The sequence below is a fragment of the Marmota monax genome, unplaced genomic scaffold, assembly GCF_021218885.2.
Source record: "Marmota monax isolate L192 unplaced genomic scaffold, Marmota_monax_Labrador192_F-V1.1 WCK01_AAM20220418_F8-fsc00068, whole genome shotgun sequence".
Taxonomy (NCBI): domain Eukaryota; kingdom Metazoa; phylum Chordata; class Mammalia; order Rodentia; family Sciuridae; genus Marmota; species Marmota monax.
In genome coordinates this window covers 1161932-1234020 of record NW_026692352.1, presented here as the reverse complement: position 1 = coordinate 1234020, position 72089 = coordinate 1161932, and the positions used below count along the sequence as shown (strand labels likewise).

Genomic DNA, 72089 nt, shown 5'->3' with positions numbered 1-72089 from the left:
AATCCCAGGGACTGGGGAGGCTGGAGCAGGAGGATTGGGAGTTCAAAGTCAGCCTCAGCCATTTAGTGAGACCCTAAGAAGCTTAGAGTAAAAATCTGGCACAAAGTAAAATTTTAAAAAGGGCTGGGGATGTGGCTCAGTGGTTAAGTGGTTCAATCACCAGTACCACAGAATGTTTACATAAAGGATGCTTTTCAGTGTTAAAAATGGATTATTTATAATGCAAAAGGATTAATGAATCAAAAATAATTATGCTGAGTTAATGATATTCACTAATAACAAAACAATACTTACTATATTATTCTATTTATATGGAGTTCCAGAGCATGAAATCATGGATTCAAATTATCAGGTGAATTATTTCCAAGAGCTGGGAAGAGTCAGTTATGAACTGGGAAGGAACATAAACAGTTATTTTAAGGTAATGAAAAAAAATTCCATCTTTATGGTGGAATACACACACACACACTCATTTGTCAAAAATGTATAGGTAAGTTTTGTACATTTAAGCATAAATATATTTTTTCTTAAAAATCAAATTCAAGCTTGGAGAAAAATAACAGAATGATTATGGTTGTAGAAATTGGATGATGAGAATATTATCTTTCTCTGTTTCCTTTTTATTTGTTTCCAATACTTTATAATAAATTGGTATAAATGTTAATATGCTTAAAATAAGTGTTATCATTATACTTTATAGAGCATTATCACTTAAAAAGTATCATTTGCTTTAATCAAATATTTAATTTTAGAGCTTATTTTAGAGACAATATTATATTTGAATAGAATATTAATTTATTATACTTCATAAAGAAAAAAATTAAAAAATTAACATATTTATATTTATATTCACATTAAAAGAATATTTAATAAATACCCTAGGAATATTAAACATTCTATAATGACTTCGGTTTCGAATTGTATTTACCTTTTATTCCTTTATATGTGTATTCTCTGAAGGTTCCTCTCTCCTGTATCTGCAGTTGGGCCATCATTAGGGGACAAATGCCTTTTTCAACATTTCTGTGATAGCAGGTCTGATTCTGAGATTACCTTTATTTGACATATATAGCAATCCGAACATTTTATATCTAAAGTTTAAAGCATATAGTAATAATACAAAAATATATTATTTTTGTTGAGCTTATAGATTCACAAACATCTCAACAGTATTGCTTGCATTCACTATGCATTGGTAGGTGGTGGCATAATAGAAGTACCAGCTTCCAACTCACATTTCAACCCTTCCCACCTTTTCCAAAGTTATAAGGTTATGGATTTATTTGAATAACTCATGATTTAAATGATGTCAAATGTAATAACATATACTATAATAGGAAGTATTATGATGTGATATTCCTCTTACTAGAATGTTCTTGCCAACTAATGCCCACTCAATGCCCAACCTGCCCACACAGACTCTCTATATGTCGAAACCCATCTCTCTACTGTGGTTGATTGTAAATCAGTACATTTGGTGTTCAGGACCACTCCCTTTGGACCCAGGCAAACCTAGGTTTATGTTTTCACTCTCCCACTTACTAATTATCTTAGAGAAATCATTCCCTTAGCTTAATTTTATTTATCTGTGGAAGTTGAGAAAGTAATAGTATCAACCCAAAGCACTCTACTAGTAATAAAAAAGGATGTTGCGTATCAAGAACCTAAACAGTGCTCTGAACAGTGTTCTGACACTGGATCTTTATTAACATTTCTGGAAAAAATGTGCCATTACTATTATCCATGGATATGGTTCTTTGTGCTAATATTTGATAACTAAATAAAATGCAACATTTCACTAATGGAATAGACAGGAAATTTATTATTCTAGAAGGGACCATGTAAATTGAGGCCCCATCATTTAGTCTAAGTTGAAGGTGAGCAAATTTATTCAATTAGAATAGGAGCCTGTTTTAAGGCATATTCAATATATTCTAGGCCCTCATAACATATTTAGTTAGGTAACATAAGTAAAAACCTTTAGGATTACATTAAGGACACCCACTAGGGAAAGTCATTTTTTCTGGGGGAAATTTACAAATAACTTGAATTTTATCCTGAAACATGGAATGTATAGAATGGAATTGGCTTCATCAAACAAAATGGGATTCTGTAACTCAAATTTGCTTTTTTAAAAAAATAACTGAGATTATGAAAACACTATCATCTTTATAGAATATGAATACTGAATACAGATGCATATACAAGTAGAGCAAGTGTTGACAACTCAGAGTGCAGGGCTCATCCCCAAAGGCTTCCAGCTGATAAGATAAAGCAACTATTTCCAAGATTACTACCATGCTGATCTGTCAGGTGCAGTCCATAGATCAGGACAGGAGTCACTCACCAAGGCCCACATCTGCAGTGAAAGTGCACTTCTTGCAGTGCCTCTTTCTGCAGGGTCAGGCTGGTCTTTGTGCCCAGGATACCTGCTTTTATGTCTCTCAGGAGGATCACTATGACAAGGAGGTAGCTCCCTGGAGAAGGACAGCCTGGCTCAATCTGTTCAGGGACTGAGAGCATCTGAGAGTTTGGGTCAAGCAATCTGATCCCTGTTGGTTCAAAGTTACATCTAAGGAACCAGGGATCCCTGTTGTATGTTCTCTCATAGGCACGCCAACTTTTTATGTGGGACATCTTCGTTTCTGACTTTTTTAATATTCATATGCCTCTAATTATTTTAATCATAGCCTTTTGGCATTTGGAAACTACATTATTTTTCAAATATGTTCTTGCCATCTTTTATTCACTTTTCTGACAATAGCTTTACTTTACATAATTCTATTTTTAATTACATCTATCCTATCAGGTAGGCTTCTAAAGTTTTTTTAACATGTGATTGTTTATAGTCTATTTTTACATTAAATCATAGCAGATAGATTAAAGAAATTGCCCAGGAGCTCAACAATTGATTTCAAATTCTGTTATACAATAGATATGTGGCTATATGTAAGTTGTTAAATTCTGAACCATAAATAACTATGAAATGTGAACTAAACAAAGTACAAAATGTAATTCCCAAAATATTGTAAGTAGTTAAGAAATATCAGATTATATTTTTTAGTAGTAATATTACTTCTTTTTTTTCCAATTTTTATAATTTGTTCTAATTAGTTATACATGACAGTAGAGTGCACTTTGACACATTATACATAAATGCAGTATAACTTCTCATTCTTCTGGTTGGACATGATAAAGAATCACACCAGTTGTGTAGTCATATATGCACATAGGGTAATAATGTCCTATTCATTTTACTAACCTTCCTACTCTAATACCCCATCCTCTCCCTTCACTCCCCTCTATCTAATTCAATGTACACCTATTGTTTCCTGGCTCCCACCCTTATTGTGAATTAGCATCCTCATAGCAGGGAAAACATTCTGGCAATGTTTCTTTCTGATTGGCTTATTTTACTTAGCATGATATTCTTCAGCTCCATCCATTTATTGGCAAATTGTACTTACTTCCAAAGAATAAAAATGGAAGCAAGACAAAGAGCTTTCTGATAAGCTCTACCTCAACTAGGTGACTGAGTTCAATGGCAACAATGACAATTCACATTGATAGTAGTATATAAATATTTGATATGCAAAACATCTGGTATGCAGAAGTATAAATTGTGATTTCCCTCACTCATCTTTCCTCCCAGATCAGTTAACATTGGTTTAATCATGGGAAAACTAATCAGACTAATTCCAGGTGAGGTACATTTTACAACATTTCTGACTAATGCTCCCCAAACTATTAAGTCATCAAAAACAAGAATATCTGAGGAACTGTCACAGCCACAGGATCTTAAGGATACATAACTATAAATGAAATGTGGTATCCTGAATGGAATAACATAAGAGAAAAAGTATATTAGGTAAAAACTAAGAATATCTGAATGAAGTACATTGTGTCATCTTCACTCTAACTTTTTTTTTTTTATCTTTAGTCAATAATAATGTATCAATGTGATTTATCAATTGTAACAAATGACCCTGCTGATACTAAATGTTAATGATTGGAGAAATTATGTACCGGTTGTAAGAAAATTCTTTGTATTGTATTTTTATTTATCTGTAATCTGCAAGTGCTGCAAAAACAAAACCAATTATTTGAAACTTTTTAAAAAATGTGTTGAAAAACTACTAGCTAAGGAATGACCTTAGAGATCCAGGAGAGAGAAACAAGATGTATTCTCCGATATAACAATAATTTTTATCTACTAATGAAAGAAGATTGTTGACAAAGGAATATACCAAAAGATCAATGCATAAAACAGACAATCCAGAAACACATGGATTTATTTGACATATGAAAGTGGTCGCCCTAAAGATCTCAGTGTCACTCTTCACTCCTTTCCTGAAAAAGCCCTGTTCCTACCACTGAAAGCCTGAAGCCTGAGGTAAGTTAAACTAATTAGGAGGGGATGGTAGTGGGAAAAATTTTTAAATAGCTCAGTTTACCAGTTTAGATGAATATCTAAACAAAGACATGCTATACAGGTTTTACTAAGTGGTAAAGCAAATGTTTCAAATGCCATTTGTTTGGTTTACATGTCTTATTTCAAATGTCAGTATGTCCACATTTAAAGAACAGGATGTCATTCATTGATGCCTCAATAACTGCTGAAATCTAGGAGACAGCTCCATGGCAGCTAAGACGTGCATAAGTTTCTACAGAACATTTTAGTTCTGATTATTACCAAAAAACATTTACAGAATTTCCACTCTATATCATGAAATGCTTTGAGGGCTATATAAGCATTAACTTTTTAAATTTCCACAATGTTTTGCACTAGGGATTAAACGATTTAGTTTGTAGAGCAGGAAATGGAGACAGAAATAGAATTGCCAGTTAAGCAGAATCTGTTCCAGGTTCAAAGCTGGCACTCCACTCATTATCACATGACATGAAGTTCTTTTGGATACTTGAGAACAAGTTTTAGTCACAGAAAGCCCTTTATAGAGTTTTGCCTCCAAATTATTACCTTTGGGTGTGTGCAACAAGGAGCATTCACCTCTCTTCAATGCAAATTTCATTTTTTTCTTGTTCCCCAAACTAGTCAATATGTAAGTCTTTCATAATTTATTTTTTTATTGTTATGAATAGGATTAAAAAATACTCCTTTCACAGATCAGCTAGTAGTTTTGCATAATAATAATGAATTCCTGGAAATGCCCAGCTGGAAGGTTGAAGAATAACTGGATTCTCAGAATTTCTGAACTGCTAGAGCCTCCAAAAGAAAGAGGTCTTGTCTAGATCAATTCTGTTTAAGCTTCTCTTATCCTTTCCCACTAACAGAGTAGCACGGGCACATGAAAATCCTAAAGAAATCCTCATTCATCTCTTTGAATTGTTGTTGTATTACACATATTAGTCATCCTACCTTAACACATTAATTTTGAGAGCTACTAAATGGTGTAGTGCTTAATTGCATGGAAGATAAAAATCAAGTGAAGCAAAAATTTTCACAGAATTCCAGGGAAAGGCTAAGTCACTACAAATCCTGAGAGTATCATAGTACAGGATGGAATCAGTGTCAGTAATTCTGGTTTGTTGGTTCAAAGAAGGGAAAGTGTATATAAAGTCAGGATTTTAAGAGATACTGATTTATTCAATTCACACTTACATTTTTAAGACATTCAAGTTAATAATTTTATATGTTCATTATGGTTCCAAATTGATGTAAATTGTCAAATCAGAATATCCCAGGGAGCTTTACAGAAATTGCGAGTTACTCTTTCATACCTAGTGATTGACATCACCAGCATCAGGAAATTCAATGTGTATTTTTACCACACAGTCCTCCAGGTATTATGTAAAGTTAGGGTTAGGAACCCACTGCTGTGAAAGTAATCCTCTTTCAGTGTTTATAGGAACTGAATGAGAAGCCTTATTTGCCCTTGTGACTACAATTAATTTGCATAACCTTGAGAGGCAATTCAGTTGTTGCATACATAACTTCCAGGCAGAGCTGCCAAACTTAAAGTGCTCCTAACACCTGCTGGGAGACCAACTTTATTCAATGTTCAATCCCCCATTCTAAGCACAGTGCAAAATAAACATTTGCTAGAAAATATGAATAAAAAAGAGAAAAAGAATATTCCTATGAATTGGTGGCATGTAGGAGGAAGTTTTGGAGGGTGGCAAGACTCTTTATTCCAAAAAGACACAAAACAGATGGTGGACATCAAAGAGGAGGGAAGAGGATGAATGGAATGGTGAAAAACCATCATATTTCAGTGGGACCTAGAAAATGCAGTCAGCATGTCTTTTCTCAGCTGTGTGCCCTTGTTGCAGAAAGTTCAGTCCTTGTCCCCAGTGTCAATTAATGCCAATTTAATAATGAGGACACTGTTTTGAGGGGGAAAAAAGTTCTTTTATTGCTTTGCTAGTAAAGGAGAAACACAGGGGACTCCTGTCCCTGAGGCTGTGATTCTACCCATCAGGGAAAAAAAGAGGACTCTTAAAGGAGATATTCAAAGGCTATATTCCAGGTGTACTGAAATATAGGGGTCCCAGGGCACCGATGGTATGTTAGGATTCACTTGTTAATTTGGGAGATAGTCACTTCTTAGATCCTCCAGCAGACCTCTCCTTCCTGTGGAAAGGAGACTGAAGGTAAGCTATTTCTTGCCTCCAGGTTAGGGAGGGCGAGGGGGAGAAAAGGAAAAGAGCATATCTTTTTAAAATAAGCCTCAGAGCATATATTCAGAACTTATATTCAAAAGGTGAAGTGGACCACTGTTATACCCTTAGTACTTTGATATTGACTTTTGCACTCTTGTGCTCAGATTTCTATCACATTGGGTCTCTTTTCCAGTCAATTTCAGTGTATCCTATTCCGACAATATTTTCATTGTCATTTCTTAAGTGTCCCTTTGAATAAATCTGTTAAATATTAGGAAGCAGTAAGTCATAGCACAACAAGCGTAGGCCTTGAATCTGAACTCCTCAATCTGGTACTTTCCAAGTGGGTTATTAAGTGGTTCTGTGACTCAACTGAGGCCCACTCTACTCTTCATTATAATTGACACAATAAGCACTATGTTTCTGGAATCATGGAGATTAAATACAATAATATATGCACATTGTCTGAAAAAATCTGTATTTAATGAATGCTGGTGAAGATTTAGAAAATTGATTAAACTCCAAAAATTTATCAGACACTATGCCAGGAACAAGTTCTAGAGTGTTATTTACCTCCATTAGTTTTTCCTATTAAATATCTACATTTGATATACAGTTTATACATCCGGGACAAAGGCAAAATAATTTATGTTCACTTGCAGATATCACATGATTTTAAAATTTAAAATGTAACACACCATAATGGTGTTTTTTAAACTAGTGAGCCTAAAACTTTAATCCCCAAGTCTTTTTCTTGACTAATGTAATGTAGGCTCATTGAGGAAACTGTGATTTTGTTTTGTTTTGTTTTGTTTGAGATGGGGTCTGCAGAGACTGGCCTCAAATTCATGACCCTCTTCTTCAGCTGAGATAATAGAAGCATGCCCAGGAAGAAACCTCGAAGAGTAACATTACAATCACTCATAATTCCACCATTCAAAAATAATTGTCCGTTTGTTTATTCATATCTTCCTGCCCTCCCCTCCCCACCTGTCCCCTTAAAGCAGCTCATTTCTCTCCTTCACATAATAGCATATAAATATACACAGATATCCAGAGGGGTTTTGTCTTATAAGTATCCTATTAAAAGTTTTGTGTGGTCTGTAGATGTGGCTTACTGGCAGAGCACTGGCTTGGGTTGCATGAATCCCTGGGTTTGATCTTCAGCCCTGATGAAAAAAAAACAAAAAACAAAAAACAAAAAAAAAACAAAAACAAAACAACAACAACAACAACAACAACAACAACAAAAAAACAGTAGTTTTTTTGTGAGTCAAATCTATTAGTGAAATCACCAGTTATACAAAGTTGCTTCAGGACATTGATGTGTAAACTCTGCTGAAATTTTCAACTCTATTTGCCTATGAGAAAACACACTTTGGAGGCATTAAATATACCAACATGTCAGAAACGTGGAGTGTCATGGAATCATTTTACAACACTCTTCAGGGCTATCTTAGCACAGACCATATGGAGAAATTGGCATCAGAAAAATCTAGAAATATAAACAGAAAATGAATAATAAGAACATAAATGAATAGTAGCAAATGATAAAAAGGACTGATTTAATATTTATGAAGAATGATTTCATATATTCAAATTTACTAAATGAATAAAGAAAATGTGATATATATACACAATGGAGATTTACTCAGCCATAAATAAGGATGATATTATGGCATTTGTGGATAAGTGGATGAAACTAGAGAACCAATCATGCTAAGTTAAATAAGCCAGCCCCAGAAAGTCAAGGGTGTAATATCTTCTCTCATATGAGAGGAAACTGAGGCAATGATATGGTGTAGAACAAAATGTACAAAGAAGAGGTGACTGTTGGAAATGAAATGAAAAGGTAATCTGAAGAAGCAGATGTTACATGTGGCTAGGCAGCTGCATAAATGGGACTTGAACTCTTTTTTTCCATCTGAAAACTCCAAGTTAACAAGTGTAGATTTTCAGAACAAGGTGCAAAGACTTGAACTGTTTTTTAATTGTTTTCAGTTCATTTTAGGATAACATCTTACCCACTGTGGGTTGGCTTGGGATGACAGAATCTGAAAGTAAGAACAGTGGAAAAGAAAAGAAATAATAGCATAAAACTAATTTTCATGACTAGTAAACACAGCAACAAGTAAAGATGACAGTATTAACTGAAACAAAACCAAAAAAGCATAGAAACAAAAGACACATAGGATCAGATTTTCTTTGGCTGCATTTTCTCTTTTCATCTTTTTATTATTTCATTATAGACATGCCTAATATTAGTGTTCATTTTGAGATAATTATACAATCATGTAATATAATTTGCACCAATTCAAAATTCACTCCTCAGTACTTCCGCTTTCCCATCCATCCTCTCTTCCCCATCTCCTCCCTTCACTCTGCTGATTTTTCTGCTATTTACTTACAGGTTTTTTTTAAGTTAATGCCTTGTGGACATACATGAAGATAAGATTCATGGTGGTATATTCATATCAGATTAATTCCACCATTCTTTCCTTTTCCCATCCCTCTTCCCTCCCTCTCTATTTCCTTCCTTTATTTCACTAATCTCCCTTGAATTTTCATGAGATTCATCCCACTCCTGTGACTGTTTGCTTTTTTTCTTTCATCCTTCTTCTCCTTCTCCTTTTCTCCTCCTCTTCCTCCCCCTCCCTCACCCCTCCCCCTCACCCCTTTCCCTCTCTCTCTTTGCCTTATTTTGTTTTAGCTTCTGCATATGAGAGAAAACATTTGACCCTTTACTTTCAGGAACTGGATTATTTCACTCAGCATGATGTTATTCAGTTCCATCTATTTACAAGCAAATGACACAATTTCATTCTTTATGACTAAGGAAAACACCATTGTGTATATATGTACTCCATTTTCTTTATCTATTCATCTGTCGATGAACAGCTGGACTGGTTTCAGAGCTTGGCTATTGTGAATTGTGCTGCCATAACATTGATGTGGCTGCATCTTTACAGAAGGCTTATTATAGATCTTTGGGACATGTATGAAAGAGTGGAGAACTGAGTCATATGGTGATTTCATTATAATTTGCTTGAGGAATCTCCATACTTTTAGCAATGTTTTCATCAAAACACTTAATAAATCTGTAAATGGGAAAAAAAATCTTACAATATGATATGTCCATAAATTGGTAGACTTGATCTCTGGACAATTATTTTGACATACTCACACTAATATTAAATGTTAACATTCACATTCTATCAGGATAAGTAGCATTTTAAAATGAGACTGAAAACTATCTTCCAATCTGAATGAATAAAAATATACATTTGAACATACTTTTTAAACTATGGAACAAAATATGTGCATATACTTTACATATAAATGATTGCTACAAGGCACTACTAGTAAAAAAAAAAAAATTGGTTTCTTAAATAGCATAAGGATAAGAAGAAGCCCATCACAATTTCATAAGATGTAAGAATATAAATACTGTGAAACACAAGTATTATTACAAAAGTTCATTCTTTGAAAAAATAAATAAAATTGATAAACCCCTAGCCATGCTAACAAAGAGTAAGAGAGAGAAAACTCAAATTACTAAAATATGTGATAAAAAGGAAACACCATGATAAATACTACTGAAATACAAATGATAATTAGAAAATATTTTGAACATTTATACTCAAATAAAATAAAAAATCTTGAAGACATTGACAGATTTCTAGAGATATATGACCTACTAAACTGAATCAGGAGGACATCCACAATTTAAACAGATCAATTCCAAACAATGAAATAGAAGATTCCATCAAAAGTCTACCAACCACGAAAAGCCCAGGACCAGAGAGATTCTCAGTCAAGTTCTACAAGACTTTCAAAGAACTATTAACACTAGTACTCCTCAAATTATTCCATGAAGTAGAAAAGGAGGGAGCCCTTCCAAACTCATTCTGTGAGTCTAGTATCATGCTGATACCAAAACCAAAGACACATCAAAGAAAGAAAAGTTCAACTCAATATCCCTGATGAATATAGATGCAACATTCTCAATGAAATTCTAGCAAATAGCATACAAAATCATATTAAAAAGATAGTATAAGGAAAATAAAAACCCAAACTATCACTATCTACTGATGACATGATTCTATATTTAGAAGATTAAGAAAAAAATCCACCAGAAAACTTCTAAAACTAACAAACGGATTCAGTAAAGTAGCAGAATTTAAAATCAACACCCCATTAATCAACCACATTCTTATACATCAGTGTTGAATCTACTGAAAGAGAACTTAGGAAAACTACCCTACTCACAATAGCCTCAAAAGAAATAAAACATTTGGGAATCAACCTAACAAAAGAGTTGAAGGACCTCTACAGTGAAAATTACAGAACACTAAAGAAAGAAATTAAAGAAGACCTTAGAAGATGGAAAGATCTTCCTATGCTCCTGGATAGACAGAATTAATATTGTCAAAATAGTTGTACTACTAAAAGTGGTATATAGATTTAATGCAATTACTATTAACATTCAATGAGATTCTTCATAAAACTAGAAAAAGTAATCATGAAATTCATTTGGAAAAATAGGAGACCCAGAATAGCCAAAGCAATTCTCAGCAAGAAGAGTGAAGCAGGAAACATCACAATGCCAGACCTTAAATTATACTACAGAGCCATAGTAACAAAAATGGCTGGGTATTGGCACCAAAATAGACCTGTAGACTAATGGTACAGAATAAAGAATGCAGAGACAAACCCTCATAAACACAATTATCTCATACTAGAAAAAGGTGCCAAAAATCCACTGGTGAAAAGATGGCCTCTTCAACAAATAGTGCTGGGAAAACTGGAAATCCATATGTAGCAAAATGAAATTGAACCTCTATCTCTCATCCTGCACAAAAATCAACTCAAAGTGGATCAAAGACTTCGGCACTAGAACAAAGACTCTGCGCCTAATAGTAGAAAAAGTAGGGCCAAATCTCCACCATGTTGGCTTAGGATCTGACTTCTTTAACAAGATTTCTAAAACTCAATAAGTAAAATTAAGAATCAATAAATGGGATGAATTAAAACTGAAAAGCTTTTTCTCAGCAAAGGAAACAATCAATAATGTGAAAAGAGAGACTATAGAATGAAAGAAAATCTTTACCACATGTACTTCAGATGGAGCACTAATCTCCAGGATATATAAAGAACTCAAAAAACTTAACACCAAGGAAACAAACAATCCAATTGATAAATGGGCTATGGAACTGAATAGACACATCATAGAAGAAGAAATGTAATCGACAAATACATGAAAAATGTTGAAATCTCTAGAAATTAGAGAAATACAAATCAAATCTACTCTAAGATTTGATTTCACTCCAGTCAGAATGACAATCATCAAGAATACAAGCACCAAAAAATGTTGATGAGGATGTGGGGAAAAGGGTACACTCATATATTGTTGGTGGGACTGTAAATCAGTACAACCATTATGGAAAACAGTATGGAGATTCCTGAAAAAACTAGGAATGGAACCATCATTTGACCCACTTATCCCACTCCTTGGTTTATACCCCAAAGACTTAAAATCAACACACTAGAGTGATGCAGCCGCATCAATGTTTATAGTAGCTCAACTCACAATAGCTAAACTATGAAACCAATCTATGTGCCCCTCAACTGATGAATGGATAAAGATAATGTGGTATATATTCATAATGAAACATTACTCAGACTTAAAAAAATGAAATTATGGCTTTTGCCAGTAAATAGATGGAACTGAAGTATAGCATGCTAAGCAAAGAAAGCCAATTGCAAGAAAACCCAATGGTCGAATGTTTTTTTTTTTTTTCTGATATGTAGATGTTAACTTATAATAAGAGGGTGGGGGGCTAGGGAAGAATAAAGCTACTTTGGATTAGGCAGATGGGAGTGAAGTGGGGAGAGAATATGGGGGTAAGAAGAATCTGACATTTTTATCCTATATGCATATATGATATACAACTGGTGTGAATTTACACCATGTAAAACCAGAAAAAGGAGAAATTATACTCCATATATGGATGATGTATCAAAATGTATTGTACTATCATGTATAAACAATGAGAACAAATTTTAAAAAACTTGAGTGCCTTAAATTCTCAGAAGGTCAAAATAGAATTTCCAAGATAGGAAGATGTTCATTTATTTATGATGGGAAGTAATTTGTGTCATGTATATTAAATTCTCATGTCAACATTTTGGTGAGCAGGTATGACTGCAAGTAATCACAAATGGGGTTTTAAGAGGCAGTTTGTTTCTTTTTCATTGATGTTTTTCTTATCCACAGAAGTACGGAAATATTTTTTTTATTTGTTCTGTATGCAAACTATTCAGTGTCAGGTAAGACATCAATAAACTCATTTTGGTTCTTATCAAGTTGTGTGTGTGTGTGTGTGTGTGTGTGTGGTAGGATGTGGATTTGTATTTTGTAAATTTGACTTGCCTGTTATTCTAGCATTGTGGAAGAAAATATCAAGATCAGGCAGATAAAGGATGTAATGTAAATCAGTATAAGAATCTTTAAAAATATGGTTAATGTATGAGCAGAACCCCTGTTCAAAAAATTCCTAAGAAAATAATTATATTAAAAATTTCTTGAGTTTGTATATGGTGCTCTGTACATATAGTGTCTTTAGAAGGAGTTCATTCCTTTAAAGGGGTTGTTGAATGAATTAGTGTCTGGGAGACATAATTGAATGATTTGGTGGTTATAAAGTGAATATTTTACTGAGAATATTGGCAATGAAACAGAAAAAAATGAAACAGAAAATTGGGGATGGGTTAAAGAGAGATTAGAGGTAAATGCTAAAGTTTTGTTTTCTTTCTTTGTATTTCCTCAATTTTCCATGATGCAGATGCTGATCTTATCAATGCCTTCCCCACTGGAATGTCTGTGGAATTGGGTTGTGGCTTAAAAGTCAGCCCTATGGGAGCCTCAAACTCCACCAGTACCCTGTCCTCCACATTCTATCTCACAGGGATCCCTGGCTATGAAGAATTCCACCACTGGATTTCCACCCCCTTCTGCCTCTTCTACCTTGTTAGAATAACAGGCAACTGCATCATCTTGCATATTGTCTGCACAGACCCCAGGCTCCATGAGCCCATGTATTACTTCCTGGCCAAGTTCTCTCTCAGTGATATGGGTATGCCTATCATTACTCTGTATAGTTCTATAGAATTTCAGTCACAGTAATAAAGAAACATTATGCAAAACTGGCAGTCACTGCATTTCCTATTGCTCTCCATTTTGGGCATCCTTTACTTTATTCTCTGTTTTATGGATTCTGGATATTTCATGTAAGAAGAATCATATAATATGTAACATTATATATCTGACTTCTTTCACTTAGCATTTTTCAAGTTGATCCATGTTTTAGCATGAATCAAATGTCATTTATTTTTACTGCCAAATAATTGTCCATTGAATAGAAATATCTGAGTGCTTGTTAGCCTAGCAGGCAGGTCTTTGGCCAGGGTGAGCTTTTCAACAATTCTTCTTTTTTTGTATGGTAAACTCTCCCATCTTAATTCAAACAATTTCCCAATTAATATATCTATGGTAAGGCCCTTGTATTTTATATTTCTATATTTCATGAAAACATGTATCTTTTCTTCACATAAATTTATTAACCTTCTATGGTAAATATATTCAAATTTCATTCTACGTTCTTATAATTGAATTTAAGTGTGATTAGCTTTTTGTTTTCTTGGAAAAACATGAGGAAATATAAGTCTAATTTTTAAAAGTTTGTCTTTATTTTCTATTACATTTTGTAGAAGTTTATATTTCTCTAAGTTGTTTTGTGAAAGCTCCTTTTGAAATTTAATATAGGAGTTCTAAAGACATGTACCAGTCATGAGTGGTCACATCATTTACAAAAGAGATTATTTCTCCATTATTTTCATGAGTTTTAGAAAGGTAGTATCTAAGATTGTTTTTGACTCTAGCATTCTATAGCATTGTGATTTCTTGACATTCAGATGTTTATTTTTAAAAATTCCTTATTTGTTTATTTATTTATTTGTTTATTTATTTAGTGGTGCTGAGGATTGAACCCAGGGCCTTGTGCATGTGAGGCAAGCACTGTACAAATGTTCAAATGTGTGTTTTTAAATGTATCTTAAGAACCATTCAACAGATAAGTTTATTGGTTATATTACACATGAAGAATTGTGTATGGACTGGAGAACTCACTAATGCACACCTGAACATACCTCATGCTTTATTTGAAAAATATTCATCTTATTTTCTGTGCAAACATTTCCTTTTATTCTGGCTTTTTCTGCTGTCCCTTGGGTGGGTTTGTATCCTTATTTGAATCATTTGCTGTTTTTCCTGGTGTAGGTCCTCCTGTAATGGATCAATTCAGGCTACAACACATTTCCTATACATACAGCTGGATAGAGATGCATGCAACTAGCTTTTCTAAGCCATATGAACTAAGTCATATGAACATAACTGCCCTCAAATCTATGCCCCAGTTTTTTCCCTGGAGTAGATATAATTTTACAGGTGGTTAATCAAAAGATCTGTCAAATAGCTTTAAATGCAAAAGAGAAGTTCTATTGAATAAGGCCAGATACAATGACACAAGACAAAAATTTTGCTTGTCATGTGTCACCATTGTGTCTCTCAAACATTTGCATGCTATCCAGTCTTGGTAGTCTATCTCCTGTACTATGCAGAGAATGAGAATCTTTTTTCTTCTTTCTCCTCAAGCTAAAGGTTTAAATTCCTTTTATTTTATTATTAATTAACACATACAAACTGTAAATTTATTGTATACAGTGTGATATTTTCATCTATGATTACAGTGTGTAATGGCTACATTGAGATATTTATTGTATTTATTACCATACCTGTTTTGTGGCAAAATCACTTAAATTCTAATCTTTGCATTTTTCAAGTGTACAATATATTGTTATTGGCATACTCACCGTGATGTACCATAGATCCCTCAAATTATTGTGCCTAACTGAAATTTTCTTCTGACCTACATCTCAATTCCCCTACCCACCCAGCCTCTGGTAACCATCATTTTCCTCTCTGATTCTATGAGTTCACCTCCTAAAATCCCTTTTCTAAGGCACAGGTTCTTCTCTCAACTATGTAAATGGAGGCTTAAATATTAGGTCTCTATTGTAGATATATTTACATTAAATTTATCAAAGACATATTTTCATGGCAAACTTTTGGACATGGCAAGAAAAACTTGGTGAGGGCTGGTTAGATATAGGAAAGATTCATGACACCAGAGTTCAAGTGGAAGAATTTCAGAGATTTAAAAATGATTCTAAGATCAGCCCCTTTCAGGGGCCTAAGAAGAATCACTGTTTATCACACTGACATTAAATTTAAAAATATTCCCCTTGTTTCTTGGCCAGGAAGGGTCTATATGGATTAGTCTGAGTATCTCAAGGTGCTTCTATTTTCCTTATGGCTCATTACTTAAACGCCATGTCTTATTTGGTGTCATCATTGAATGCTGTCTTTTCTTCAGAATTCTTAAAAGGAAAGTCATTTTGGTTCCAAGTTCCAAAGAGATATCCAAGTTTGAGGGGAAGAAAAATGATACAGAACCTCTATTAGACAAGGATCTTTAAGTTCTGAACCATGTTATGCTTTCTTTTTTCTCTTTTGCCATAGGGAGACCAAAAGGCTCAGAAGTAATTAAAGAAACCCAATTCCACAGGGGCACCCTAGAGTATAAAACACTGAATTTTCACAGCCTGAAATATCCAAAAGTTTCTACTCTATGGGTTCTGCTTATGTTTTAGTGGATAGGCCCTGGTAAGTCTGTGGGCTTGAGATCTTGAGATTCTGCAGTGTGAGTGGGGAAATAGAGGATTTATTTCCCAAAGAAGATATACCTCTGTGACTCTATATGAGGGCAGAATGATCAGAAAGCAACAGTGTCTAGAGTCAAGTGTTTCAAGTCAGAAAGATTCCATATTATCATAATAAATGTTTTCCAGAATATATCTCAAACAGTTAATAAAATATAGAGTGGAAAAATTTAAGGTCTGACAAGTTGGAGGATCTCTAGAGAACTGGATTAATATTTGAATTTAAACTTTGTTTGCTAAAGGTTAGGAGCCTATCCATGCTGACTGGAGGGGATTCAGAAGAAGTTCTCAGTGTATCTTCAAATATCTGATTTGTTTCATGGGAAGGAGTGGGTAAGTATTTGTGAGTTAACATCTGGCATTTTATGAAATAACAGTACATTTTACAATTCTTTCTATGTATTTGAAATGAATTATCTCATTTAATTTTCAGTCATCCTTTAATGTGGTTCTATCCATTTGTCTTATTTTACCAATGCTGACATTGTTGAACTTACTTTTATAACGAGCTCAAGAGCATGAAAGGTATTCAGTAGCAGATTCAGGGTTTGAACTGTCTAGTCTGGTCTTAAATTCTGGACAATTCACTGCTATGATCAATGGAAAATGTGTTGTTTGGGAATGTAGATTTAAAACCTTAATAAAAAATCAAGATGGAGGGAGTTTGGGGATAATTATATAAGGATCTTTCTGACATTCAGAGCTGTCCTGCAATGTAAAAGATTGTCACAGAAAAAATAAGGGAGTTTTCTGTCACTGAAGACCTTGAGGCAGAAATCAAAGGATAAAGATCACATATGAGACAAAAAGAAGAGCTCTTTATATTGCAGGGAAGAAATTTGCCCTTTTAGGAAATTTATATTGAGATCTTTAAATTTCTTAAAAATTCTAGCTGTTGGTAATTGCCATAATTTGGAACAGGAATTATACATGAGAATAATGATTAAGGATATACCCATACAGAGAATATCCAAATTTCAGTATTGTTTGGCTCCGGGATTTCAATGATTAGAGAAATTGTTTTTTTCTTTTAAACATGTGCATATTTATGCACACAAAGTGTTTCCCTCAGGTTGTCTGTTGTCATCCAGCCCAGTAATTCTCAGCCCAAGAACATTTTCCGCTTCATCTCTCTCAGATTATTTTATGTCGGGAGCCGCTCTGGAAATACACTCCCTTAAGTCCTGAGTAAGAGATACTGAACAATTATTGCACCCCACAATAACTTGTGCTTTACCACCTCTCGGATAATGGGGTGTGGCTCTAGGAGTAGGCATTACTGGGTGGGGTTGAGTTACACTCACCTCTTCCTTTGTAATCCTACCCCTTTGCCCTTTTGGGGGTAGAATTTTCCATGGAAACTCCTCTTGTGTGTCTCCTATGTAAGAATAAAGAATCCAATGGCTCTCTCTCTTTCCATAGACCCTTATGGTTACAGAGCCTTTAGGATTCTTGAAAAGGTACTTCTGCGTGTTTGTGTGCTTTCTTCCCCATTTTCTTAAGTTGTTGGAATAGTCAGATTTGTGAATGCAGCATAAGTCACCAGCTAGGATAGGTGATGACACTCCTACATCAAGTCAGTGAGTTCCATGGATTTGCCTTGTTATTCTTTCACTATTTTCACATCATTTTATGATATTCCAGCAGGGCTATTACAAATAGCTTTCCACTAAGTTATTCCAACCCACTATTTTCAAGCTCATCAGTTCATTCACCAAGCTACTGACAGATTGAACTTATAATGGGCAAAAATTTTGCCCAACCTCCTGCATGATTGATTTGCTTAAATTGGTACCTCACATTTGGTCTTCTTCCCTGTTCATTGCCACAACTCTTATCATTCTTGCTTATTAGCCACTTTAATGCTAAAACATTTATTGATTGGTAATGCCAGCATACATCACATCTGTGATTTTGAACAATGTATTTTCTTTTCTTAGAATTCCTTTCTTCATATATTTTGCCTGGTTAATATCTACTGAAGATTATTCCCACAGATAGCTAGTTTTATCCTTCTTGATTTTAAAAGGTATGTAAATTCAACAATTCTTATTTAATTTAGGGCTCCTCTCCTTCTCAGTGTAAGACCCTTGAACAAAGGTCAGCTCCTTCTCTGATACATTCTTCCCCTCACATCCAGGGGACATTTGGCAATGCCTGAGACATTTTTTATTGTTGCTTCTGATATCCAATGGGTAGGAAAGAGGGATGCTGCTAAAACATCAGCATCATAGAGACTATCCTTACAACAGCAACAACAAAATTATTTGCCCTAAAATGTAGTTAGGCCATTATAGAGAAACCTGCCCTAGAAGATTATCAGTTAGAGTCATGGAATTTGGAAATAGAAAACTGGGGAGAATAAAGGTAAATTAATTTTGCAGTATGACCCATGGTCTTTTAGACTGAAAATATGTTTTTTTTTTAAAATGTATTTGTTATTTTGTTTAGTTACTGCATTCTTCTACTTTCATTCTCCTTCATCTGATCGCTCTGAACACACAGTGTAAGAGCCAGCTTGTATCATCCCTTTCTCTTATTTCCAGGTCAACTGTCAGTCATGTGGCAATGTAAAATTTCCCCAATTAACATAATGATAAAACCAAAATTGTAATTTTTAGATGAATCACAGATTATTTTTGGTTACTGTATGTTCATATGCTGTAGGATATATGATTATATATCAGATAGGCCACATGTAATGTACATGTTCTATACTGTTTCTATTGTATTTATGTACCTTGTGGAATAAGGAAGTGATACAGGAACAGTTTCTGAACAGGTACATACCACGTAAAACATTTAGAGTATTTTACATAGCCCAGACTGATTCAGTTATACTATGTTGAACATTTCCTAATATTTTTAATTGAATTATAATTACAAAACCTCAAAGGATATAAATTTGTTATTTTGTTCTTGCTGAGTAAATATGCCATAGAATTCAGATCCAAAGAAAATTGCCTATAATTATTCTTTCTTAGTTCATTAATATTGTAGGATAATATGCTAACATTATAAGGCAAAGAAAGTATATCTAAAACCTTCAAAGATGTTAGAAGAGTAAGTGATGATTAATGCATTTTTAATAAACAGTAGATGATTCTTTTTGAATTCTAGGTATTTACTACAATTTAGTTACTTCTTAAATATAGATTGTATTAATTTGTCTTCATTCCTCAAATGCTTTAAACAATACTAAGACTATAAAAGATATTTAATAAATATATCTGAATAAAAACATTAGGAGATAAACATTTAATTTGTGTATGATAACATTATCTTGTGATGGAAGAAAGACCTGGTTGAACGTGATTTTGTATTTGTTAAAAGGAAGAGTTTCTCAATGACAAGACTCAGGAAATTTTTGATCATAGTTTGATAAGTTTAAAGAAAAGGAAGCAGCAAATGCTCCTCCAGTTGCCCTGATGTGGGTTATAGTTGCCAATTTATTTCTGAGATTCATTTTTAGTTGATCAGGGAAGTGGATGAAGCAACAACAAACACCCCTGTGAAATGATGGAGAAGGCATGGTTTTCATCCTCTTGATTCAGTAGTAAGGGAACAGAAAATAATCATCTAGTAAATTTAATTTTGCTCATTTAATATGATCATGGTATACAGAAACATGGATCCTGATGGCTCATTTTTCAATGACTTTGGCAAAGGAAAGAGAAAAAAAAAGAGAGGAGTTTTGGGGGCGAAATGGTTAAAAGACCATACTCCTAATCTAACTCCAGTATATTTTTCTAAAATAAATTATTTTCTCCTCATTTTCCAATGAAACCTCACTATCTCTTAAGTAACTATTTTAAATATTACTTCAATGGCTTCAGAAAATGATTTTCACAATTCTACAAGAAAATAAATGCATTGTGTAAATGATTTAAGATTTTTGTATTCTGAGGGAAAATTATTTCTTGAAGGAGAAATAAATACAGATTGCAAATAGGCAGGAAAATGACTTTGAGCTTTGGAAGATGTAAGGCAAAGCTCCTCTGTGCTGAAGCAAATTCCTTGGTAACCAAGATGGATGTCTGCAGTGTCATGGGGGTGGGGGTGACCAGTGAAGGCAGAGACAGAACAGGATGGAGAGAGTCCTATGGAAAACACTGTGGAGAAGAAAAATTCCACCTCAATGGAAATTGTAGTTTGGTTGGATGGAAGATCTACAAGGCTGTGAAGAAAAGAAAATACTTTTTATAAGTCATTTCATGTTATTTCAAAAGGTTAAAGAGAAATAACTGTTCATTCTTAGAAAAGTGAAATGATTGCTGAGAGAGAGCAAGAGAAGCAGAGAACATGGGTTGGCACTGATGTTAAATACAAGTGATGTGCGCATAGCCGGTCATGGAAGGTGAGAAGTTCTGAGAGAACGTGTCCATGAACTAAAGTATAATGGATTCATTTTCTCAGAGGACAAATAGAGAAAATTGTCAAATAAATGCTTGGATTTGGGAAAATTGGAACTTTGAGAAATGAGTTTGATTGTATTCCAAGGGAATTTATGACAAAATAAAGTATAAATAGGCTAACCTAAGAAATCCAGCTAAAGAGCAGCAAAACTGAAAAATGTTCCTGGAAAGCTTGTCTTCTGAGTTTCAGAAAACTGCTCTGTCACCTCTGAATTCTTTATATAAGGTGTAGGTAGAACCTAGATTTCAAAATATCTTTATAATTAAATAATTTTTTGTCTCTTTTCCAAGTTACAAGTCACAAACATACCCGATTAGTAGCAAACGCAGATAAAGGGAATCCTCTTGGTTCAGTAGTAAGGGAACAGAAAGTAATCATCTAGTAAATTTAATTTTGCTCATTTAATATTATCATGGTATACAGAAACATGGATCCTGATGGCTCGTTTTTCAATGACTTTGGCAAAGGAAATAGAAAGAAAAATAGAGAGGAGTTTTGGGGGTGAAAGGGTTAAAAGAGCATACTCCTAATCTAACTCCAGTATATTTTTCTAAAATAAATTATTTTCTCCTCATTTTCAATTCATCCAGTCTTGAGATGGATTAGAAGATGAAACAGCAGCAGCACCACGTGGCTCTTCTGACCAAGAAGTCACCATGCTCACATTCAATGGCTCCTTCTTCATGCCTTCTGTTTTTACACTAGTTGGGATTCCTGGCCTGGAGTCAGTGCAGTGCTGGATTGGGATTCCATTCTGCACCATGTACGTCATTGCTGTGATTGGGAATTCCCTCATTTTGGTTATCATCAAAAAAGAAAACAGCCTCCACATACCCATGTACATATTTTTGGCCATGTTGGCAGCCACAGACATGGCACTTAGCACCTGTATTCTTCCCAAAATGTTAGGCATCTTCTGGTTTCATTGGCCAGAGATTTCTTTTGATGCCTGCCTCCTGCAAATGGGTCTTGTTCACTCATTCCAGGGAACTGAATCAGGCGTCCTGCTGGCAATGGCCCTGGATCGCTATGTGGCCATCTGTAACCCCTTGAGACATGCTACTATCTTCTCCCAGAAACTCTTGACTCATCTTGGAGTGGGAGTAACAATGAGGTCTGCCATTCTTTCATTACCATCCCTGCTGCTTATCAAATGCCGACTGAAACTCTACCAAACTACAGTTATTTCCCACTCTTATTGCGAGCACATGGCCGTCGTGAAACTGGCTGCTGAAGACATCAGAGTCAACAAGATATATGGCCTATTTGTTGCCTTTGCCATCCTAGGATTTGACATAATCTTTATTACCATGTCCTATGTTCGAATCTTTGTCACTGTCTTCCAGTTGCCCCAGAAGGAGGCCCGAGTCAAGGCCTTCAATACCTGCGTAGCTCACATCTGTGTCTTCCTACCATTCTACCTCCTGGCCTTCTTCTCTTTCTTTACACACAGGTTTGGTTCTCACATACCACCCTATGTTCATATCCTCTTGTCAAATCTTTACCTGTTAGTCCCACCTTTTCTCAACCCTATTGTCTATGGAGTTAAGACCAAAGAAATCCGCAGACATGTCTGGAAAATGTTTGTCTCCTCCCCAAATTCTTGATTGTTAACTACTCCCTGCATAGAAGTTTTTGGTTGGTTATAAGTAACAACTTCACTGAGGTAAAAAAATTATATCTTCCTCAAATAGTTACATCTAAAAATAAAGGTTTATATCTCAGATGCTCATAATTTAAGGAGGTATTCAATTGATTGGCTAAAACATAAGAAACAAAATTTCTCTTGTGTTGAGATTTCAATTTAGTTATGTCATTCTTCTATGTATACCCTGTCCATTTAAACTCAATGCTTCCTCTCTAGTTCCTTAGACTTATATATAAAATAAGATTTCAGAGAAAAGTGCTTGATTCTAAATATTATGTTCTATTTTATTTATTTATTTATGATTATTATGTTTATTTATAATTTATTATGTTTATTTATAATTATTATATTTATTTATAATTATTATATTCTATTTCCTGCTGTTTGCTTTTTAAAACATTTTATAAATTTCTTCTTTTTAGTTATACATGACAGTAGAGTATATTTTGACATATTTATAGAAACATGGAGTACATGTTATCTAATTAGGATCCCAGTCTTGTGGTTTAAATGATGTGGAGATTCACTGTGGTGTATTCATATATATATAGGATAGTTATGTTAGATTCATTCCACTGTATTTCCTATTTTTTGAATCTACATTTTAACAAATTTGGAATCAATTATATTTATGGCATCACAATTCACAGAAGCCAAGCTATGGAGCCACTCCAGGTACCCATCAACAGATAACTGGATAAAGACAATGTGGTATGCATACATAATGGGTTTTATTCAGCCATAAAAAAAATGAAATTACATCATTTACCAGCATAAATGGAAGGAACTGGACATCATTATAAGTGAAAGAATCTAGACTCTGAAAGTCAAGGGCTGAATATTTTCACTTATATGTGAAGGCTAAATTAAAGAAGGGGATAGAGGTCAGTGGAAGAGATCAGTGTAATAGAGGAAGAGGGTTGAGGGGAAGGCAGGAGGGAAAAGAAAAAGGAGGTATGGTGAAGAGAAATTGACCAAATTATACTATGTACACATATGAATGTATCACAGTAAACTTTTCTTTATGTATATGTATATAAAGCAGTAATTTAAAAAAAATAAAGGAAAACCAGTGGAGTAGAGGAAGGGGAACAGAGGGAGGGAGGAAAAGAGGGAAAGAAGAAGTACTGGGGACTGAATTGTAGCAAATTATATTCCATGTGTGTATGATTATGTCAACTGAACTGAAATAGTATGCACAACTATAATGCACTAATAGAAACATTTTCAAAATTAAAAAGAATCATGTTAGTGGATAGGCAGACAAGCTGAATAAGATGTTAAATGAAATAATAAATGCAAACAACTAAATAATTCATTTTAATTCTGCATTGGATAATTAGATATTCCAGTATTTGTGGGATTAATAATACAAAGCGAATAATTATTGAAGAATCATTCTCTTAGAAAAATATGTGCCAAATATACAAAATTTTCATAAAGTTATTATGCATGAAAAATAAGAATAGAGAGAGTACACATATGGTATTTCCAAATAAGAAACCAAAATGATAGAATAAAATGATAACTACCAGTTAATCATAAATTAAATAATGAAATTCAAGGTATCAAATGTAAAATACAACAAAGTAAATAAATGAAACTAGAAAAATGCCTTTTTGGAACAAATCAACAGAAAATATAATAATCCAACCTCCTTGCATCAGAAAAAAGAAATCCAGTATGTGTCCTTAGGAATTCATGGTTTAAGTATTTTTTTCTGGAATAAGAAGTAAGATAACAAAAATCTTAAAATACACATGTAAATTGGAAAAATAATTTTTAAATGAAACTCCTATGACATCAGAATTAACTATGGGAAACTATTTTAGGTTGTAATAATTTAGCAACTAGATTTAGGTAAATTTGTAAGAGTAGATAGTACAGAAGAAAATACAAGTGTGGTAATAGCTCTTCTTTATCTATGAGTAAGTAGTTACAAATATCTTAGATTTAAGTGATTAGAAAAAAATAGGTAAATAAAACCACTGGTGGAAATGTATTTTTTCTTTTTATTTTAGTTTATAATTTACAAGCATAAAAGGGAAAAACTTATTATAAAGAAAATGACCATGATATTACAATGTAGGTGAAGAAATAAATCATTACTCACTGTCAACATGTCCTGTAATTGTCCTTTTGTTATCACAATCTCTCACTTCCCCTAACAAGTATAAACTTCTTTCTTACATCTAATATAATTATTTCCTCCCCCCCCGTTTATTCTATATACTTCGCAGCCTAAGTAGGCATTCCTAAGTTTTAAATTTTAGTATTGTTTGATTTTGAATTTTGTATGAATGACTTACACAGTATATATTGTGTGTATCTTATAAATTTTGTTTAGGTTGCTGGTTGTACCTCTATTCTGCTCATCTTTCTCCTTGAATAATATGCCATGGTAAAACACACTGTAATTTGTTGACTTTTTTATGTTGATGTGCATTGACAAAGGTCAAATATAAATAATATATTTGAATGTAAAAGATCAATTATAAATAATATATTCCTATGTATGTGTCTTCATGCACTTTGAATGCTGATTGGTACATCTAAGAATCAAAAGACCAATTCATACATATCAATATTGGTAGGTACTTTTAAACATTTCTGGAATGCTTCCATCAACTAAAACTACCATAAAGAATAAGAATATTGTGTTGCTTGATATTTTTCCCATGCTTGAGACTGGACCTTGTGATTTTAGTCACATGGTTTATAAGTAGTAGAAACTCTTTGTGGTTTTTAATTGACATTTGTCTGAAAACTATCAAAATTGGATCATATTTTCACATATATAGCCTGATTGCATATTCTTTTGTATAAATTTAATAATTGTGTCCATTTCTACCTGAATTATTAAATTATCTATGTTAGTTTTTACTAATATTTAAGAGTCCTTTATATATGTTGTGTGCAACAATTTTCTGCTATACATATTGAAAATATTGTCATCTTTTCTGAAATATACTGTTGATGCATTTTGAGGAACAGATATATGTGCTTCAATGTAGCCAAAATTATCAAACACTAAAGTCTAATACTTACCCTGCTGTATTTAAAACATCTGCCTCATGTACGCTTATGATCATATATATTCCATTATCTTCATTTTAAGATATAAAATAAATGTAGAATCACATTTTAATAATAGAAGTAGTAGATAGTGTTTATTTTTACAATTTTAGTATAAAAGAGCATATGATTAACTGTACATAAAGTATACAATCTAATCAGTTTTGACAGACATGTAGGTCTATAAAACCATTACTTCAATTAACCCAGCAATCACCCTGATTTCAAGTGCATTTGTTATTCTTCCCTCCATTTACCACCATCTCCAGGTGACCACTTGCTTGCTATCAGTACAGGTGAATTTTGCACATTGTAGATTTTGATGCAAAAAAATGCTATTTAATAGCATTTTTTATTTAGTTATTTTCATTTATCATAATTACTTTTAAATTAATTCATCAATTGTTCATTTTCTCTTGCTAAATAATATTTTACTCTATGAATATATTACAATTTACTTATCCATTCATTTGTCCATGGGCATTGGGGTTCTTTCCAAGTTGTAGGTGTGATAAATAAAGCTGCTGTTCATGTTCGTTTATAAATCTTTTTTGATCTCTGTTTCATTTGGGGTGCACACTTAGGTGTAAAAGGGCTAGGTCATTAAATAGATATGATCAAAAGTTAGGAGATGGGAGCAATAGGGAGGCTGAGTAGGAGGCTGCAGTGATCATCTGCCCAGTTTAGACAGCTCCTCATGCACCAAACACCTTCACATCACCTCGGAATTCAGGTGGAACACTGCAGTGCCTGGAAACACACACTGAAGAAGGTAGGAAGAAAAGAGCTGTCAGTGTCAGCCCTCTTCCAACCCCAGGGAGCCCAATGTGCAGAAAGTTGTAGGAAGCAGAAATTAAGTCCTGATCTTTCCCAGTGTGGTCCCCAACACAGGGAAACTCAGTGCTGGACAGGGCTCATAGACTCTGCTGCCTAGCTGAGCCTCTTGTCCCTCTTAGTCAGGTGGCCAAGGTACCATGCCCATCACCTCTACTACAACCTTGGACAGATAATAAGGATGAAAGCTCCAGCTCCTGTTGATTAGGTCAGGAAAGTGAGCATAAGTCCTTGTCTTAGAATTTAATATGGGGCTGGTAAAACCCAGCACTGTGTGAATCAAAATAGTCACCGTCCCCAGGACAGTGCCTACAGCTGGTGCCTCTGGACCCATCTGTGTGCCTATTGGTGACTCACAGACCCAGGTACACAGACTAATATCCCAGCCAGCACCAGCTGTGGCTCTTTGCAGCAGTTTTGGGCCAGCAGAGAGGCCACAGCAGAGTGTGTGCTGGTCCATTCAGTGCTGCACTGCTCCTGGTAAGTTTTGGGTTCAGGGTATGATCTGTGATTGTCGTCAATGCCCGTGAAACTGACTACTCCTTCTTCCCCTGAATAAAGCAATTATCTCTTAGGAAGAGTCTGGGGAGGCGCCCTGGATGAACACATCTTTAACTCCTGATGCCCCAGGGTCCTGAACAATTATTGTGTTCTGCAGTAACTTGGGCATTACCCCAGCTGGGATAACAAGATGTGGCTCCAGGTGTAGGCCACCCGCTGGGGTTGAGTTACACTCACCTGTTCCTTTGTAATCCTACCCATTCTGACATTTTTGGATAGAATGTTCTAAGAAACAGCGTCCCCCCATGTAAAAGCCCACTTCTGAATGTACTTGCTCGCTCTTGGGCTCTCTCTCTCTCTCTCTCTCTCTCTCTCTCTCTCTCTCTTCAGCCTCTCATGACCTTCTCTTGCTCCCCTTCTTGGGGAACCTAAGGCCAGGAGACATGGAAGCCATCCTGAAGCTCATATAAAAGGTGTGTTTGTGTGGTGTTTTGTGTCACCCCAAATTCACACGAGTGACTTTAGTTCAGCCTCCCACTCTGGACAGGGGAGGCAGAAGAGTAAAAAAAGGTAGCTGTGAAGCCACTGCCTAGGTCTGTGTGCTGATCTCCTCATAGTAAGGACCAGAACCCAGCAGAATCCTTTGCCTGTGACCATGGATGAGGATTGTGGCATATTCTCCTACCAGGTAGGAGATGTGGGGATGCAGCATCCTTTTTAGACACTTCCAGATCTTTTGGAACAACACACCTAGAATTTGGGACAGGCCTAGGCTTGGGACACCCTCTAGTGTTGAACTAAAAAAAACAACACTTAGACAGCAAACCTGGACTTAGGGGACCAAACAGTGCGGAAATAGTGGAAGTGTCCAGAGAGGAAACAAATGCACTGCTTACAGTTTTTGAAAGGAAGAACACCACAAATGCCAGATTGTAAGAAATTGAATAAAAACCTAATCCTTAATAAAGAGACAAAATTGTACATCAACAAGTATGAAGAACTTTCCAGGAATCATGATCTTAAAGAACAGAATAAGGTGACAGTATGTGACCCTATAGCAACACTCAGAGAGGATCAGAACTTTCAGATGGAGAATTCAAAAATCACTCTTTTAATAAATAACTCATCAGACTTCAAGAAGACACAGAAACAGTCTAATACTCTGAGACATTTAGAATTTTATAAGTCCAACAGCAAACCGTGAGCTGAAAAGCATACTAAGTGTAATTAAAATTGTGAAAAAAGGTCTCAAAAAACAGAAGAGACAACAGATGAAAGAATGAGTTAGCTTAAAAATAGAATATTTGAAAATACATAGTTGGAGGGGAAAAAAGAATTAAAAATAGTGAGGAAAGTTTATATGAATTTTAGAACACCATTGTAATGGAAAATATTCAAGTTAATGGGCATTCCAGAGGAAGTTGATAATATCAAAGAGGGTATAAAGCTTATTCAAGAGAATAACCAAAAGATTAAAAATATATAAATAAATAAATATAAAACTAGAGATGGATACATATATCCAGGAACAGGTAGATCAAAGATCAGCCAAATTCAGCTAGACCAAGTCTAAGCATATTATATTCAAACTCTCCAAGGGTTCTAATAAAGACAGCGTTCTCAAGGCAGCAAAAGAAAAGAAATAATACAGAAGGGTATCACAATGGGCCTGACAACAGACTGCTCAGGAGAAACCTCACACACAGGACAGTAGAGTGTGGCATGAGATGCCCACTGTACTTGCTAAGGAGGAACAGGTGCCCAGCACTATTGCTCAGCTGAGAAAATTTAACAGCATAAGATCTCTACCCAAAAATGATAAAGGGATTTCTCTGAACTGAAAGAAAGACATGTTAATGAGTAAGAAGAATATATTGAATGGTAAGACTCACTGAAAAGAGCAATACGCAGTTTCAGAATGCTCTAAAGTGAATGTGGTTCATAAACCATTCGTATATTTAGTATGAAGACTAAAAAACAAAAAATACAAATAACAACTATATTAATGTTATTAAATATGCAATACAGAAAGATGTAAATGGGGACATCAAAAAATTAAAATGTGTGGAGTGTTATAGTTTGAATGTGCGGTGCTCCCAAGAGATTGTGTGATAGAGAACAAATGAGTTCTGCTGTTTTTTCAGACATCTCCTTGGCTGTCAACATTTGTACCCATTCTCACTCTTGTTGGTCTAAGTAATGTTCTACTTGTAACTCTAAAGGTGGGTATTTGCCCATCAGGTTCTCCTCATCTAAATGGACATATGGGATTGCATTTATGATCTGGGTTGTCAGAGCATTTGGCAATTGAGGGGGTTGTAATTGCTTTTTCTCTCTCATTGCATATCTGAGAAATATATAAAACATAAAACAATGCAGTATATTTGCATTGAATAATGATAATCTTTTAAATTAAGGATTTTTTATCATAGCAAAATTAGATAATTTCAATGTTATTTAAATTAATATAAAATAATTAAAGTACAAAGATAATTTTTAGGATATCCAGTACCAGTGAATGACATAAGAACAAATCATTTATCTGCTAGTAGTTTCACAATGGGAGGTAAAAAGATGGAGATGGGAAAGTTTTTCTTATGATAAAGCATAGCATCTCATTTTCATAGACTATTAGTGGATATTGAATTTCTTTAGTAATTAACAAAATTTTCTTTATGAGAAGTGTAACTTCTCCTGAGGTCATGAGTTTATGAAAAAACAAAAACAAAACAACAACAACAAAAAAACAACAGCTATTGGTTGAGTGCATGGACTACAGTAGCATCTGGAGATTAATAAGCTTAGATATTAAGATAGTTCCTATACTAAGTGGGACTGATATTACTATTCAAATTCCAAATCCTATAGATATTTTTATCAGTTAGTAGTCTACCTATTGCAGGATTCAATCCGACAACAGGCATTTAGAAGTCAATATTATTGACAAACAGGATTTTTATTCATTGAACAAAAGCTGTCATATAGTCAGTTCAAATTTGCTTTTTTGAGAACTCTATCACAGAGAGAAATGAACCAGACTAGAGAATCAGGATATTGGATAATAATGTTGGCTTTATTGCTTATTATATGATTTTGAGGAAGGAAATCAAATAATTGAGTTTCATTTTTATCCATTATTAATATTATGTAGAACTGAACACAAGATATTTCCAGTACTTAAGTAATAGACCTATGTTCCTCACAGTATAAATTCTTAATTAGTCCCTGCTATTATCTATATACCATATTCAAAATTACATTATTGTCACTGTTAGTGGATGTTGTCATATTGTGACCGTATGCCAGCATTTCATCTCCTGTTGCATTACTTCATGTATTTCAGACAATGATGGAATAAATATTTGAGCATTTCCAAAGAATTCTTTCTTCTATGCTTCTAAATTGTAATGTCCGGCTGCAATCTTGAAGTAGTATAGAGAGGACTTTGAAAAAGTCCCCATATGTTAGCATTGGCAAGATTGTAGCCACTGTCCTGTGTTTATCATGGGGCCTCATGTCTCTGAGGACTGAAGAAGGAAGGCTTATTAAGGCATCCTGCTGGCTCTCAGAAACAGAAGGGTCATTCACAGCAAGAGGAACTAGTCTACCAAGTATGTGAGACCTGGGGGAAATAAAAGTGGGAGGAAATAGCAAAAAAAATGGGGTAACCCGAGAAGCAAAAGAGAAGGCAGACATTAAAAGTATGAGGAGGACACAGAAACTGGGTCAGGAAAGGAAAAGTTATTTTCACCAAAGGACATTATTATTTTCGTCAAAATACCTACCTTGTTCATATTCATGCTTTGAGTCTCCAAGTCAGACTGGCTTTACAGATAGACAGGGCTTATTCAAGAAGCCCCGGATGTTAATGTCCAGGGGTGTGTTGTTTACACAAGTAAAGATTGTTTTCAGACATAACAGAGAAGGGATTAAATTACAGAACGAAATTAGAATTTCACCAGATAACCTCAAGATTCCTTTCAATCTGAAGTATCAGTGTTTTCTATCACTACTTTAATTACAGCTCAGAGATCTTAACCCTAATTTATAAGTCTTTTTAGATTTTGAAGTTAATAAACAAAACCCTCAAAATCGACCCTCTTCTTCTGAGAAAGGGTGGAAGATATCTCATGGCCTTGGGGATATTATAAAAGTACAGCATCAGGAGCAGTAGGAGTTGGATGGTGAAATCAAGCAGTGCTACAGTATAAGGGGTTGTGGAACATCAGGAGAACTATCACTGGTGAATACAGATGTTGCACAGTAAATACAGAAATTGTGGGAACTTCAGAATACGAATGTGGCTATTCAGGGTCATCATCCACTAAAGCCCAAGGAGATCATGGTTTGTTTAGGTGGAAATTCCCATGCCACCCTATACTTTCCCCCCCCCCCAAATTGGCACTAACTGAATAGAATGAAAAGCACATAGTTAGGCCCATAAAAATTATTAAAGGAATTCAGAGGAGAGAAAAACAAGTTATTCCTATTTCTGCCTATGTTGGGACTTCACTGAACCAAACTGACATTCTCACCATGTGGCTACTTAGATCAATTTGTGAAATGCCCATTCTTCCTGTTTACCTCTATGAGAAGGCACTCCAGATGTGCCCATCTCTTCCACCCTCCCATTAGGTCTCACAGGACCTCTGCTGCTGCTGTCCTCATTGCCTCATTGTTAGTAGCAATAGCGGCACATTGTGGTCCCTTGTACAGGATAGACTTTAAGTATTTTACCTACAATATATCATTTTCTTTTGTATTTTAATTTTAATTGACATGTTTTAATGTTTCACTGAACAGAAGTGATAACTGTTTGAGATGATGAATATGCTAATTTACTTGATTTGATCACTCTTGGATATCCCCATTTATTCCCACAACGATCCAGTGAAGTTGCCATTATTTTGAGTTGACAAAGGAGTCAACATGGGGCAGATAAAAATAATCATTTGTCCCCTATTAAAAATGATCAAGCATTGAAAGTAGAAAATAACCTAGATGGGTGTGACTACAGAGCCAGAGAAGCAGAGTGTTAATTAGGAAGATGATGGGCAGCCACCTCCTTAAAGCCTCAAAAAAGAGTCACTGAGATCACTAAGCAGAAAAGAAATTGGACTTCAGTTCAGATATCTTCCAGCCTTCCATTTAACTTCACATTTCCTCCTCCTTGGCAGTTAGAGACAGAAGTTATTAGATCAGAGAAATTGTCCTAACTGACTGAGCAGTGAGATAGAAAAGACAGATTTCCTGTTTCTGATTTGGGCTGAAAGACTGGAAAGGAATCAAGAAGAAGGGATCAGATCTGGAAATCTGGAGGATGATGGTGATCAGGAGTGTGAGCATATAAAGAAGGATAGGTACACAAGCCCAAGATGAGAGCAGCATGTGGGGAAAGGCAGAAAGAATAAGGAGAATGGCAGGGCTGTAAGTACCAGTGTATACAATACGTGGATAGAATTTGATTATAATATGAATAGTCAGCAAAGCTTAATTTATTTCTGTAATTTACTTTTTGATTTCTTGTTTGTGGGTCTTTAGTTTCCTAGAAAATTACTGTTATTAAACATTCCAGGCAAATATCTGCTACACTTAGGGTGCATCTTCATGGGACTTAAGGAGATTAAAAGGGAATTAAGAGCCTCCAAGGGGCAAAACAGACTTCACAAGACAGGAGGATATTGATCTATTAATTATCATTGGAAGTAATTTGTCCCTTGGATGGTAAATTCCCAGGTCAGCATTTGGTAAACATGGATATGTGGGAATGATACACAAGAGTATGGTATGAAGAAACAGTTCTCTTTTCTACTTCAGACATTTTTTATTCTTATTTTTATTTTTTGACCATGGAAATGGGGAAAATATTTTCTCAAAAAATCATTTGACAAAAGATTTAATGTCAATGTCAGAGAGTGATAGACTCATTTGGGCTCTAATGTAAGTAAATATTTCTGTTATTTTCTCTATATTTTTCCTTAAATTATAAGTTTTTAAACAAGTCTCAGAGTTCTGAATAGGAAATAAAAGGAAATAGATTCTGAAATTTTTAAAAATCAGAGTGAAAGTCAATTCTATTTTAAATTGTATACTTTATATTTTACTATAACATTTTCTTTGAAATTTATATATTATTTACATTGAGTCTTACTGCCCTTGTTAGCTCTTGGGGATGACAAGGCAAAACCAAAGAGATATTAAAGTCAGTTGTCTGGAGAGGCCTAGACTGTGTCATCAATCTCATCATTGTGGGTAGATAAGAATAGGAATCATATATAATAAATTAGAACAAATTAATTAATTAATTAAGAAAAAGATTAGGATTCATGCTGTCTCATACTTGCTTGAATTCTGTAAATGTACCTTGCCTGTTTTTCTAACATTGTGAAAGAAAATATCAAATTTAGGCAGATGAAGGAATTTAATGTAAACCAGTGCAGCAGTCATTAAATATGGCTAATGTATTATTACAAGCATCCTGGCCAAGAAATCTCCTAAATACATTATAAAATTAAAAATATGTTATAGAATTTTTCATGTATGCTGCTCTGTTTGGAAAGTGTTTTTGGAAGATCATCACCATTTAGAGGGGATATTGAATGGCTTTTCATTTGGGAGGCAAAAGTGAAGGTCCTAGGGATTCTAACGTGAATATTTTACTTAACTGAGAATACTGGCAATGATATGGATAAAAATGAAGCAGAAATTTGGGGATGGGTTAAAGTGTGATTAGAGGTAAGGACTGAAGTTTTGTTTTCTTCTTTTTATTTCCTCAGTTTTCCATGATGCAAATTCTGGTCTTATCAATGCTTTACCCATTGGAGTGTCTGTGGAATTGGGTTGTGGCTTAAAAGTCAGACCTATGGGAGCCTCAAACTCTACCAGTACCCTGTCCTCCACGTTCTTTCTCACAGGGATTCCTGGCTATGAAGAATTCCACCATTGGATTTCCATCCCCTTCTGCCTCTTCTACCTTGTTGGAATAACAGGCAACTGCATCATCCTGCATATTGTCCGGACAGATCCCAGGCTCCATGAGCCCATGTATTACTTCCTGGCCATGCTCTCCCTCAGTGACATGGGCATGTCCCTGCCCACAATGATATCACTCTTAAGGGTGTTGTGGTCCATTTCCAAGGAGATCCCGTTCAATATCTGTGTCATCCAAATGTTTTTGATTCACACTTTCTCCTTCACTGAATCATCTGTGCTCTTGGCCATGGCCCTTGACCGGTATGTAGCTATCTGTCACCCCCTGCGATATGCTACTATTCTCACCCCAAAGCTTATTGCCAAGATTGGAATTGCAGCCCTGCTCAGAAGTGCTCTTCCACTCATGCCACTTCTGACCCGTTTGGCCTTCTTTCCCTTCTGCCACTCCCATGTCCTTTCTCATTCCTACTGTCTGCACCAGGACATCATCCGCCTTGCCTGTGCTGACACCAAGTTTAATGTCATATATGGGTTGGTTGTGATTACCATGCTGTGGGGCATGGACTCTCTGGGTATTTTAGTTTCTTATGTATTCATCCTTCATTCAGTGTTGAGGATTGCATCCCGTGAGGGGAGGCTTAAGGCTCTTAACACATGTGCGTCCCACATCTGTGCTGTGCTCATTCTCTATGTGCCCATGATAGGCTTATCTATTGTCCATCGTTTTGCCAAACATTCCTCTCCCTTCACATACATCTTTATGGCGCATATCTACTTAATGGTCCCACCTGTGCTCAACCCAATCATCTACAGTGTGAAAACCAAACAGATCCGCCAAGGAGTCCTCCATTTGATTCTCCCCCACAAAATTTTTTCTTCAATGTAGAATGTCCTCAAGGCAACAATCGGATCAGCACTAATGATAAGAACTCCTGGCTAATTATCTGCTCTAGGTATGTTGGAACCAATCTTGTCAACAAAAGACTACTGAAAGCATAAAAGAAAATCTAACAAAGCATGAAAAAAGAGCTATAGAAGAGAAAGTTGACATTCACTAGGATTAGACAGCCTGACCTAACACATGCTTCATAAAAACCCTTTAATTATGAATATTTTGCAGAGGATGTGTTTTAAATCATTTCCTCCCATCTTCCATTTTTAATCTTAACCTTTACCCAAGGTATTGATTTACCTATGAAATTTTCCTTGAATGTTCAAAACTCATTTCTTTGATTTGTATTATTCTATAACATTTGGCATAAAATTTTAACTTCCTTTTCTGTTATATTATTGTTTTTGTATATATGTTTATTTTCTTTCTTACAGATGTTAACATCTTGATCCAAAAATATATTGATCCAAAATATATTTTGGATCAAAGCAGAAGTTATCAACCATCACAGTATATCAGAATCATCTTTTAAACATTAATATGTATGATCTTCCTTATCTGGGAAAATTTGGTTTCTTCAGGAAAACAAAGGGCATCTCCCATGTTTATTTTATCTAATTTTTTGATAATAACTTTAATCTTGTAGAAATATTAGACTTAGAAATTTTTAAAGCTCCCAGGCTGTATCATTTGAAATTACTAACTATAAACCATTGTTATACTGTATTTTAATAATAATTTAGGTTAAATTATACTTTTAAATATAAAAAAGATAATGCAGTGAGGTATAACTATTTACAAGTGTGTGGTAGCAAGAAATACAAAATTCTAGACAAGTTTTACCCAGATCTCTTTTCAAAACAGAAAATTGTTTTCTTATATCTCTATAATAGACCAGACATGCTTGTGTATAAGATTGCATTATAATACTTGCAAAGTTAATTGAATTGTCTTAATTCACATGTATACAATGGCTGAAGGAGTAAAATAAACCAAGAAGGAAAGGAAGACTTTAGGCATGTTTTATTTTATTACTTCTAATATTGATGTTGGTCTTAATATAATATAATGTATTTTATTCTAACTACAATTACACAGGATCTGTAAGAATTAGACTATACTTGGTGTAAAAGAGGTACTTAGCAATACTGGGTGCATAAATATTAAGAAATAAACCAATCATTGAACAAAGAAGGACTTGTATGTATATGTATTTTTTTAAATCCTGGAGCTGATATGAAGTCTCATTTCATACAATAAAATTGATCTTAGAAATGTGTAATTAGTTCTGCAAATTACAAGTACATAAAGCATTCCTGGAAAATCCATGAACTTTTGTTTGTTCCCTGGTTTTGATTCAACCATGTCTGTTCCCAATAGTATTTATTTACCCCTTTCCTGAATTTACATCTCATTACCACATTCTTTCAGCACATTCACCTTGACCAAAGAAATACCAACTAAGAATAATGCAAGAAATAGAAACATCAGAGTGAGATGATTCTCTTGATAGGATAAATAAATAATTCAAAATTAATTTAAGAAAATTTTGAGAAACTGAACATTATTATCATTCATACAAGTAATATTCAACTATATATAATCATCTTTGAAATAAGACTTTAAAATGCAAACTACATTTTACATTTCTGAATATTAAACATACTTTTCTTAGTTACTATGATTCAAAATACACTATGAAATGAATTGCATTCTGACATCACATATAACTAATTAGAATAAACAAATAATTTAATAAAAAAAGAAAAAATACATTTAAAATCTTGGAGTCTATATTTTTAAATTTACATGCAAGTAAAACTCTTTTAGCATTGATTATCAAAATTTGGGGATTTGTAAATTACCATCTTCTGTGGTAAGTATTATAATTTGGTGTTAGAATTACATTATGTTCATGAAATTTATCTCAACAAAAGCATTTGAAAATATATATTGTCAAAATTAAGATAATAATTCCTAGCAAAATATATTTGGTGAAGAGAAGAGTGATTGAATACATATGATTAAATAAAGAAGTAGATGGTCATGTCATAGCATTGTGGATTACGGTCAGAAATTTTATCTTGCCATTGAAAACTTACTGAAGGCTGGTGTCCAGTCCTCTGGTAATCAATGCTTCTAACATGAGAAGCCTGCCTGTTCCTGCTTAGAATTCCAATAGTATGATTGAGGATATATCTCATTTGGATATGAATTTTTAACTAGGAGAAAATTTTTCTCGTATTGTTGAATAATGTTACAAATATTTATTTTACCAAAGGAGACAAGAAATATATATTTTCTGGAAATTAAAAGAATGTTTTTTAGAGAGAAAATAAAAAGAAGAATTTTGCATGCAGGTCCTATTCATGAGGGTCTACCAGGAAATTTGCTATTTATGTATTTATTATTTGATTAATTGAGATGTTTATCTACTCTGCAACTGTTTATTAAATTACTTTTATATTCTGGGTATTGTTAATAGAATAGTGAAACTTAGATCAGAAGTAATCCTTACTTCATGGAGTTTTCACTTTATCTTATTCTTGGAAAATAGATAGAGAAGAAGCATATGTACTGCAAAAGTGGTATTTAATTCCCCTACTCTGTTATTCTGACATTTTTCCAATTTCCTTAATTTATTGATATACTCCTTGATGGTGTCTAAATTCCCTGTAAACTTCTTACTTACTCCATCTTAGGAAGATAGCATTTGTAAATATGAATATTTTAGGCTCTAACCAATATTTAGGTGATCTAGGATAGATATGCCCTGATTGATTCAGATTTTATATTTTAGTTTGATTATCCATTCTAGAGTCCCCCGGTCCTTGTTTCATTACTCTTACATCAATTTGGTTAGGTACCAAGTGCCAGTACTCGTATCCTTATCTCTTTGGTCTTTACCCCATAAACAATGGGGTTCATGGTAGGTGGCACCAATAGATAGAGGTTTGCCAGGAGGATAAGGGCATGCCTGGGCACATGGTGCCCAAAGCGATGGGTAAAGAAGGAAAAGAAAGCCAGAGTATAGAATATCAGGATGACACATATATGAGCTCCACAGGTTCCAAACGACTTTTTCCGAGCTTCCCTTGAAGGCAGTTGAAAGACTGTTCTCAAGATTAGCCAGTAGGAGAGGGAGATAAGGATACAGTCCAGCCCTGTGGTAAGAAGAGCTGCAGTGAGTCCATAAATGCTATTAAGGGTAAAGCTATTGCAGGCCAATTTGGCAATGCCCATGTTCTCACAGTATGTATGGTGAATAACATTGCTCCTGCAGAAATGTAGCCGGAGAATGAGGAGGACACCGGGGATGACAACAACCACACTTCGAGCCACCAGAGCCAGACCCACCTTGCCAATGAGAGAACCTGTAAGCAGAGTTGCATAATGGAGTGGTGCATAGATAGCCACATAACGATCAAAAGCCATGGCCAGTAAAATTGCAGATTCAGAGAGGAACAGAGCATGAAGGAAGAACATTTGTGTGAGGCAGGCAGCAAATGTTGACAGGGAGGGGCCTTGCCAGAAGATGAAAAGCATTTTAGGCACTGTGACAGTACAAAGGAGGACATCATTGAGTGCCAGCATGGTCAGGAAAAGATACATGGGTTCATGGAGGCTCCTGTCATGGGCCACCACTGCAATAACTAGGCCATTGCCTATCACAGCCAAGAGGTACATGAAGCTGAAAGGGATGGAGATCCAAATTTGAAAGTCTTCTAATCCAGGGACACCAGTCAGCAGAAAGGAAGTGAATTGAGTGGATGTATAGTTGCGCTTTGTTACAAAGAAATGACCAAAGTCTATTAAAAGAAAAACAGAAAATATCTAAAATAAACAAAAGTAGAAAATTTATTAATACTATTCAAGTTCTATTACTTTTGGCACAAAGAAGTGGAAGAAGTGAGGACAATGAATAACATGTTCTGAGATAAGTTATAAAATAACCATGTAACCAGTTAGGATGGCTGACATTGAGAATACAAACCATAGTGAATAGTGAAAAGGATGTGGAGCAACCAGAACACTTTTACAGTGTTGGTGGGACTGTAAATTAGTACAAGCACCATGGAAATCAGTATGGAGTTTCCTCAGAAGACTAGAAATGAAATCATCATATGACATGACCCAGCCTTGCCACTTCTAGGTATTTATCCTAAAGAATTAAAGTCATCATACTGTAGTGACATATGCATACTTATCTTTATAGCATCACAATTCACATTAGCAAATTATACCAGCCTAGGTATCTGTCAATGGATGAATGAATAAAGAAAATGTGACATATGCACAATGGAGTTTTATTCAGCCACAAAGAAAAATGAAATTATGTCATTTTCAGGAAAATGAATGGAATGTGAGAATGTTATGTTAAGTAACATAAGCCAAACTCAGAAGTCAATGGTCATATGTTTTCTCACAGAAGCTAGAGAGGAAAAAGGAAAAGAAAGATGTGTGTGATGGATGTACTTATGAAAATCAAAGGGAGATCAGTAGAGTAGAGGAAAGAGACCAAGGGAAGAATGAGGGAAGGGAAAGTAGAAATGCCGGGGAACAATATTGGCCAAAATATATTGTTATATTGTGTTCATGTACAAATAGGTAACAATGAATCTCACCATATGTACAGCTATAATGCCCCAACAAAAATATGTGCCAATCACAAAGATCATGACATGGAGTTGTGAAGACAAATAAAAATTAAGAGTATAATATGTCATTATTTAGAATAAGAAAATCTTTGAAAAAATGTCAAGGCCCATAATTACTCAATATCTAGCTTTGAAAGAGCCTTCCACAAAGTAGAAAAGATTTAAAGACTGCCTTTTTTATACCCACCAACAAAAGAGCTAGAACAAACTAATTTTTCTTAGCCATTATTCTTATTTTTAGAACACCAAATGAATCTTATCGGAGTGAACACGGAGCGCAGGGCGGCCGAGTCCCGGCTCCCGGAACCGTCCCGGAACCGCCCTGGCTCCGGGCTGCGGAGCCTGCGGAGGCTGCTTCTTGGACCCTGCTAATATCAGAGCAAACACGAAACACCAAGAAGCCGAATTCCAGCTCCCGGAACTGAGCCCGCGGGGACTGCTTCTTGGAGCTTACACTTATAGGAGCTTACACCGAGCACAGAGCGGCCGAGTTCCGGCTCCCGGAACCGTCCCGGAACCGCCCTGGCTCAGGGCTGCGGAGCCCGCGGAGGCTGCTTCTTGGACCCTGCTACTATCAGAGCATACACCAAACACTAAGCGGCCGAATTCCGGCTCCCGGAACTGAGCCCGCGGGGGCTGCTTCTTAGAGCCTACACTTATAGGAGCTTACACCGAGCACGGAGCGGCCGAGTTCCGGCTCCCGGAACTTCCCTGGACCGGGGCTAGGAGCCCGCGGAAACTGTGTCTCGGTCCGGGTCCTGCTGAGGGCAGGTCAGGACTCACCCATTGCTTGGGTTGCCTGGCAAGGGGAACGAAATGCTGCCATTCGCATAGGATACCAACATGGCAGAGATCTGATGTCAGCAGAAAGCGGTGGAGGAGAGATCTTCATCAATACCAGCGGTGACATAAGCAGTTGGTCTCCTGGTAAGGGGGGTGAGGCTCAGTCACCCGAGTCTCCTCAATTTGTCCTCGAGCCAGAGGGAAGGAGCCGGGCCGCCGCCAGCCCCCGGAGCAGGCCCAGCGGCTCGCCAGCGTGGTGACCGCGTGCCCCCAATTGGAGAGGGGGCGGAGCGGAGCCGCCACCCACACCCGCCAGGTGGGCAGACCCACGACCCAGTAGTACATGGGCGTGGTAGGAGGGGCAGGGCAGAGCCGCCCTTCGCGCTTGCAAGGTAAACAGACCGGTGACAGCCTGGCGGGTCAGGCCCAGTGGCCTGCCAGTGTGGTACACACGTCACCCCAACTCGAGTAGGGGCAGAGCAGATCCTTATCCCACGCCCGGATCAGGCCCTGCCGGTGTGGTGGTCACGTGACCCCAATTGGAGTGGGGGTGGAGCGGAACCGCCACCCGTGCCCGCAGGGTGAGCAGACCAGTGATCAACCTGCAGATCAGGCCCAGGGGTCCGCAGGCGTGGTAGGAGGGGCAGGGCAGATCCGCCGCCCGCGCCTTCAAGGTAGGCAGACCTACAACAGACCGGCGGATCAGGCCCAGGAGCCTGCCGGCGGGGTACAAACACCACCCTAATTGGAGTAGTGACAGAGCAGAGTCGCCTTCCTTGCCAGGAACAGACCCAGCATCCTGCAGGCGGGGTAGTCACGACACCCCAATTGGAGTAGGGGCAAAGCAGAGCCTCCACTCGTGCCCGAAAGGTGGGCAGATCTGCGACCGACCAGCAGGACAGGCCCAGTGGCCTGCTGGTACGACAGACACGTCACCCCAATTGGAGTAGGGGCAGAACAGAGCCGCCACCAGCTCCCAGAACAGGCCCAGTGACCTGCCGGCGTGGTAGCCACGACACCCCAATTGGAATAAGGAGAGAGCAGAGCCGCCGCCCGCACCTGCAGGAAAGATACGCAAGCAGTATGAAAAGACAAGGAAAGAAAGGACCACAAGCAATGCAGGTCAACGCAACTTTAGAAGAGGTAACAGCTGCAGCAGATGGAATGTCAGATAAAGAATTCAGGATATACATGCTTCAGATGATCTGGAGTATCAAGGAAGACATTAAACAGCAAACTCAGACAATGAAAGATCACTTCGACAACGAATTACGCAAACAAATCCAGGAAGCAAAGGATCAACTATACAGGGAGATAGAGGTTATAAAAAACAAGCAATCAGAAATCCTAGAAATGCAGGAAGCAATAAACCAACTTAAAAACTCAATGGAGAATACTACCAGCAGAGTAGAACACTTAGAAGATAGAACATCAGACAATGAAGACAAAGTATTTCAACTGGAAAAGAACATAGACAGCTCAGCAAGACTGTTAAGAAACCATGAGCAGAACATCCAAGAAATATGGGATAACATTAAGAGACCAAACTTAAGAGTCATTGGGATACAGGAAGGTACAGAGCTCCAAACCAAAGGAATGAGCAGTCTATTCAATGAAATAATACAAGAAAACTTCCCAGACTTGAAGAATGAGACAGAATCCCAAATCCTAGAAGCCTACAGGACGCCGAATGTGCAAAATCATAAGAGATCCACACCTAGACACATTATAATGAAGATGCCCAACATACAGAATAAGGAGAGAATTTTAAAAGCTACAAGAGAAAGGAAGCAGATTACATTTAGGGGCAAGCCAATCAGGATAACAGCTGATCTTTCAACACAGACTCTGAAAGCTAGAAGATCCTGGAATAACATATTTCAAACACTGAAAGATAATGGGTTCCAACCAAGAATTGTGTATCCAGCGAAATTAAGCTTCAGGATGGAGAATGAAATTAAAACCTTCCACGATAAACAAAAGTTTAAAGAATTCGCAGCTAGAAAACCATCTCTTCAAAACATCCTAGCCAAAGTATTACAGGAAGAGGAAATGGAAAATAACAATGAAAACCAACAGTGGGAGGTAGGACAGTAAAGGGGGGGGGGAAAACAATCAAAGAGGAAAACAAACAATGTTTAGTAACAGAAATAAACAAATATGGCTGGAAGAACAACCCATATCTCAATAATAACCCTAAATGTTAATGGCTTAAACTCACCAATTAAGAGACACAGGCTAGTAGAATGGATCACAAAACAAGACCCAACAATATGCTGCCTACAGGAGACGCATTTGATAGGAAAAGACATACATAGGCTGAAGGTGAAAGGTTGGGAAAAATCATATCACTCATATGGACTTCGGAAACAAGCAGGCGTGTCCATACTCATATCAAATAAAATAGATTTCAAGCCAAAGTTAATCAAAAGAGATAAAGAGGGACACTACATACTGCTTAAGGGAACCATACACCAACAAGACATAACAATCATAAATATTTATGCCCCAAACAATGGTGCAGCTATGTTCGTCAAACAAACTCTTCTCAAGTTCAAGAGTCTAATAGACCACCACACCATAATCATGGGAGACTTCAACACACCTCTCTCGCCACTGGACAGATCTTCCAAACAAAAGTTGAATAAGGAAACTATAGAACTCAATAACACTATTAATAACCTAGACCTAATTGACATATATAGAGTATACCACCCAACATCAAGCAGTTACACTTTTTTCTCAGCAGCACATGGATCCTTCTCAAAAATAGATCATATATTATGTCACAGGGCAACTCTTAGACAATATAAAGGAGTAGAGATATTACCATGCATCTTATCTGATCATAATGGAATGAAACTGAAAATCAACGATAAAAGAAGGAAGGAAAAAGCATACATCAATTGGAGAATGAACAATAGGTTACTGAATGATCAATGGGTTATAGAAGACATCAAGGAGGAAATTAAAAAATTCTTAGAGATAAATGAAAACACAGACACAACATATCGGAATCTATGGGACACATTGAAAGCAGTTCTAAGAGGAAAATTCATTGCTTGGAGTTCATTCCTTAAAAAAAGAAAAAACCAACAAATAAATGATCTCATACTTCATCTCAAAATCCTTGAAAAAGAAGAGCAAAACAACAGCAAAAGAAGTAGAAGGCAAGAAATAATTAAAATCAGAGCTGAAATTAATGAAATCGAAACAAAAGAAACAATTGAAAAAATTGACAAAACTAAAAGTTGGTTCTTTGAAAAAATAAACAAAATCGACAGACCCTTAGCGATGCTAGTGAAGAGAAGAAGAGAGAGAACTCAAATTACTAGCATACGGGATGAAAAAGGCAATATCACAACAGACACTTCAGAAATACAGAAGATAATCAAAAACTATTTTGAATCCTTATACTCCAATAAATTAGAAGATAGTGAAGGCATAGATAAATTTCTTAAGTCATATGATCTGCCCAGATTGAGTCAGGAGGATATAGAAAACCTAAACAGACCAATATCAATTGAGGAGATAGAAGAAACCATCAAAAGACTACCAACTAAGAAAAGCCCAGGTCCCGATGGGTATACAGCAGAATTTTACAAAACCTTTAAAGAAGAACTAATACCAATACTTTTCAAGCTACTTCAGGAAATAGAAAAGGAGGGAGAACTTCCAAATTCATTCTATGAGGCCAACATCACCCTGATACCTAAACCAGACAAAGACACTTCAAAGAAAGAAAACTACAGACCAATATCTCTAATGAACCTAGATGCAAAAATCCTCAATAAAATTCTGGCGAATCGGATACAAAAACATATCAAAAAAATTGTACACCATGATCAAGTAGGATTCATCCCTGGGATGCAAGGCTGGTTCAATATACGGAAATCAATAAATGTTATTCACCACATCAATAGACTTAAAAATAAGAACCATATGATCATCTCGATAGATGCGGAAAAAGCATTTGACAAAGTACAGCATCCCTTTATGTTCAAAACTCTAGAAAAACTAGGGATAACAGGAACATACCTCAATATTGTAAAAGCAATCTATGCTAAGCCTCAGGCTAGCATCATTCTGAATGGAGAAAAACTGAAGGCATTCCCTCTAAAATCTGGAACAAGACAGGGATGCCCTCTCTCTCCACTTCTCTTCAACATAGTTCTCGAAACACTGGCCAGAGCAATTAGACAGACGAAAGAAATTAAAGGCATAAAAATAGGAAAAGAAGAAATTAAATTATCACTATTTGCAGATGATATGATTCTATATCTAGCAGACCCAAAAGGCTCTACAAAGAAACTATTAGAGCTAATAAATGAATTCAGCAAAGTGGCAGGATTTAAAATCAACACGCATAAATCAAAGGCATTCCTGTATATCAGCGACAAATCCTCTGAAATGGAAATGAGGACAACCACTCCATTCAAAATATCTTCAAAAAAAATAAAATACTTGGGAATCAACCTAACAAAAGAGGTGAAAGACTTATACAATGAAAACTACAGAACCCTAAAGAGAGAAATAGAAGAAGATCTTAGAAGATGGAAAAATATACCCTGTTCATGGATAGGCAGAACTAACATCATCAAAATGGCGATATTACCAAAAGTTCTCTATAGGTTTAATGCAATGCCAATCAAAATCCCAATGGCATTTCTTGTAGAAATAGAGAAAGCAATCATGAAATTCATATGGAAAAATAAAAGACCCAGAATAGCAAAAACAATGCTAAGCAAGAAGTGTGAATCAGGCGGTATAGCGATACCAGACTTCAAACTATACTACAGAGCAATAGTAACAAAAACAGCATGGTACTGGTACCAAAACAGGCGTGTGGACCAATGGTACAGAATAGAGGACACAGAAACCAATCCACAAAACTACAACTATCTTATATTTGATAAAGGGGCTAAAAGCATGCAATGGAGGAAGGATAGCATCTTCAACAAATGGTGCTGGGAAAACTGGAAATCCATATGCAACAAAATGAAACTGAATCCCTTTCTCTCGCCATGCACAAAAGTGAATTCAAAATGGATCAAGGAACTTGATATCAAATCAGAGACGCGCCATCTGATAGAAGAAAAAGTTGGCTACGATCTACAGTCGGTGGGGTCGGGCTCCAAATTCCTCAATAGGACACCCATAGCACAAAAGTTAATAACTAGAATCAACAAATGGGACTTACTCAAACTAAGAAGTTTTTTCTCAGCAAAAGAAACAATAAGAGAGGTAAATAGGGAGCCTACATCCTGGGAACAAATCTTTACTCCTCACACTTCAGATAGAGCCCTAATATCCAGAGTATACAAAGAACTCAAAAAATTAGACAATAAGAGAACAAACAACCCAATCAACAAATGGGCCAAGGACCTGAACAGACACTTCACAGAGGAGGACATACAGTCAATCAACAAGTACATGAAAAAATGCTCAACATCTCTAGCTGTCAGAGAAATGCAAATCAAAACCACCCTAAGATACCATCTCACTCCAGTAAGATTGGCAGCCATTAGGAAGTCAAACAACAACAAGTGCTGGCGAGGATGTGGGGAAAAGGGTACACTTGTACATTGCTGGTGGGACTGCAAATTGGTGCAGCCAATTTGGAAAGCAGTATGGAGATTTCTTGGAAAGCTGGGAATGGAGCCACCATTTGACCCAGCTATTCCCCTTCTTGGTCTATTCCCTAAAGACCTAAAAAGAGCATGCTACAGGGACACTGCTACATCGATGTTCATAGCAGCACAGTTCACAATAGCAAGACTGTGGAACCAACCTAGATGCCCTTCAATAGACGAATGGATAAAAAAAATGTGGCATTTATACACAATGGAGTATTACTCTGCATTAAAAAATGACAAAATCATAGAATTTACAGGGAAATGGATGGCATTAGAGCAGATTATGCTAAGTGAAGCTAGCCAATCCCTAAAAAACAAATGCCAAATGTCTTCTTTGATATAAGGAAAGTAACTAAGAACAGAGTAGGGACGAAGAACAGGAGAAGAAGATTAACATTTAACAGGGATGAGAGGTGGGAGGGAAAGGGAGAGAGAAGGTAAATTGCACGGTAATGGAAGGAGACCCTCAGGGTTATACAGTGGAGGGGGTAGAGAGAGAGGAGGGGAGGGGAGGGGAGAGGTGGGGAGGGGGGAGGGTGGATGATGGGAAAGGCAGCGGAGCACAACAGACACTAGTATGGCAATTTGTAAATCAATGGATGTGTAACTGATGTGAATCTGCAATCTGTGTATGGGGTGAAGGTGGGAGTTCATAACCCACTAGAATCAAAGTGTGGAATATGATATGTCAAGAAATTTGTAATGTTTTGAACAACCCACAATAAAAAATTAAAAAAAAAAAAAAAAAAAAAAACTCCAAATGATATTTTAAAATACAAATACACATTCTATAATATATATCAAATATTAAATTATTCATTTTTCTATCAAATTCAGTGAGACACTATCTCAAAAAAATCCCTACATTAATTGCAATTTTCCTGTTAAGATAATCTTTTCCTTTAATAGGGAAGTAGGGTACATGATCACACTATCAACACATATTCTATATTTAGTCTATTCCCCTTACACTTTATATACTTTCCATTTCTGTCTCCCCCTGCCCTTATTCAGATGAGGAAGGAAATAAAAAATTCCAGATCCAAGGGCTCAAGTACAGACACATGGCATAGACATAGTTTTTAATGAAAACACTAAGAGAGATTTTTTTAAATGGTTATTTTTAAAAATAAAGAGTTATAACCACAATTTTATTTGTCACTTAAGACTGATAATTTACTTCATTAGCATATGTGTGTCTTAGCAGCACCAGATATTTCAATATCTGCATATTTATTTATTTATTTATTTACTGTATTTACTAGTGAATTGCAGCTATACTTAACAGTGATGTTCACTGTGACATATTTTTACATGCACATAACATAATTTCCTCTGTTTTATTCCCCAGTACTTCCCCTTTCCCTCCCCTCATCCCTCCCCCAATCCCTTTCCTCTACTCTACCGGTTTTCCTTGTTTTTACCTAATTTTTAAAAAGATGATGTATTATAATTATACATTAAAATGGGATTCATTGTGATATAAATGCAGATAACATAATTTAGTCAATTTTATGATGTTGATCCTCCCCTTACCCTACAATTCTTCTATTTCACGATATCACCTTTTTATATCTAGTTTTTGCATATGAGAGAAAACATCAAACACTTGGCTTTTTGCATCTGGCTTATTTTACTCAGCATGATGTTCTTCAGCACACTTAAGTAGAAGATAGATCATGTATCAGTGTAGGTGTTGAAAATACTGCAGAAATAGTACATAATAACAATAATTCAAATATATAAATATATATTTATCAATACTTACATTTTCCTGAAAAAAAGATATTCTCTGAACATTATATTTACTTTCTAATTTGAAGGTTACAACTCCTCTATTTTATCATTATTATGAATTTATCATTATTATTCCAATTTTACATAAACAGAAACTCAAGCATTGAAGGATTAACTTTTCGAATGTCATGTCACAGTACATAACACCTACTTTTGAATTCAGACATGCTAACTAAAGAATACACACTTTTAACTACTAAGCTACTCTAATTTACCTTCTAGATGCATGATTTCTAAATCATTAGAAACATAAACAAGTAGATCTTGATTTTTTTTCTTAATGCCCTACAATGATATTCATAAATTTTAGGAAAAACAGTCAAACCTAGCTTGTAAGAATTCAGGGAGATAAGTATATATATTCATCTGTATTGCACAATGATATTTATCATAATACCCCAGGGAATAATTTCTTGGAAAGAAGTCTTTAGAGAATTTTGCATGCTGAGTGACAACCTTCGTACTCAGACACACCAGTTAAAGTATGGCTCAGCTCACTAGATCAGCGTCTTTCACACTTGTGGAAATGGTATTTTCCAGATCTGAACTGCATCTGATAATTTTCCATGCCTGACTGAGTCTCTGAGCAATGTATCTGCAAATTTTCGCCAGTTCAAAATTTATGTCCTAATTATAATGATGTAGAAATAGGGACGTTTCTGTTGGGATTACTCTGCTAGAACACAAACCTCTCTTCCGACAAAGCCATACTTTGAGGCTATTTAAATTTACTTTAATAAGTTATTTATATGATGTTTTGAGATTTTACCAAGGGAAAAGTATGATAGGGAATTTGGAGAACTCTCACTTTTCAAATACAGCATTTTAAAAATCAGTAAATTTTACTTTATTTGCAAAGTTTTAGGTTTACAGAAAAATTAAATCAAATTGAAGGTGAAGGAGTTTCACAAAGAAATCGTCAATTGTATGTTTGCAGCCAAGAAAAATGAATCAACTTATATTCCATCCTGTCACCATGTGTTGATATCATGCTTTTTTTATCCACATGGGCACATTCTGAGTCATGAACTATGTTTATATTTAAATAATTTACAGTATTTTTTTATATGACTGTGCCTTCCCTTACTAAGCATTCTGATACTTATACACATATTTATAGACAAATTATAAAGAAAGTAATGATAGTGGTCTTATCTCATTAAATAAAATATATTTATTTAACTATATAGTTTATTAATAGATAATCTTGAAAAATTAAAGTTAGTTGTAATAAAAAAGTAATTTTGTCAACTACACATTTTGTATGCCTTGCATATTATCAAGAATTGATTTCACCTTATTTTTAACATAATAAAATACTTTGAAACCAACATAGTTGGTTATATATATATATATATATATATATATATATATATATATATATACTGATTCTTTCTTATAAAATACCACTGACAAATCTTTGTTGTCTAATTTAACTCCAAATAAATAAGTTCTACTTATACATATGGATACTTGCATGGTATAGTTGAAAAATCTCATAACATGCAAGATATGTAAATTGAACATCCTCAGCAAGTGAAATATATATTTGTTAAATATATATTTAGTGAAATATATATTTAGCATATATTTCCTTGTACTTGATATAAAATTCATCATTTTCCTCAAAATCAAACTTGTATTTTTTTCCCTGACAACAGTAAACTGCTTTGTTGCTAACATCATAAAGAAAACAGAGGAACAGTAAAAACCAACAGAATTCCTGCAAAACCTAGGTCTAGTTGCATACATTACGATTTTAATGCATTATTTATTTCCCAAAATTTAGTTGTAGATATATTGCAATATCAGTCCAAACTCCAACTTGTACCTTTCATATGTTTGCAAGCTAACTCTAAAATTTATATATAAAAACAAAGGAACAAGAAGAATTAAATCAATCCCCCCAAAAGAATAACAAAGTAAGAGGACTCACATCACATTATTTCAAGACTTATTATAAAGATACAGTAACCAAGATAGTATGGTTTTAACACAGAGAGGAAAAAAATCTGTCAGTGTACCAAATATTAAAAATTTGATAAGTCATCATTCATATGTAATACAATTTTAGAAAATCATCTTAATTCCATCTAGGCTCAGGATCTCTTGCACTGTGCCCCCTACATTTGGGGTGGGTCTCCCTCAGTTTGCTCTCCCATGTGCTGATCATTCCTGGAAACACCCTCATTGACAACTCAGAGCCTCTTAATCTAAAGCATCTCTTAATCCTATCAAGTTTACAATCCAGTTTAACTATCACAGAAGGTATTCAATATATACAATAGTCCTACCAACAGTATAGGGAACCAAAAGGATAGTTGTGCGAACTTTCAACATACATAATTCCAATCGCCTTCAAGAGAGTATGTAAACCACTGGACAAGAGAAGTTGAGCACAATTTTAATTTAATTTTTGTTCTAATCTAGAAAAATAATTATACTTTTCATTCAAATAATAAAATTTGCTTAAACCCAATTTCCCAAAGATTGCAGATCAGCCTATGATCAAACTGAGTCCATATGGGGCTCTGGTGTTCTAGGAAGCTCACTGTTTCATAAAGTGTACCTCTTAGTTGGAGAATCATCATGAGGAAACGAATCTCTTTTACCATGAACCATAGGTAATTACTCCACGTGCAGCCACTTAAAATGTTGGGGTTGGAATCACAGGCCTAAAGAGGGACTGGGTCAACCTTGATTCCAACTTTTCATTGTTTTTAACCCTGAAAATGAAGTCGCTCCTTTCACAAGTTCTTATGCTAGAGTTGGGACCTCAATTAATATCTCCTAAATTCCTGTTATAGTCTTTCATATTTTCATGACATTAGACAGCAAATATGTATTATAACATAAATATAAAATTTATGCAGAGAGTCAAATTGTCAAATATTAGTAGAAATTTATTCTAAATGTTAAAATGTGCATGCACATTTTTAAATTTTTAGTAAATTAAACTGCACAAAATATTTTACATATTTTTCTACTTGTGTCTTTTATTTTAAATTTCGGAGTGGATATATGCATGTGTACTGATTCACAGATGTAAAAGTACAAGTATAAATTCAAGAGTGTTGGGATTAGAAAAAGCTATAGACCTTCTACTATTCCTCAGCATTCTATTGATGACAGTCCAGTAACCACATGACAAAAATTGGTCACAAATCAGATCTTGTGTTAACCTAAGTGAATACTACAGTTTTGGAATAGAACTACTGACTTCCAAGCTTTGTCTTCCCTGACCACAGTGCCCTCTCTGCTGGAAACCACTAAGCTTTTCAAAATGGGCTCCTTTTCTCTATTTTAAAGTATTTTCCACCCCCTTCTCAACACAAAACAAGCCAGGAACTTTCTTAAAATTGATAATAATCAAATGTTTAAGTAACAAGAGCTAGTAAGAATAATTGAATTTTAAAGAAATTTATTAAAAACATTCAGATTTTAGTTTTCATTTGACTTGAGTTTTCATTTCAGATGAGATTGGGCATGTTCAGGGTGGTATGACTATAGACTTTAGTTTTCATTTCAACTTTCAACTTATTTGTCTTGATATATATGCTTTACCATTCAAAAGTTTTCTCCCAAATATTGTGGGTCCTGCCACTCCTCTGAAGGTTGTGACCGCAGGTGTAAAACCTCAGATTTGTATGTTACTTTTCAGTACTTTATAATCACCTTTGTACATATTCCTCAGATCATTTCCATTTTCTGAGATTGGGAGATCCAAATTTATCAAATCAGCACTTCATACCACTTGAATGCATACAATGTTTTTTCAATTATGCCTCCATAAAGCTGAAAAAATAATAACAAAAAAAGAATCAAGAGAGAAGATTTGCAATCAGGAGTCCTTAGGTAACACAGGAAAACTCCTCCCCAGTGTAAAACCTGAAATAATGGTGGCAAACATACACACAGTTATACAGGCACAGATACATAACAGAATCATGAAATTTGTTCTTCACAGAATCACCAAGGGGAGGTCATAATTACCAAAGCCATAATTTTATTTGTGGAAATATATTTAGAAGAAAATCAAGCTGATGTTCAGATAATCTCTATTTTAGGGTAGCTTCTGTTGCAATGAGAAACAGGACAACTTCTTTTATCCTGTTATGAATTTTCAGAAATTTGCTAAAAGATGAAGGAAATATGGGAAATAACATAAATAAAGTAAGGGAGTTGTTGGGACCTTAGACTCAGGAGGAGGATGCTTTAAATGCTATATAGCTACCTACCACTCTTAACCCCTGCACACTTTCTTAAACTTATAAAAGCGGTTTAGGCTGTTTCTGAGTAATAAACAATCTCTTCAGATTTCACATGTGGAGACACAAAGGGAATACACTTGAGTGGGCAAAATCAGCAAACTTACTTTTATTGTCCAACCACGGTAAAAGAATGAGATTTATAAAACAAAGATTTGACATAATCAATGCATGGAACATGTTTTCATTATTTTTGTATATCTTATGTTTATCAGTACTTGATGGGAACAGATGACTTTTGTTTACAAGCAATTTTTTTTCTTTTTGTTAAAAGAAATATAAGGATCAGAAGCAAATTTTGGTATGGTAAAAAGATTCCTAGAAATTACTCAGGACATATGTTTCGTGAAATATATAATCCATTTTTTTAAACAAATGTCCCCATTAGGCTGTTTAAGGCTTGAGAATGAACCATTTCTTACCCATAGCAGAGGTGACTAGTGAGCAGAAATTCTCCATCACATTTTGTAAGTAGGAACCATAAGCTAACTATTCAAAGAACTCTGTTCAGTTATAGGTAAACTTTTTCCCTTGTTGTTGTTTTTGTTACACATGACAGTAGAATCTATTCTGATATATTTAAACAAACATGAACTATATCTTATTCTATTTAGAATCCAGTTTTGTGAATGTACATAGTATTGAGATTCACTGTGGTGTACTCATACATGTACATAGGAAAGTTATGTCAGATTCAGGTCTTAAAAGAGCTATTAAAAAGTAGCATCATAGGAAGAGCAAAGGCACTTCACAGGCATCAGTTTTAATAAAAAATTCCCAAACTGAAATGTGAAGGGAGAAAAGAAAAGAATAGACGATGGGGAACATTTGAGAACAATGTGACAATATAAAATCATTTAACACAGATGATTTGAATACCAGAAGAAGAAAAGGAGAAGAACTACACAAAGTAATAATGTTCTAGAATTTTCCAAATTTAATAAGTGAAATAAAACTATAGATCCAGGAATACCATCTAACACCAAGGAAAAATCATGTCATGTGTTGACCATGATCATGTGTTGTCCATGTGTTGTCATCTTTATACTGATCATTAATGAGGCTATGTTTGAAGCTTGGATATCTTTTCTGAGTTTCAGCAGTATATATTAGGTGAGTTGTATATAATTGTTTGATTTCCTGCAGATATTCTGCATTATGTGGATATAAAATTGAATTCATCATCTTTTATCTACCTTTATTTCAGTGCCAGTAAAATGCCACCATCTACCTACTCATTGAAATTAAAAAATAAAAGTCTAATTTATCACCAAAAGATTATAGAAATTGGGAGTGGAATAAAGGTCACCAGAGGCTGGGAAACTAAAGGGGAAAAAAAGGCAAACAAATTTGGTCATGGGTACAATGTTACAGTTAGCCAGGAGCAAGCTCTCTGGTGTTGTATTGCACAGTAGGGTAAATAGAGTTAATGTTAATTCATGCATATTTCAAAATAGCTAGAAAATAAGATTTGAAATGCTTTCATCACACAAAATGCTAATTATTTAAGGTGATTAACATGCTAATTACCCTGATTTGATCATTATACATGAATCCAAACATCAGATTAGGGCTGGGTATATAGCTCAGTTGGTAGAGTGCTTGCCTCACATGCACAACCCTGGGTTTGATACTCAACATCACAAAAACAAAAAACAAACAAAAAACACATCACATTGCACCCCATAAATCTACCACAAAAACAACAAACAAAAAACACATCACATTGCACCCCATAAATATGTACCATTTTATATGTGAATGAAAAGTAAAAATTAAAAACAAATTCCAGTTAGAATAGATTGTGGGATAGGTGTAGTCAACACCTCAATGCAGTGATTCTTCTGTGAATTAATGCTATTAGTATGGGTACCACATATAGGTGAAAGGCTTATTTTTTTAATTAACAAAACATTTTTGTTAATAATAACCGTATAATAAAGATGTCTCTCTGTGATGTTTCTTGAATAATACATGATGTACTTGTCTTTTCATTAAGATTTTGTTTCATCATTATCAACTCCAATTATGATACATGATTACTGTAGTGTGCCTCCTGGTATTTCAGAGAATAAGCAAATAGACTGAGACTGTAGAAACTTGTTAGGCTAGTTCTTTCTTTTACTTGTGCTACCTTTCAAAATTATGATTTTGTTTTCTGGTATTACTTATAATCTCTTTGCTGCTTCAATCTCACTTTGTGTCCCTTTTGTTTTCCTCATAAGGCAAGATAATGAGGAGCTGAAGAGCAAAAATTTTATGAAGTAATTATAAAACAATTACTACTGCATTTAGTATGAAAGCTACTATAAAAAAGTCCATGAATTTTATCTTAAATTCATCTTTCATTTACAGTTGAGCAACTAGTTGTGTTCAAGGTTGAGGATATTAAAAAAAAATGACACCTGAGAAAATTATGCTTGGGATTGTTTCCATTCTTGGGATTAAAAAGGTTAGTTGGCAATTCTGACCAAATAAACTAGCAATTTAAGAACTGAGTAACAATACCATCTTCAAAATTTCTACTGAGAAAAAGAAAATAAAATCAGCAAAATCTTAGAATGCACTAGAAAGTTTCACTAGAAGTGAAACTGAAAAGTCCTTATATAGGCATGACGACCGGCACACAGCTGTACCTGCATTAATTGCCTCATGAACACTTTGCCCTTGCCAGGAGTCTTCCTAAAATGAGTAACCTATTCATCCACTCAATCTTCCATCCAATAATGAAACCGAACAACTAATATATGGAAAGTGCCATGTTCAGGGGAGGGGATGCAATGGTGAACCTGAGAGATACACTAGCTGACTTCATGAAACTATATCTTTTTTTTTTAGTTGTAGATGGACAGAATGCCTTTATTTTATTTGTTTGTTTTTATGTGGTGCTGAGGATAAAACCCAGTGCCTTACACATGCTCGGCAAGACCTCTACCACTAAACTACAGCTCCAGCCCCATGAGTACTATTACTTGATGGATAATTTTAAGAGTTCTTCTAATATCAGTGAATTCCAAATCTATCCATTACTCTATTCACCAAAAAAATACTTCTCTTACGTTGTAAAACAAAGCATTATCTAACTACTTCTATGTTTGTAAAATTCCTTAACTGATGTTTGTCTCTTTTCCATTTAGAATTGCTCCCTTCATGAGTCTTAAACCATATGTACCTTTCCTTCAAAATAGATCATTTCTTCCCATGATGAGATTTCTTGAGGATCCATGAAGACAGATGGTGCCTCTTTCTTACATTCTTCTCCTCACTAAGGGACTCACTATGTGTTCGGTGGCTCACTAATCAATAGCACAATTAATGTCTCACCTTTACTTTCTCTTTCTGCCAAATATTTAATGACTCCTTATGTCACTGATGCCAGCTCCACATGACAAGAAGATGCGCAGCATCCTCAGTCGGATCTGCTTGGTCTTGATGGTATACACGACTGGATTGAGCACTGGTGGTATAAGAAAATGGAGATAGGAGAGCGCCACACGGCTGCAGGGGGAAGCCCACTTCCCAAACCGGTGGATCATGGACAGGCCGATCATAGGTGTGTAGAAGAGCAGAACAGAACAGATGTGGGACACACAGGTATTGAGGGCTTTCAAACGCTCAGCCTTAGAGGCAATGGACAACACTGTCTGGAGGATTAACCCATAGGAGAGAATAATGAGCACCGAGTCCACACCCAGCGTAGAGAGAACAACAAAGAGGCCATAGGCACTATTGATGTGGGTGTCAGCACAGGCCAGCTTCATGACATCCGGGTGCAGGCAGTAGGAATGGGAGAGCAGGTGGTTCCTGCAGTAAGGCAGCTTCTTCAGCATGATGGGGGCTGGGACGTGGAGACCCACACTGCGCACCATGATGGCCAATCCCAAACTGACAATCCGGGGATTTGTGAGGATGGTACCATAGCGCAGGGGTTTGCTGATGGCCACAAAACGGTCAAAGGCCATAATCAGCAGCACAGAGGACTCCATGACAGAGAAGGTGTGGATGAAGAAGAGCTGCACCAAGCACAAGTCCACCGCCACCTTTCTGAGCCCCAGTATATAGATGGGAAGCATAGTGGGCAGCGTGGAGGCAGATAGGCCCAGGTCTGTCACTGCCAGCATCGATAGAAAGTAATACATGGGCTGGTGAAGCGAGGGTTCCGACCTCACCACCCACAGGATCAGGCTGTTCCCTGCCAGAGAGGCCACATACATAGCACACAAAGGGATGGAGAGCCAGATGTACACAGCCTCCAGGCCTGGGAGGCCAGTCAGCAAGAAGGAGGTGCTCGTGTGGTTGAAGTGTGACATGGTGACCCAGAACTGCAGAACTCCAGGTGAAGGTAGTCACTGGCTCTAAAATCAAATGGTTTGCTGGGTCACAACATCTTTTGTACACGATGATCTTAGGAAAGCTCTCAATATGTTTTTCTAGTCTTATTATTTATCCAATTATTTTTTATAGCTCAAGAAGAAGGGTCTTTAAAAAAAGAGATGAAATATTATAAATAGTATAACATGTGAGTCTTAAAAGGGACTAAGGCAATATTGGTTCCAATATGCCATTACCCCAATGGGAAATTAAGTCTAGTTTCCACCATTTATTATATTAGATTTGGGACTAGAATCCAGGTGTTCATTATTCCTATGAAGATTATTTTCAAACTACCTTGTAACAGGTACTTCTCCAATTCACTGAATATGAGAATTTTTCAGAGGCATCTTCTTTCAGTAATAACAACATACAACAAAGCAAGTCCCTTTACCATGTCAGCTTACCTATATGAGCACACAAATACAACTTCATCACATTTGCAATTTAAAATGCCAAGGAATGGCAAAAGGTTTAGACTTTTATCCAAATATGATTCATTCTCTGAGTGACTATGTTCATGTGGACCAGTTAAATTACATAGGATGACTCTTAACTCTCAGAGTTTGAAATATATATATATATATATATATATATATATATATATATATATGCTAATCTATAACTATTTAACATTATATCAATAAGAATATTTTTAAAAACAGAAAATTGCATTTACTTACTCAGAAGCCAGAGCTTAAGCCAATTTAAACTAATTTCCAGAGATATACAATAATCCGTGTATAAAACTTTTTCTCTCCCTTGAACTTCAGCCCACCTTCCTATATTTAACCCATTATGAGTTTTCTATTTGTAGAAAACACAGTAAAAGACAACACGATTTGAACACTTTCCCCTTTCCTCCTAATCCTAATCAAAGAATAGATTTTTCTGTATATTCTTTTCAGAAATGCAAAACATTACAGAACAACAATAAGCAAGGAAAACTTAAATTTGAGGATCAGACAATCATATACTTAGAGGTCAGTGGTTTTTTTTGGTGGTAGTGGTTTGATTTTCTCCATTTTCTCTTAGTGCTATCACCCTTCCTCTCAATGGTCCTAAGATATGTAATCTTTGAGTAAGCCCACAATGAATTGTGTCACTTTTTCTTCTGCAGATAAAAACATACAAGTATCACTTTGTTCTATCACTTTGTCACTTTACCCAGCACAAGTCTTTACACCACTATTTCACTTAAGAACTTTATCAAGCTTTTTCACATGTACCATTTTAAAGCATCTTAACCCTCAGTCACTGATACAGTGGTTTTCCAGACTAAGAAATTTAACCATTTAAAATTCAAGTCTATAAGTTTGTTACTTCAACTAAAAGGGAAGAAATTAGGACTTGAAAATTATTCTGGCCAACTTCCTGTTTTGTATTCTGAATAATGAGTCCTGTAACAACTGATGTTGAAGACAAATACCAGCTGTTGAAGAAAAGACTCTAGATAGGCACAAAACTTTTTCTTAGGTCAACCATTTGGCCTGCCCCCCCACCCCCAGGAATTCTTTTCATTCTTTTTTAGTTTCATATATGATGGTAAGTTATTTTTTAAATTTTTATTTATTTATTTATTTTTTGTAATCTGTCAAACTACCCAAATTAGATGCTTGCTTCATTCGGTAATTAAAGTCTCCTGGGTGCTCTTTTAAATGCAAGGATTAAAGGTATGACATAATAATAATAATAAGGTTCCAATATAAAATAAAGATCAGAATAAATATTATTTCAAATATTTAAAGAAAAGAGAACAAAGTGGAAAGAGACAGGGGTATTATATAAGATTGAAAGTTTAAATAATAAATAGGTCTCTGAAGAAGGTATATTGGGATAAGAGAATATAGATGACCAGAGTTCAGTCAATCATTTGAGAAAACATGGCAAAGTGGGGACCACTGCTTTCTGTGATTAACATGTCTATTGACTCTGAAAGTGTGGACATATCCAGCCCACGTCCCACAAAGGCGGTGGAAATGGAGTTCCCCTTGGTGGAATGGGCTGGCTGAGAAATGAAAGCTAAGAAAAATAGAACAACTAAAAAAAAACCACAGGACACAGAAAGTATTTTTTTAAAGCAGGGGCAAGAGAGGCAAGCTGACCAGACAGATCAAGTTTCTAGACTAAAATAGAAAAAATGGAGCCCATGCCTGCTTTATTTATATCAGGGAACATGAAAGGCCTTCCTTAGAATGTTCTTCACCAAAAAAGGTTAAAGGTGGGTTGTCCAGTTCCCAACAGATTGCACTCATCTCCGGAGCTAGTAGGAGGGATCTTCATAGTAGAGTGGAGATAAAGGTCATGTGCTTTGGGCAATCTATTGCATGGGAGAGCCAAGGATATTTCCCAAGGTTAGACCTAAATCTCCCTGGCTGCCATACCCAGAGAAGACCCTCAAGTAATTCACAGGTGGCTTCCTGCAGACACATGGGAACTTGTAACAACACAAATTATTAGGCCTCACTCAAACCCTTGCGAAACATGATTTCTTGGGTTAAAGCCTAGAATTTAGTTTTAACAATCCCTCAATGTGAATTTGATGTACAGCAAAGTTGAGAACCGTTGCTGTGCATTATTGCTCTGTAAATGGCTGACCACAATGCTGGTCAGTTCCATTAAAACAAGGAAGTGGGGAGAAGAAAAAGTTATGAATTAAGGTGAAGAAAGCCTCCCTGAGAGAAAAGCTTCCATTCTCAGTGAAAACTCTGAGGTGGTTCCAGAAAGGATGCTCAGATGGCAACACAGATTCTTTGACAGGAGTCAAGGAATATGATCCTAATAAAAAAGAATACCATGATTTTCCTGATGATTTTTCATGAAAAGTACCAAAATGTTAATAAGGTAATCTGAGTGGGTGCTGAATTCTGCTGCTGTTAGAAGTGGGGCATGTGGCTTTACTGCTCCTACATATAGATTTCTGAATTTCTAGTCAATTACTGAGAGATGGAGCAAATGTGTAATAAAGTGAAGAAAAAAAGAATATGTTTGAGGACATGGGGAAAAACTAGACATTCAAATTAATGAATACTCTCTAACCTTTAATTCTCCATCTTAAATTCACCCTGTACTGTTTCTTTAAGATCAGAGAAAATCAGTTACACACACACACACACACACACACATTTCAATAAACTGAAAGGTCCTTTTCTTCATGTGTAGGTCTGTGATGAATGTAACAACAAATTTTTTAGTATAGGCAGAGTCAGATTTTCTGGCATTATTTCACTTAGGTTTTAAAAAATCATGAAAGAGACTGATATTCTCACACATATGGAACATATTATGTAAGCATAGTTGAACTCAGATGATTGCTTAGAGGAGACTTGTTGAGTGAAAGGATTTAGTGATTAAAAACCAGAATATATTAGAAAATGCAGGACATCTGTTTCTTGTCCTGGCTTCACAAAAAAAAAAAAAAAAAAAACATGGGGGAAAAGAACAAAAGAAAACCTTGGACTTTAGCATTAGCCACGTCTCCGAAAATGTTAAGCAGCCACTATAGGCTTTTGATATCTACTCCTTTTGGCAGATTTTGAATCAGCTATGGGTCTGCAGCTTCACAGAGAACTTGAAGCAGGAATCTGTATTGCTTCTTCCATACTAATGACCATTTTCTTCTACTACCACAACAGAATTCAGAACCACATAATTAATAGCCAATACTATGGCATGATAGAAATAAGAGGATGTAAGATACGAATTTCATGTTCAAAAAGGATTCTTTTCTCACACTATATACACACTGATTTAAATACTTTACTGATTTAAGTTTTCTTACATCTGAAAAAGGCTAACTAGTGAATTGTACTATTTACATGGCATATAAATCTCAGAGGTTGTTTTTAATGGACAAAATAAAATGATGGAAGGGAAAACTCCTAGTGTTCTAAAAGTATTTAGAAAGTAAATAGTAATTGCTAATATCTATTTGTCTTTTAATTTTTCCTAAGGTTACTTACCATTCAAAATGCAAGGAGCTATTCAAAGATTATTTTTCAAAGACTTAAAATGAGCTACAGTTAATCTTGACCACCCTGGGTTTATTGATTCAGATCATGTTTCTTTTACCTTACATTTTTTTGAGAAGAAAAAGAAGTAGAACTCTCACAAACCAGCAACTCTCCCTGTCATTCTTATTCCTCAGCCTTTTTCTCATTTAAGTTTATCTCCCTTGAGGGACACAGAATTAGTATCCTAAAGGTTCAGGTACACATGGGTCAGGGTTGACTTAAGACAAGGGGAATTTTGCTGATGTGTTTCTAGTCTATCTCCTAATTGCACATTTTATTGACTTTGCTTGTTATAATAGCACTTGGGGAAAATTCTTCAGGAAACTCATCCAACAGCTCCCAGGTGGCACCTGAAGAGGAAGAGCCCCTTTTCTTCCTCTACAATTTCCATGCCTTTTTCCATAATCTTAACTTAAAATAGTTTAACATTGTTTCTTAAATGATCACGAATAAGAATCTTGGCAGATGACTTTGCCCTTTTCTTCTCTAACTCTCACATTATTGACTCACCCACAAGGAGACAAGAGTTGAGAACATGTCTCCTCCTGCTCAAGAATCCAATGAGAGGGAGTTGTCAATGAAGAGTAATTTTACAGCAAATCAGCCAATGCCCAAACATCATTCCCGGCTGAACAAACCGGGTGTCATGGGCTTTCCAGCAGTAATTGACTTTAATGATGTCATTGCTAAATGAGTTTTGCAAGAGGTAATTCTCCACCATAACTGGAAATCATTTGAGCTATAAAAGTCTTTTTTAAATTAATGATTTCCTTCATATTGTATTAAGGAAACAATTGGCCTGTTTGATAATACAAACTATAATATCATAAAGACTAAAGAAGAAAATAATTCTTGCCACTTATAGTTATGTAAGTTACACAAGCCCTTTAAGTCTCTTTTTATCATGTCTATAAAATAGAGTAGTACTACTATTGGGAGATTATGGATCTATAGTTAACAACAGTGTTCCTGAGGTTGAACTGTGTGGGTTTGAATCTCAACTCTGTCATGGAATATCTCTTAATTATTTGGTAACATTGTCTAGCCTCTGAATCATTCTGTTTCCTCATCTGTGAAACCGGAATGGTGAAAGAAAGGAAATTAATGCATCATATTATTTTGAAGACATATTCACAATAGAATCCTATTCATCTACAAAAAAGAATGAAATCGGGTCATTTGCAACAAGATAGATGGAACTAGAGATCATTATATTAAGGGAAATAAACCAGGCACAGGAACATAGTAATACATGATCTCATGTGGAATCTGAAAAGACTGGTCTCATACAAGATGAGAGTAGAATGGCGGTTACCACTGGCCAGGGAGAATAACAGGGAGGGAGGGTTGGGAAAACATTGATCAATGAGTAGAAAAATAATACTTAGGAAAAAGAAGTTCTGGCATGCTGTCACACAGTAGGATAGCAATAGATGACAATAATGTATTATGTGTTTCAAAAACCTGAGGAAAGTGTTTTAAAAGCTTTCACCTTAAAGAAATGACAAATGGTAGGGTGCAATGGTGCACACCTATAATCCCAGAGGCTCAGGAGGCTGAAGCAGGAGGATGGAGAGTTCAAAGATAGCCTCAGCAAAAGTGAGGTACTAAGCAATTCAGTGAGACACTGTCTCTATTGAAAATACAATATAGGGCTGGGGATGTGGCCCAGTGGTTGAGTACCCCTGAGTTCAATCCTAGGTACCACCCCCCCAAAAAAGAAGTGACAAATGTTTGAGGAGGTAAATATATTAACCTGATTTAAACATTATGCAGTGTATCTATCTATAGAAACAAAACACAGTACACAATAATGCATACAAATTTTTTATGCTTTCATCAATTAAAAATAAATAATATAACAATTTAAAAATGACTTAGGACAATACTTATCTCAATAGTAAAATAATTACCTATCATTTTAATATTATATAATATTTCAAATGTGTAATATAATTATATAACAAGTCACTATTATTCCTTGTAAGTATATGTTAAAGATTTAATAGTAATAAAATGAAGTAATTTTCAACTTTGAGGACATGTTTCCCTAATTAAATAAAAATCACAAAATTATAGAGGTCTTTCATGTCTTTTTGTTAGATTGATACCAAAGTGTTTTATTTTTTTGCTGCTATTGTGAATGGGATAGTTTTTCTAATTTCCTTTTCAGCAGATTCATCATCAGAGTTTAAGAACACAATTGGTTTATGAATGTTGATTTTGTATCCTCCTACTTTGCTGAATTCATTTGTGTGTTCTAGAGATTTTCTGGTGGAGTTTTTTTGGGGGAGGGTCTTCTAAATATAGGATCATGTCATCAGCAAACAGATAATTTGAGCTCTTGTTTTCCTATTTGTATCCCTTTAATTTCCTTATCTTGCCTAATTGCTTGGTTAGAGTTTCAAGGACTATGTTTAATAAGAGTGGTGAAAGGGCATCCCTGTCTTGTTCCTATTTTTAAAAGGAATACTTTCAGTTGTTCTCCATTCAAAAGAATGTTAGCCTTGGGTTTGCCTATTGTAAAGTTAAAACACAATAAGAGGGAGGTGTAAAAAAAAATTACAAAATTAACCACAGCATTGAACACACAGGCAGCCTACCCAAGTTCTCATTGTATTAAAACAAAAGTGTGCAAGCTACTCTGTTTCACAATGTAAGTATAAAACAAAACAGAAAACTCAGTTTGAGTTATGCAAAATCCCAGACTATGAACACAAGAAAATAGGACTCCAAAACTTTCCACTTCAATAATAAAAAAGCAAGGGATGTTGAACATTTTCTAACAAATAACAACTCTAGCACCAAGCAATATATATGCAGTATATCAGATTTTGAAAATATAGCATAGGTTTAATTCCTTCTGATAAAGAATAAAAAGAAATTACCTTCATAGTTGTCTAGGCTTTCTGCCTGACAATTCTTTAAAACTCAAATGGGCCAGGCACAGTGTAACAAGTCTGTAATCCCCACAGCTTGGACGTCCGAGTCAGGAGGATGGAAAACTCAAGGCAAGCTTCAGCAATTTAGTGTGGTTTTAAGAAACTTAGCAAGACCCTGTCTCAAACTAAAAACTAAAAAGGGCTGAGGTTGTGATTCAGTGGTTAAAGATGAAAAAACTGTACTTTAGAGTTGGTAAATTTGTTTCAAAATTAACAATTTTGAAGATACGGGGGTTGAGCTGATGGGAAAATAAATTGTAAAAAGTAGGATACAGGTATCTCTCTGCCATGGAAAGAAATTATGAACAAGCAGTAGTATTTTTAAACAGGTCTGAGAGAAAAAAAAAGCACCTTGTAACATATGTGTGTGTGTATATATATATATATATATATATATATATATATATATATATATTTTTTTTTTTTTTTTGTACTGGAGATTGAACCCAAAGGCACTTAACCAGTCAGCACATCCCCATCCCCAGCCCTTTTATTTTTTTTAGAAGTTTCCCTATGTTGATTAAGGTCCCACTAAGTTCCAGAGGCTGGCTTTGAACTTGCCACCCTCATACTTCAGCCTCCTGAGCCACTGGGATTTATAAGCATGACCATGCCTGGCCAATTTATAATTCTAATCTAATAAATTTTTCTTTCATAATTGAAGAAAACAAATAAAGATGTTGAAATGAGCAAAATCATAGTAAAAAAATGTTAAATGAAGTTTTTCAGACTGAAACAAAATAATACAAGCTATGAATCTGTATCTGTTCTAAGGACCACAAAGTATTTCATGAATTAAATTCTGTTGGCAATTTTCTCATTTAGTAATTTATTTACATGCAAATCATAATGTGCCCATAAGATGAAATGGAAGGAGAAATACAGTATTATTCAAAAATAAATATAAATAATGTGGATGGACCTCAATAGAATCCTGCTGAGTGAAAGAAGAAAGATCACAAAATAGAAAAGCATATACTTCATAAATACATTTATTTAAGGTTCTAGATACAAACTAATCTGTATCAGCCAAACTTTCCCTATTTGAGACTGGCTGAGGGTATCTGGAAAGAAGTACAAAAGTACAACAGAAATCCATGAGAGTGGTGGATATGCTCATTATCTTGATTTTGATGATGAGTTCATGGGCATATAGATATGTCTAATTTATTAAATTGTATACTATAAATATGGGTAATTTACTCTATGTCAGTATCTCAATAAAATTGTTAAAATGAAATGCCAATAAAGTAGACATGCATCAGGTATGAGATCATGAAGGAGAATTCCCTGACCCAACAGAAGAAAGTGTGATAGGAAGATTACAAATGGTATCTTCAATGCATTGATATTACATTGTTTTTGTGTGTGTATGTGTGTGTGTAGGGGGGGCACATATGTGTGTGTGAATAGGGTTTGTTCAGGCATGAATATAGAAGACTGTTAAAGGAGGAAGAATGTGAATACTGCAGGCTGACTTAACAGTCAAACTTAGTCAGAGGTAAGAAACTGATTATATAATGGAGCAATTCAATTATTTTTGTATTTCTGGAGTACAAATCTATGTCAGAATAAGTTGAGAGATAAGATCTGATCAAGGAGATCTGTATATTTCATGCATAAGTATTTCATTTTGCTGGTCTTTCATCAAAAGTTACACTTCAATGAAGTGTCTCTTAAAATTCCCCTGATCAAATTGATCCACCTCGCTATTATCTCACCATAAAATAAACTGTCACAAAATCATCTTTGATAACTAGATAATTATATGTTTACAAAACTTTTATCCCCTAATAATTTAAACCTTTCACACTGAGGAAGCAACATTCCACTCTGCTTTCTTTATACTTTGAATAGAAATTGGCTCAGTATTGTTGAATAAACATATTTCTAATGAACGAATGTTTTACGAGGGAAATCAAATTTTGGCAATATATTTATTTTCTAGTTTCTATCATACCATCCCAAATAACATTATAATATAATCTGATCCAAAGTATTAATTCTTAAGTGAAACACTTACTTGACATGTTAGTAGTTATGTTCTTATACAGACTAATTCCATTTTAGAGAACATAGTTGAAAATTCAGTCCAAGAAGAAAGAGACTATGAAAAAGTTAGAAAATCATTTTCTCTAACTCTGACTTATCAGAATCTAGCCAATGCTTATAAAAATGGTCTTCTGGGATTTCTACTTGACTTAGTCTTTAATCCTATCCCCCAAATTAAGTGTACCATTGAGTGGTACAGAGGAGTCATTCAAGAGTTATAGCATCTTTTAGTACTTTGTGAAAACACAGAATTTTCCATGTATCTGTTAGGAAATAAGGAGCAATGATTTGAGAATACGGGTATTTCTGTCTATCTTTCATGTTTCAGAGCTTAAGAATGTACATTATTGTAAGACTTGCAATAATGAAAGTTTTTTCCTTTAAATATATTTGTGATTTTGTTCTGTTTAATATTCCAGTCTAATCTACATCTATAGTTATGCAAACAAGAAGGAAAAAACATTTTGATTACAGATATGTGCCAAATTTTATTAAAATACAACCAAATGAGATCTTCTTATAAGATTTTAGAGATTTTGCTGGAACAGATCTGAGATGTTAATAAATCCTACTCTAGTAAACTGCCCACTTTCAGATGTCAGTGTATTCACTTAATAGTCTACCAGTTTCTCCTATGACTACTGAGAATTTTAAGGATGATTTTGACTTTTGTAGAACAAGAAATATGGTTTTTTCATTGAACGGTTTTGGTTCTTATAGCTGGGGAAATAGTAATAACCCATTGGACTTAAGTTAGTGTTTTTAAATAATGAATCGACTGATGAATCAAATGGAAGTAACACAATTTCTGCCTCCTTGAGAAGTTTATATCCAGCCTTTGTTTAGAATTTAGGAATCACCAAAAGTATTTTATCTCTGTGAGTCAGAGCTTTCTGGGGTGGAGCATCTTTAGAATGTAGACCCGGATCTCTTTGGTTTTGACACTGTAGACAATTGGGTTGAGCACTGGAGGCATAAGAAAGTGAAGATAAGACAGAAGCATGTACACCTGAACTGGTAGTTTCTTTTTTCCAAAGCGATGGATCATGGACAGGCTAACCAATGGGGTATAAAATAGAAGTACAGCACAGATGTGGGAAATGCAGGTGTTAAAAGTTTTGAGCCGCTCAGCATTGGAGGCAATGCCCAATACTGTCTTCAAGATCAGCACATAGGACAGAAGAATGAGCACAGCATCCATCCCCAGAGTGGAGAGCATGACAAAGAGCCCAAAGCCACTGTTGACAAGGGTGCTGGAACAAGACAACCTTAGGACATCTGGATGAACACAGTAAGAGTGAGACAAAGCACTCACAGGCTGGAACGTCAATCTGTCCAGGAGCAAAGGCAGGGGCAGATGGAGGGTCACACTGCGGGTCACAACAGCCAGCCCAATGGCCCAGATACGCTTGGTTGTGAGAATGGTGGCATAGCGTAAAGGTTCTCGGATAGCCACGCAGCGATCAAAAGCCATGGCCAGCAAAATAGCTGACTCAATGACTGAGAAAGTGTGGATGCAAAAGAGTTGCATAAAACAGGGTGTAGCTCCTATCCTCCTGCGACCTAGGAGAAAGACAGCTACCATCGAGGGCAGTGTCGAAGCTGAGAGGCCCAGGTCAGCCACTGACAGCATGGAGAGGAAGAGGTACATGGGTGTGTGGAGGCGGGGCACAGACTTGACGATGTGCATTATGGTGATGTTACCCAGCACTGAAAGAACATAGATGGAGCAGACAGGAATAGCTGTCCAGCAGTGAGCCTTCTCCAGTCCCGGGAGATCCATCAATATGAAGAAAAAGCTGCTGACATTGCTATTTTTAGTAATCGCCATAATTCTGGGAAGCAATCAGCCAGGAAAATTGTAAAAGAAAGAAAAATAAAAGTTTTTTTTTTTTTTTTTTTTTTTTTTTTTTTTCATAGCATTTACCTAGTGTACCACACAAAATGCCCTTCATTCTTGCCTGTAGGTTAATATTGCCCTTTGTCTTCTCACAGTACTGAACTTCATTTCTTTAGAGGTTTTGACTGTCAAACAGTGCTGACTCTCTTCTTAATGGTTTGCCCTATTTTTAATACCATATTTGGGTCATTAATAATAAGTAATGATATATAAATAATAAATAATAATAATAAAACTCCTTCCCCATCTTGAAGATATTTAAAAGTTTGAAAGTTAAGTACAATTTCATGTTGAAAAATATAGATCCCACATTCATGAGCTATATTATTTTCAGTACCAGAATATAGGTAGGTTTCTAAACAAACCAAGATATGGGACTTGAGTTTCATGGGTACTTGGGAATTAGAGTATAAATTGTAAGTGATTAATATAGTCTCTGAATCTTTGTTATTATTGGATACATATTTTGTTCTGAAAGGCACTGAAGTTATCACAAGTACCAACTATGGCAGGAAGATATGAGGAATGGTTTGGGTTACACACACACACACGCATATATATATATATATATATATATATATATATATATATATATATATTTGATTCAAATTCTTTCTCAATCTTTCTGTATGGTACACTTTTTTTCCAAATATTTTTTCTTTAGTTGTAGCTGGACATAATACCTTTTATTTTATTTATTTTTATGTGGTTCTGAGGATTGAACCCAACACCTAGCATGTGCTAGGCAAGCGCTCTACTGCTGAGCCACCACCCCAGCCCTGGTATGGTACACTTTTAAAGTACTGGGATAGTTGTAATAGATGAATGAAGGGCAAAATGTGAAGATTAGATTACAAATACTTTTGTAGTGATAAACAAAATATATTTTCAATGTCATCGCACATTTACTGAGCTCCTGAAATGTCATAATGTAAGTAACAATGGAAGACAGTATGTAGATCTTATCTTTGAAAGTCCAAAACCCAGCACTAAACATAGAACAAATACATAAATTAGCTTGAGTGAAAGACGGATAAATGGTCTTAACTGGGAATCTATATCCTGCTGTCCACACTTATCTTTTTCAAAATGATCCTGGGTTCTGACAAGGACATGTATTAAAGAAAGGAATAAAGTGTGAAAATTAGGTTACATATAGCTCAAAGAAAACCTTGGTCATTTATAAAAATTCCACATTGAATGGTGATCTCCCTTCTCAACATCTGAGGAAAAAAATCTCCTTACTAATAAAGACTTCACCACCTTGGAATGTCCATTATGTGACATCTATGAGACACTCTTCATTATCTCCTAATTGTTTGCCACTGATCAATTCTAATGTCGCCCCAATAAAGTTATGAAGAATATCTATAATCCCTATTCCATATGTTAGCTATTGGTCTAAGGAACAAGAGTAAGAATTCTGGAAGATGAGAAAAGTTGTCAAAATTGAAACAAGTGTCTACACTGAACTGTAAACAAGTTTTAGCATTTATTATAGGACAAATCATAGATAAAGAAGAATCATAATCACCCATAAAGAAGATAAAAAACAGAGGCAAGCCTATCACATTTGAGAAAGGAGCATTAATAGAAGAGAACTCAGTTTTTGTTAATAAACCTTTAGAGGGAGTCAGGGAGGTTGGATATTAGGAGTCATCTTCGATGCTGTGAGAAAAGCTCTGAATATTGGTCACAGAAGAAGAGATGGGCCATCAATAAGGTTTGTTATTTATTCCTCTGCCTCTGTCAGGTTTACCAGTAGACTGTTAACTACAATGTATATTTAGAAGCTTGGAAAACACATCCTTCTACCTTAAAAATGTTTTCCAGTAAACTGAAATTTTCAAAAATGTAGAAAGCTTGCTATTGTATTCATGAAAAAAAATGGAAGCATTTGCTATTTAGCAGTTCTGGGAGGAATTTTTAAAAATGAATTTGACTTACATAGCAAACAGTTTCCTGAAGCATGGCAAGAGTAGAAAAGTCCAGCCTGGTGGGACAGCTGGAATCTCAGTGACTAGGGAGGCTGAAACAGACAGATTGCAAGTTTGAGGCTAGCTTGAGCAACCTAGTGTGACCCTGTCTCAAAATAAAAAATAGAAAGGGCTGGACATGTCACTCTGTGGCAAAACACTGCCGGATTTAATCTCTAGTGCCAATTAATATATATATATATATATATATATATATATGCAATTTATTAGAGGAAAAAGTCCAAAGGGCAGGCTTAACATATGTGGCAAGCTATCAAATAGAGAAATCAAATATCAAATGAGAAATCTCTATTTTGGCTTTACCTTTTATGAATACAAGAAAGAGCACTCACTACTCCCACACTCATAAGCTTAGATGCAGGGTATGGGTTCACCCCACAATATGAGTCAGTCCAAGGATACGTCTTGAGCTATGCAAACACCTAGTCATATGACAAATGCAAGATTTCATCTGCCCAATGGAAAAGGCTCCCCCAAATATGCTAGTGAGTGGGAAGAAGGAGGGGCACTAGAGATGCAGAGAGTAACCTGAGATGGGAAAGCAGGAAAAGAAATGAGCAGACACTGTATTTTATGAATAGTAGTAATTAATTTCTTCAACATAATTTAGTGCCTATCACATGCAGACTCTAGAGGAGCAGGGGTGCATGTAAAGGCATTTTTTTGATAGAGCAAAGTTATCAGAACAACAGGATTTCACCTGTGTTAGTTTTAAAAATTGAGAGACAGGTATTCTAGCTGGAATGCTGAATGTTTAAGAACTTCACATACACAGTTAAGCAGAGGCTGCAAGCATGCATTTACCTGAGCATTTCTTCCAGTATTTTCCATTTCCATGTGGAAGGACAGTGAGTAATTATTCTTCCCACATGATTTTTTGGCAAGATAATTTCAGTCACAAAGGGAGCAGTGAAAATGTTTTCTTTTTTATTTGAGCTTGGATAGAGAAAAAACTCATGAACAAAATGTTGTATTTTTCAAGTTCACTTGTTCCACTTCTGCTAAACTGACGTTGTAGCATTCCTAAGGGAAAAAGCATCTCAGAAAGCACACATTCAATTGTGATATTTGAGTAATTAAGGACATCCACCTATCTGCAGTGCCTTTTGAGCATGATGGAGAAGTGTTCTGAGCCCTCACTTGGGAATGAGTGCCTAGTTATTAACTACGTTAAATCATCCCAGTCTGCTTTCTTTTCTGGTAAGATAAGCCACCTGGATACTTCTTTTAATCTTGTTGTCTTAAAATGATTCTTGTATGCTTAATGGTTGTCTTTTAATCTTTGGTAAGGAGCAGCAATATAACTTTGATATTGATCTACACATGGAGATGAAAGATGCCTTATAAAATGTTCAGCTTTCCTCATACATAAATATTAAAATGCAGAATTAAGAAAGAATGAAAGGCATAAAACCTTTAGACAAAGTCCAAATATTGTAGGGCAAACTGGATAATAATTATTATTTTCATTTTTAACCGTCTCATCATCATGAACTCTGAGTAAATGTCTTTTTTTAACAATATTAATACTGTGCAACTTCTATGAAGTTTTGTTTTAAAAAATTGTGAGACATAGTACTATATTGCCTGCATCCTAGGTAGTTGGAATTTATTGTAAACTACATAAAGTTGCATAAACTCTTCAGAGAGTAAAGGCAGAGTTATTCTGATTTTCAGAATGAATCTTACAGCCTAAGATAAATGCTGTCAGTCCCAGAAACTATTTCTTCTGATATAAGCTCTCCTTCTAATTCCCTGTCTTGGAAGTCTCATTGTTGGGTATTTGGTGTTGCCTCTGTTTCAAGGTTCTATGAGGATTAAAAATCATGTCTATTTTTTAATTTCTACCTCCATCTTTTCTTCCTTTTTTTTCTTTTATAAAAAATTTCTTCTTTTCTTTTCTTTCCTATATCAGCTATTTGTCAATTTCCAATGTAAATTACACATAAATCTATTTTGACTTACATTTGGTCTTAAACTCCTAGAGCAGTAGCAAGTGATGGCTGGGCCAGAGAAGAAGTATCAGAGATTGTTTCCCCAAACTAGAATTTATATTATAAGGAGAGTATAAATTCTGTATGCTTCCAACAAGTGCCTTTTCTGCCTCAGAGATCCTCATATAGAGTTTGGAATCATATTTGGGCTAACCTATAATTTCCTTTGATTTTCATTTTTGGTACATCTGTGACACAATCTGAGCTAACCTGTCCTAAAGTGTTTCTGTCACTTACCAGACTCCAAGGAAAGGAAATAAGCTCTGTTAATGGTGGTGCAGCTGGGGCCTCATGAGGCTCCCTGCCTTGAATGCAATGCTGAGTAACAAGCTTATAAATTCCTGGTCTGGCCCTCCCTGGAGCTCCTGGCCAATCCCTGTAATACAGGGTTTCAGAGCATCAAATGTGCATGAGCCAGACAGAGCTGGCTATTGCCACCATTGTGAGTCTTTACTAGCTTTCAAGAATAATACATTATATAACGTTGGAACCCACAACCAGTTGCGCTTCAAGCTTCCTTTTCTGTTCCCAGTCTAAGACTATCTCAGCTCCTTAGAGAAAGAAGTCATTCCATCAACCTTAGCTCTGTTGGCCCAAGAAATATCTTGCACCATGTTTAGAACTTCACACATACGAGTCCTTCATATCCTCTAAACAAAGTGCTCCTCTCTTCCTAATCCAGTAGAGTTTTGTTGTTTTTAATTATGAAAACATGTGGGTCAGAATGGAATATCCACCACACTATTATTTTTTTCTTTTCTTTTCTCTTTTTTATTTTTGGTACTGGGGATTGAATTCAGGGACCTTGAACACTGAGCCACATCCTTAGCCCAATTTTGTATTTTATTTAGAGACAGGGTTTCACTGATTTGCTAAGTGCCTTCCCTTCTCTGAGGCTGGCTTTCAACTTGTGATCCT

General features: G+C 35.5%; 5 protein-coding genes across 5 annotated transcripts; 2 read left to right on the top strand and 3 right to left on the bottom strand.

Annotated features, from left to right (window-relative positions):
• The first annotated feature begins 21533 nt into the window (after positions 1-21533).
• On the top strand, positions 21534-22484 carry LOC124091141 (olfactory receptor 52A5-like). Its single transcript, XM_046442112.1, has one exon. The coding sequence runs from the start codon at positions 21534-21536 to the stop codon at positions 22482-22484; it is 951 nt and encodes a 316-aa protein (XP_046298068.1).
• An 11313-nt stretch (positions 22485-33797) lies between these two features.
• On the top strand, positions 33798-34754 carry LOC124090956 (olfactory receptor 51L1-like). Its single transcript, XM_046441766.1, has one exon. The coding sequence runs from the start codon at positions 33798-33800 to the stop codon at positions 34752-34754; it is 957 nt and encodes a 318-aa protein (XP_046297722.1).
• Positions 34755-37619: 2865 nt separating this feature from the next.
• Positions 37620-47862, bottom strand: LOC124091140 (olfactory receptor 52Z1P-like). Its single transcript, XM_046442111.1, has 2 exons — positions 47850-47862; positions 37620-38569 (listed from the first exon to the last, which is right to left on the bottom strand). The coding sequence occupies exons 1-2, from the start codon at positions 47860-47862 to the stop codon at positions 37620-37622; spliced, it is 963 nt and encodes a 320-aa protein (XP_046298067.1).
• Positions 47863-55252: 7390 nt separating this feature from the next.
• On the bottom strand, positions 55253-56212 carry LOC124091139 (olfactory receptor 51G2-like). The gene has a single exon (XM_046442110.1). The coding sequence runs from the start codon at positions 56210-56212 to the stop codon at positions 55253-55255; it is 960 nt and encodes a 319-aa protein (XP_046298066.1).
• A 9951-nt stretch (positions 56213-66163) lies between these two features.
• On the bottom strand, positions 66164-67111 carry LOC124091138 (olfactory receptor 51G2-like). Its single transcript, XM_046442109.1, has one exon. The coding sequence runs from the start codon at positions 67109-67111 to the stop codon at positions 66164-66166; it is 948 nt and encodes a 315-aa protein (XP_046298065.1).
• Positions 67112-72089: the final 4978 nt, after the last annotated feature.

Bases quoted from the DNA above. Each gene is read 5' to 3' on its own strand.
- LOC124091141 (XM_046442112.1), top strand. From the start codon at position 21,534: ATGCTCACATTCAATGGCTCCTTCTTCATGCCTTCTGTTTTTACACTA.
- LOC124090956 (XM_046441766.1), top strand. From the start codon at position 33,798: ATGGGAGCCTCAAACTCTACCAGTACCCTGTCCTCCACGTTCTTTCTC.
- LOC124091138 (XM_046442109.1), bottom strand. From the start codon at position 67,111: ATGGCGATTACTAAAAATAGCAATGTCAGCAGCTTTTTCTTCATATTG.
- LOC124091139 (XM_046442110.1), bottom strand. From the start codon at position 56,212: ATGTCACACTTCAACCACACGAGCACCTCCTTCTTGCTGACTGGCCTC.